At 42.8% G+C, this 72089-nt stretch overlaps 1 protein-coding gene across 1 annotated transcript; it reads right to left on the bottom strand.

The window, feature by feature from the left end:
* Nucleotides 1-12755: 12755 nt before the first annotated feature.
* Nucleotides 12756-55147, bottom strand: LOC124613929. Its single transcript, XM_047142681.1, has 5 exons — nt 55072-55147; nt 47721-47846; nt 36560-36843; nt 34124-34306; nt 12756-13292 (listed from the first exon to the last, which is right to left on the bottom strand). Exons 1-5 carry the CDS (start codon nt 55105-55107, stop codon nt 13268-13270), a joined length of 654 nt encoding a protein of 217 aa, XP_046998637.1. The 5' UTR covers nt 55108-55147; the 3' UTR covers nt 12756-13267.
* Between the last annotated feature and the right edge of the window lie 16942 nt (nt 55148-72089).

The following is a 72089-nucleotide window of genomic DNA, read 5'->3' on the forward strand; positions in this document are numbered from 1 at the left end:
ATACTTCGCCTTGTTGCCGTAGAACTCTCCTCTAACCTGTGGTACTCTAGCACCAGAACAAACGCGTTGTTCAATGGAGTACATGGTTTTAATCTCTTCTTTCGGTACGCTAACCTCCTTTCACGTTTCAATAGTGGAACTGATCGCTCTGGGCTTCGGATCACTAACCACTGCGCCACCTCGCTCGGTGTATAAATAGACACTGGACTCGCATTCGGAAGTACGACGGTTCAATCCCGCGTCCGGCCATCCTGATTTAGGTTTTCCGTGATTTCCCTAAATCACTCCAGGCAAATGCCGGGATGGTTCCTCTGAAAGGGCACGGCCGACTTCCTTCCCCATCCTTCCCTAATCCGATGAGACCGATGACCACGCTGTCTGGTCTTCCCCAAACCAACCAACCAACCACTATTTATACTAGGCGTTACGTATGGCGAGTACAGCACCATCTGTTAGCAGCTTTTGTAACTATTATTTCAAATTGTATAAACTTCTTACGGGTTTCCAATAAACATGCCGTTTACTGCATTCCTATATCGATCTTTGTTTTCGAGATATTTAATTTTGAAATCAGGGAGTCCTTTTCTGGACACCCTGTATACCAAATAAATCAGTAAGAGATCCCACATGATACACAAAGCAAGTTTGTACACTGTTACAGAAGATACGAAAGAAAGCACGCCAAATGTAAAATAACGTAAAATACCAACACTGGCGAAAGAGTATTACAAAAGCTGGAAACTTTGCCAGATTTCGGGACAGTTTCGTTGTAGAAGTTGGCGCTGAGTCCAAAGAGATTCTGGCTATATTTAAGTACAACGTCAAGCAATGAAGACGTTCAATGCGCGATGAAAATGGTGATGATACTGATTATGTTTGGTAACTCGTCTTTAGTGGTACTTCGTTTTCTTTGCTGAAAGAATTTCGTAAAAATTAAGTAAATATTGCCGTTTTTAAATCAAGAAGTACCGCCTACTTGACCAACTTAATAGTAGGCATCCTCCGTGTTGAGAAGCAGCTTATATCACTTAATAAAAGCAAGGTCTCCGGTCCAGATTGAAACGAACCTGACTGGTATACAGAGTATGCTGATACAGTAACTTCATATTTAGCGATCATATACAACCGTTCGCTCTTGGAAAGATCCACACTTAAAGACTGTAAAGTTGCAAAAGTCACACCAATACCCAAGAAAGGAAACATAGGTCTGTAATTGAGCGAATTACTCCTATGACTAACACAGATTTGCAGCAGGATTTTTGAACATAAACTGTGTTCGTACATCATGAATTAAATCGAGGAAAACTATTTGCTGACACACAGCACTGATTCAGAAATTATCTTTCTTGTGAAGCAACGCAACGCAACACAACTGTCGCTTTAGTTGCACGAAGTAATGAGTGTTATCGACAGGGGAATCTCAAACTGATTCCATATTTTTAGATTTCCAGGCTTTCGTCACTATTTTTCGGACGCAACTTCTAATAAAATTGCTTGGCTATGTATTATCGTCTTAGTTGTTCGCTGGATTCACGATTTTGTGTCAGAGAGGTCAGAGATCTTAATAATTTACGGAAAGTCATCGAGTAAAACAGAAGTCATAACTACTGATCTGCAAGGGAGTTTTATAGACTCTCTGCTGTTCCCGATCTACAAAAACGATTTAGGAGACAATCTGAGCAGTCCTCTTATATTGTTAGCAGATAATGCCGTCATTTAGCGTCGTGTGAAATCGTCAGATGATGAAAACGAATTGCAAAGTGATTTATACAAGATATCTGTATGGTGCAAAGAGTGGCGATTGTCTCCCGACAAGGAGAAGTGACATCATCCACATGTGTGTCCCCTAAATTTCGGATTCACAATGCGTCGACCTGAAGACTATCAATTTAACAAAATATATAGAAATTGCAATTTCGGACGAATTAAACTCTGACGATCATGCAGAATGTTGTGAGGAAACCAAACCAACGACTGCGATTTTGTGGCAGAACACTTCGATAGTGCCACAGGTCAACAAAAGAAGAGTGCTTACATGAAGCTTTTCCACCCTGGTGTGGTATCCGCATTAGACAGGACTGAAGGAGGACAACCAAAAGTTCAAAGAAGGGCCTCTCGTTTTGTACTGTCGCGAAGTAGGGGAGACACTGTCACGGATATGATACACGAATTGGGGTGACGATCATTAAAACAAAGGTCTTTTTCGATGCTGTGAGATCTTCTGCTGAAACTTAACTCACAAGTCTTCTCCTAGAGTGTGAAAATACTTTGTTGGCACCCACCGACATAGGGAGAAATGATGATCATAGAATAAATCAGAGCTCGCACGGCACGACTGAAGTGTTCGTGTATCCCGCGTGCTGTACGTGAGTGAAACGAAGAAAAAAGAGCGTGAAGGTGGGTCGATGGGCCCTGTTCCACGCACTTTATATTGAACTGCAGATTACTCATGTGTATGTAGATTGTATCGAGCGTCGCAGTACTGATATTTTATTCCAACGTTATTGGCTTGTGTCTCCTACTCATCTGCAGTAACTTACGCTGAATTTCTGTTAGGTGTGATGAATGGCAGCTTGCTCTACACGTAGAAAAAAAAATGTAAGTGAATGTGTATCCTCATAGAGTCCCTTAACGACGGTACTTTTCTGGGTACTACAGCGTCATCAGCAAACTGTGCAGTACGTAATTGTGATCAAAGTGCAAAGCCGCTGAACACACTAGGCGTAAGTGCAGAAGTACGAAAAGGTATCTTACGAGGGTCACTCCAAAAGAAATGCACAATTTAAAAAAAAAAAAAAATCCATCTTTTATTCTACGTTTTTTGAAAGTTTCACAGTGTGTAGATACATCCTTTAGGAACACTATTTTCATTTCTCCACATAATTTCCATCTCTCTCAACTGCCTTACGCCATCTTGGAACAAGCGCCTGTATACCCGCACGGTAAAATTCTGGACCAACCTGTTGGAGCCAGTGTTTGGCAGCATGCACAAGGGAGTCGTCATCTTCATACCTTGTTCCACGGAGAAAGTCTTTCAGTTTCCGAAAGAGGTGATAGTCACATGTAGCCAGAGCAGGACTGTAAGGCGGGTGTTCCAGTGTCGTTTATCCGAGTTTTGTGATCGCTTCCATGGTTTTTTGACTGACATGTGGCCGTGCATTGTCGTGCAACAGCAAAACATCCTGCTTTTTCCGATGTGGTCGAACACGACTCAGTCGAGCTTGAATTTTCTTCAATGTCGTCACATATGCATCAGAATTTATGGTGGTTCCACTTAGCGTGATGTCCACAAGCAAGAGTCCTTCGGAATCGGAAAACACCGTAGCCATAGCTTTTCCAGCAGAAGGTGCGGTTTAGAATTTTTTTCTTGGGTAAATTTGCATGATGCCACTCCATTGATTGCCTCTTCGTCTCTGGTGAAAAATGATGGAGCCATGTTTCATCACCAGTCACAATTTTTCCAAGAAATTCATCTCCACCATTCTCGTACTGTTCCAAAAGTTCGCTGCATACCGTTTTTCTTATTTCTTTGTGAGCCACTGTCAACATCCTGCAACACACCTGGCACAAACCTTTTTTAACGCCAACACTTTCAGTATTCTGCAAACACTTCCTTCCCCTATTCCTACGTAGCGTGACAATTCGCTCACTGTGATGCGTCTGTCAGAAGTCACCAATTCGTTAACTCTCTGCACATTGCCTGGAGTGTGTGCAGTACGACGCCTGCCACTGAGGCGACAATCCTCAATATTGCCGTGCGCGTTTTCATCACGTAACCTGCTTGCCCACCGACTAACTGAACTGCGATCGACAGCAGCATCTCCATAAATCTTGTTCAACCTCTTGTGGATGTTTCCCACTGTCTCGTTTTCACACCACAGGAATTCTATGACAGCATGTTGCTTCTGACGAACGTCAAGTGTAGCAGCCATCTCGAAGACATGCTGTGACGGCGCTACTCGCGGGAACAGGTTGAACTAAGTTTGAAAACAAGCGGGAAGGATGTATCTACACACTGTAAAACGTTCACAGATGCAAAATGAAAACTGTCTACGGGAGGAAGCCCTAATATCTGTATTTTTACAGAAATAGTGTGCATTTCTTTTGGAGTGACCCTCGTATGCAGACTGATTGCGGTCCGTTTCTAGAATACTAGGGAAATGCAGTCATCTGCTTCATTTACGACTGAGCCTATGTGATCATTCAATCTCACACCATGTTACGACTGATTGCGACATGTTACGGTACACTTGTTTCGTTCGGTAAAATTATGCATTTCGCAAAAGGAGAAAAAACATGATTATGTATCAGTTTAATATACACTCCTGGAAATGGAAAAAAGAACACATTGACACCGGTGTGTCAGACCCACCATACTTGCTCCGGACACTGCGAGAGGGCTGTACAAGCAATGATCACACGCACGGCACAGCGGACACACCAGGAACCGCGGTGTTGGCCGTCGAATGGCGCTAGCTGCGCAGCATTTGTGCACCGCCGCCGTCAGTGTCAGCCAGTTTGCCGTGGCATACGGAGCTCCATCGCAGTCTTTAACACTGGTAGCATGCCGCGACAGCGTGGACGTGAACCGTATGTGCAGTTGACGGACTTTGAGCGAGGGCGTATAGTGGGCATGCGGGAGGCCGGGTGGACGTACCGCCGAATTGCTCAACACGTGGGGCGTGAGGTCTCCACAGTACATCGATGTTGTCGCCAGTGGTCAGCGGAAGGTGCACGTGCCCGTCGACCTGGGACCGGACCGCAGCGACGCACGGATGCACGCCAAGACCGTAGGATCTTACGCAGTGCCGTAGGGGACCGCACCGCCACTTCCCAGCAAATTAGGGACACTGTTGCTCCTGGGGTATCGGCGAGGACCATTCGCAACCGTCTCCATGAAGCTGGGCTACGGTCCCGCACACCGTTAGGCCGTCTTCCGCTCACGCCCCAATATCGTGCAGCCCGCCTCCAGTGGTGTCGCGACAGGCGTGAATGGAGGGACGAATGGAGACGTGTCGTCTTCAGCGATGAGAGTCGCTTCTGCCTTGGTGCCAATGATGGTCGTATGCGTGTTTGGCGCCGTGCAGGTGAGCGCCACAATCAGGACTGCATACGACCGAGGCACACAGGGCCAACACCCGGCATCATGGTGTGGGGAGCGATCTCCTACACTGGCCGTACACCACTGGTGATCGTCGAGGGGACACGGGTTCGATGACGGTTTGAATGTACCGTGCACTATTCAATCGTTCTACCATTCCTAGACCGGCAAGGGAACTTGCTGTTCCAACAGGACAACGCACGTCCGCATGTATCCCGTGCCACCCAACGTGCTCTAGAAGGTGTAAGTCAACTACCCTGGCCAGCAAGATCTCCGGATCTGTCCCCCATTGAGCATGTTTGGGACTGGATGAAGCGTCGTCTCACGCGGTCTGCACGTCCAGCACGAACGCTGGTCCAGCTGAGGCGCCAGGTGGAAATGGCATGGCAAGCCGTTCCACAGGACTACATCCAGCATCTCTATGATCGTCTCTATGGGAGAATAGCAGCCTGCATTGCTGCGAAAGGTGGATATACACTGTACTAGTGCCGACATTGTGCATGCTCTGTTGCCTGTGTCTATGTGCCTGTGGTTCTGTCAGTTTGATCATGTGGTGTATCTGACCCCAGGAATGTGTCAATAAAGTTTCCCCCTTCCTGGAACAATGAATTCACGGTGTTCTTATTTCAATTTCCAGGAGTGTATTTTTGCAGAGTCTTGTACCTGAAGGAAGCAAGAGAGAGGACGATCTTATGGGTGGCCGGTATCCTCTTTCTACAAGACAAATGCACCCGTAGATTAATGCTATTCTTTATTTACTTGTACTGCAAAGATTTACTTCATTGAAATAAAATCTAAGTGTTGCGGTACAAGCTCATCAGTAATAGTCCCCTTGCAGACAATATCGGTAATCTTGCATTATGAACTGTAGCCTCGCTATAGTCACTAGACTGGACATTATGTGCTGTTGCAGCCTGTGATGATTTAAATCCGCTGTGCTGGATGAGTAAATGAGGCCCTCTGGTCAGTGGCGACGGGCTAAATTCATGCTGTCGAGAGGGCGTTGGCAGTGTGTTGCTGGTCGGTGTGTCTCTGGCCTCTCTCGTGACAGGCGCACTTGATCCCGCTACATCCTTGCCTACCAGTGTGATCGCTACGGCTTATGGCAGCACAGTTTCCACAAAGCGTTTCGAAGATTTAAACCTACATCATCAGCTAGATTTATTTGTATTAATATGAAACGTGTATAGTTTGTGCTACGACATTTCGTATAACCTGTGACACTGTCTAGTAGATGAAACAAGACACTATTTCATAAATGTGCAAAGAAAACAGCTAGAATAGAATACCACCAGCGGTGACAGTCTTTCTCTATCCCAATACATCACACATAAATTGCCGTGCTTTGTAAACAAACACAAGCACTATTTCAAACTACAAAGAACACATAGCAGAACAAAATTATTATTTCAGAGAAAGCCATTGTGGAGACCTCTGTTGAGAGAATGAGTAGATTTGCTAAATTAGTAGGCCTACACGAATATTTTTCTGTCAAGTTTATGCAGCGTAATCCTTGCACTCATTTGTGCAATCAGATTACATGTTGAAAACATTAAATGTAATAATTATGTAGCCAATAGTGGCAAAATTATACATGAATAGAAATTCAGGTTTGGATTCGTAGATAGAAGATGACAGGAGTGTCAGGCAGGGAGCACTGTATGGTTACACCAAAGCTGTGGGTTTCTTATGCTTATATATGTTACATGTTCCAACTAAGGAAATGCTGAAGAAATACAGATAGATTTCTCTTAATAACATAAACAGACATCCACAATACCAGGTTGTCATGGGACACAAACGGTTGATTTTTTTTTGTATGGATCTGTTGAGTTTCGCGAGTTAGGCAAGTCAACTGTTCATCGAGAAAATATTAAACAACCATCCAAATACACTGAATTATTCATGGTAAATATGAAGGGGGGGTTAAATCGCTCTTTCCCTTTAGTAAGTTGTTACTACTGATTGTAGTGATTATAATCACACACTCTCTCTTTTCCTTATATAGTGATGAGCGAAAGACGAAAATTGATGCCGATTTATAAGCGTCATTTTATGCAAAATTAATTCAGACGTCGGTATCATGCAGTTGAATAAAGATAGGTTCGTTTTCTGGAACGCACCATGAGCACTTAAGGCTGCGACAATGGCGACCGATCCATTGCATCATCGTATTAAGATGACCAAAAACAAATATTTGCTCAACACCGTTAAAAATTATTAGATGATATCGAGAAGCAAATTCAATAATGCAGATAAATAAAGTAAATTTTCAGAATAGTGCAATTCACCTTAGTTAAACGAACATCACTAGACACCACTTTTTATTCCATCCATTCACTGAGGCAGCTACGACAAAAGAGAGCGCAAGATAGTAGTGAGACACTTATTTTCACTCTGAAACTGTTTTTAGGACAAATACTAGTCATGGGACTACGTACAAGATTAAATGATCTCTGGGATTGGGAAATTATTATTATTATTATTATTATTATTATTATTATAATAAATTGCGGGACCACATAGCCGCCGGCCTGGGTGGCCGGGCGGTTCTAGACGCTACAGTCCGGAATCGCGCGACTGCTACGGTCGCAGGTTCGAATCCTGCCTCGGGCATGGATGTGTGTGATGTTCAAAAAATGGTTCAAATGGCTCTGAGCACTATGGGACTCAACTGCTGAGGTCATTAGTCCCCTAGAACTTAGAACTAGTTAAACCTAACTAACCTAAGGACATCACAAACATCCATGCCCGAGGCAGGATTCGAACCTGTGACCGTAGCGGTCTTGCGGTTCCAGACTGCAGCGCCTTTAACCGCACGGCCACTTCGGCCGTCGTGTGTGATGTTCTTAGGTTAGTTAGGCGTAAGCAGTTCTAAGTTCTAAGGGACTGATGACCTCAGATGTTATGTCCCATAATGCTCAGAGCCGTTTGAACCATTTTCAATCGCACCGTCTTGGCGTAAAGAGGATAACGTGGTCGAATCATCGCGTTTATGTGGAATGCCTTGCAGGACCTTCCAAGGACAACCCGCTTGCACTCGTTAAATCTCAGCCAGTCAGATGCTCTCGTGATCAAGTCCAGGTAAGCAAAGTGTTCATCCTCTTCTTCGCGTCAGCGAAATGTTCCAGTTACACATGGTAACGCTTGCCAAACACAGGATTTCACTTACACTTTATGCCTTTCGCAGGTTTCCCACCTTAGTCACGCACACTTCATACTTAATGATCACTTAAGTTACACTGAAAATATAACATATCAAAAAAAAAGGGAAGAGTTTCCAGTTTATAACTTTGTCACTTACATTAGGCCTACATAGTTTAAACTGAAACTCGTCCCTGCAGATTTAGCTGTTATTCATAAAATAAAACATTTTCATCGTACTGATGTAAAGAAGTCAGTATTTCATATTTAATTGTATCTCTTTCATGTCTTGTAAAAGAATATTCACGCGGGACTTCCAGATTAATGAGCAAATGTTCAGATCAAGTTAAGCCGCTTTTGCTTCAACATTTTCTACTATGCAGGTTCATCACTGTTAATAGTTTGAGCGGAAGGCATTCATTATGCCACGAAGTAGAGGCATCTGCACACAGCGGACCAAAGGTGTGTGTGCGTGTGTGCGCGTGTGTGCGTGTGCGTGTGCATGCGCGTGCATTTTGCACTTCCTGTCGGTCTCATTTTTGAGACGTTTGTATTCCTTTTTGCCTGCTTCATTTACTGCATTTTTATATTTTCTCCTTTCGTCAATTAAATTCAATATTTCTTCTGTTACCCAAGGATTTCTACTAGCCCTCGTCTTTTTACTTATTTGATCCTCTGCTGCCTTCACTACTTCATCCCTCAAAGCTACCCATTGTTCTTCTACTGTATTTCTTTCCCCCATTGCTGTCAATTGTTCCCTTATGCTCTCCTGAAACTCTGTACAACCTCTGGTTTAGTCAGTTTATGCAGGTCACATCTCCTTAAATTCCCACCTTTTTGCAGTTTCTTTAGTTTTAATCTGCGGTTCATTGTGGTCAGAGTCCACATCTGCCCCCTGGAAATGTCTTCAATTTTAAAACCTGGTTCCTAAATCTTTGTCTTACCATTATATAATCTATCTGATACCTTCTAATTTGTTGTATGATATATATATAATCCCAGAGTGTATGTCCAATATCTGCTCCCAAACCTATGGATCCATTCCAACCAAATCTGACACAGAAACAGTGGGCCTTATTAGTATCAGCACTATGGGTTTTATAACCTGTTATAATCTGCTATTTCCAATAGGAGCAGAGGGAAGAACATACTTTTCTAGCTTCTGGTTTTTTCATGAATGGCATGAATGTGGTGTGGAGACAGTATTGGCCTGCCTAATCAATCTGCTTTGCAGGGAAGCCTACATTTCAGGTGCAAGAAATGGTTTTATGGACCCTGATATGTAGGCTGCCCTGCATTATAGGTGCATGGCGTTGGAGTGATATTGGCCTGCTTTATTGAAATGCTATGCATGGAGGCCTGTATGTCAGGGGCAAATGAATGATTTTTTTCAAGCCGCTGATGTTTAGCCTACCCTGTATGACAAGTATGTTGTGGGAACTATAACGCAAATGGAAAATGTACTGATGAACATGGTTGGGGGCGGGTTAAGGTATGTAGAGGAGGTGGTGGACTGAGCAAGGAGAGGAGGAAATGATCAGGGGGAGGGGAGGAGGAGGAGTAGATTTGTGATGCAGATGTAGAGGAGTTGTAAGCAGATGGTGGGGGAAGTGGAGATGAAAAGAGGCAGGGGGAGGAATAAACTGTCTGAGGGAGGCGGAGGAAGATATGGTGAGAGAGAGGGGGGTAAAGGAAATGTACAAAGATAGGGGAGGAGGGAATGGAGAGAGAGAGAGAGAGAGAGAGAGAGAGAGAGAGAGAGAGAGAGAGTGGGGAGGAGGAGACATACAGATAGAGGTGGTAGGATAAGGTGGACAGACAGAGGGTGGAATAGGGCGATACAGGGATCAGGTGTATTCAGTATGTGTGTTGAATGCATACAGGAGCCAAGCTGTGGGGAAAATTCTAGTTTATTTTTTTTTTTGGACCATTTTCTTTGTCTCACCAATGCACATACATTTCAGCTACATCTATTGTACAGATACATTCCAGTCTTCGTTATTCCTCCCCCTTATTTTCTCTTTTTAAACGAAATCGATTGCTAAATGCAGCTACTAAGCAATTTTGTATAGTCTATAGGCGTGGGGAGAGTAACTACCTATAGTGAATAATCTCGATTTGATCCAAGCATCCACAGTAAGCATTTTTTCCACAGTCTTGTTTCTTAATGACGAATAACGACAGGAGCGCAACGCTTTTGAAACATGGTAGATAAAGCGCCAAAATAGCCCATGGAGTACATTGACAGAATGAATCGACATTACATATTGTCTTCACAGAAATGGGAATGAAAAGATGGCTCCTTTGGCCAGAGGAGCCCTCCCTTTCTTCAGGGTTGTTCATCCTCCTGGTGCACGTCTTTCCATTCCATGTCCCTTCAGATACTTGCGCTTCTTTATGATGGAGAAGAGATGAAAGTATTAGAACAACACACCCAGATCACATATGAAGAAAGCAGGAAGAAATCGAACCTGGAACCGGAGAGGGACGCTAACCACTAGACCACTACCTATTGGAAAACTCACTTGGAAAGGTATCCGTGAATGGCAACACAACATCAACATCTATGTTGATGGTTTGTATATTTCTTTGTACCTGTTATTAGGGTTTCTTCTTGTTTCATTCAGGGATGGAGCATGGGAAGTGCTATGGCTCAATATGTAAAAATATATCTCTCTAATATTATTGAGGAGAAAGAAACAGTTGACGATGATAATCGGAATTATAACGATAGACAGAAAGGACATGGCATATTTTAGAGGAGAAATGACGGCACTTTGCGGAATAAGAGTAGTGTCCTTACTGGTATTGCCAGATGATAAAGTATGGAGAGTTGAGCCGAAATATTGAAAGAGTGGAATGAAGATGTTTCCAGACATCGGTGATGGCGTCATAATTGTAACGAGTCACTGAAATTAACGACAAAGGGTAGAAGGTTTGAAGTTTTCAATTGAGTTGAGGGTTTCACTAATAAATAGAGAAGCAGAACAGAAAACTGAACTGCACGAAAGATTGTTCAAGATAATCGATGCAGAAGATCATTCAGTATGCAGACATCATGTCATCGAAAGAACGTTGACGAGAATCTGCACGATTCTTGAAGTTTCGGTGTAAGGGCCAATAGCAGTGCTGGTGCATGCAGAAAATAGCGGCTGTGTGTTTTGGTCAAAATGAGGACTGAGCCAGTGGGCTGTAGCCGCAGTACACAGTACGAAAGAAAGTGAATGTTGAACGTTCCTTGTGCTGCTGAGAACAAGCTTGGAACGGTGCATTAATTACAAGAGTTACTTTATTCTCAGGGCTGTGCACTAATTTTTTGGTTTGAAAGTAAAAGCTTAAATAAACCAACGCCATGCCACATAAATTAAAGATTGCATTGGTGTCCATTGTTGCCCACAGTAACTGAGTAGACCGAAACAGATAATCACCATGAAGATATTTGGTATCTTTTATGGCCATACATTATTAGTTGGGACAGTTATTTTGAAGGAGCATATATTTTTATGCATAATTTCAGCGTTTGAATTTTCAGTTTCTTTTGATTTAGCAGAATATCTCCACACCACAGATCGATAGCCATCTTCAGCTACTGCAGTAATTCACTAGCAAAATAAAACAAAATTCGTTTTATTAGGCGCATTATGCTGAAAATTAAGACATTAGATGCAGTCCGATACTTTGAGTTATTTTACCAAGGAGATTGAAACAAACAGTGAGTGTTACATTAGGAAGTTCGTCTAGGACAACTGTGCTTTCCTGAAAGAAGTATAAACCAGTGTAAAGATCACTTCAGTTCTATCGATAAGTATGCATATTAATGAAAGATCGCGGTTAGCATATAGTCGTGTGACTATGTAAGCAGTGATGGGAACTTTGGTACAGCTATTCCATATTAAATGCATAGATTGTTTAATAGAATTTCATAAAATTCACATCAGCTCCAACTTTTATAACTTTACATAGAAAAATTTCCTCTGACGACCTCTTCATGTGTGAGTGGTTCAGTGAGTTTTTATGTATGTCAGGAATTAGGTTTAGCTTTCAGCTGCAAATGAATACATCATATTTTACCGTATATTAATTCAGAGTAAACATATCTTCAGTTCCAATGTATTCCGATAAAACAAGAACCAGTGCAGTGGCAACATTTGAGTTATGATTAAAAACAGTTGCAATATTCCAGCAGTTATATAGACATAGAAAAGTAGTGAAGGAAGCCCTCGACGTTTGTCACAGAAGATGTAAATGAAGACACATATAAATATGCAAGAACGATTGTAAGAAGCTGAGTATGTTTGACTGTTTTTCAGCTTTGGTTAAACTGTGGATGCCTTGTCAGAGCGAACTATATCCAGCATTTATGTGCAATTAAAGTTGAAAGAGAATATGGTTTTCCGCAGCATCAACAAGAGCATCCACTTGAAGGGTCTTTTTTATGAAATTTTTTGTTTGTTAACGTGAAACTGCATCTGCAGGTATGTGGTGCACACTATATTCAGTGACGTTTGCATACTTTATTCTTGGATAGTTTATTTGATATTATTTACCACAATATGAGTTTGTATAGAACATATTTTAATAGACGTTATAGTTATGGGTCTGTTTTTATTTACCGTAGAAAAAGAAATGTTTAGTATGGTGGTACTTTTGAAATGTTTGTGCTGAGTATTATGGTTAAGCTGTGCTAAAATCCAAATAGTTTTCTTACTTGGCATATGTCAGTGAACAGGTTGGCAATCAAACACTTGACACACAGATTAGTTAATGTAACGTTTTCAGTTGCTTTTGACTAGTTATGCACAAATTATTTACATTTCTTGGTGCTGGTGCTAATAAACAACTGAAAAATGGATGTTGAACTTATGTCTATGATCATTGTAGATGTCCATCTTCTGGTTGTGAGACACTATCAGAGTTCCAGTTTCGGCCGCTGTGGTCCGTAATGGCTGTGGACATGGCAGAAGCTCCACATGGTGATGAGGTACTCTGTTGACTTTAATCTTACCCAGAAGCCGCGGTGCTTCAATTTTCTTGTTTGTCTGTGCACCTATAGACAAATTAAATAAAAACATTAGCTTGAGAATAAATTATGTGCTTTATGATACTGTAAAATTATAAAGTAAGTGCTTAAATTAACGTAAAATATTGTACATTACACAAATGAGTCATTGTTACTGCCCCAGTAACATGTATACAGGGTGGTCCATTGATCGTGACGGGGCCAAATATCTCACGAAATAAGCGTCAAATGAAAAAACTACAAGGGCGGAAACTAGTCTAGTTTGAAGGGGAAAACAGATGGCGCTATAGTTGGCCCGCTAGATGGCGCTGCTATAGGTCAAACGGGTATCACCTGTGTTTTTTAAATAGGAACCTCCATTTTTTATTACATATTCGTGTAGTACGTAAAGAAATCTGAATGTTTTAGTTGGACCACTTTTTTCGCTTTGTAGTAGATGGCGCTATAACAGTCACACACGTATAAGTACGTGGTGTCACGTAACACTCTGCCAGTGCAGACGGTATTTGCTTCGTGATACATTACCCGTGTTAAAATGGACCGTTTACCAATTGGGGAAAAGGTCTATATCGTGTTCATGTATGGCTATTGTGATCAAAATGCCCAACGGGCGTGTGCTATGTATGCTGCTCGGTGTCCTGGACGACATCATTCCAGTGTCCGGACCGTTCGCCGGATAGTTACGTTATTTAAGGTTCAAAAATGGCTCAAATGGCTCTGAGCACTATGGGACTCAACTGCTGAGGTCATAAATCCTCTAGAACGTAGAACTACTTAAACCTAACTAACCTAAGGACAACACACACATCCATGCCCGAGGCAGGATTCGAACCTGCGACCGTAGCGGTCGCGCGGTTCCAGACTGTAGAGCCAGAACCGCTCGGCCACCAGCGGCCGGCTCGTTATTTAAGGAAACAGGAAGTGTTCAGCCATATGTGAAACGTCAACCACGACCTGCAACAAATGATGATGTCCAAATAGGTGTTTTAGATCCTGCCGCGGCTAATCTGCACATCAGTAGCAGATGAATTGCGGGAGAATCGGGAATCTGAAAAACGTCGGTGTTGAGAATGCTACCTCAACATCGATTGCACCCGTACCATATTTCTATGCACCAGTAATTGCATGGCGACGACTTTGAACGTCGTGTACAGTTGTACCACTGGGCACAAGAGAAATTACGGGACGATGACAGATTTTTTGCACGCGTTCTATTTAGCGACGAAGCGTCATTTACCAACAGCGGTAGCGTAAACCGGCATAATATGCACTCTTGGGCAACGGAAAATCCACGATGGCTGCGACAAGTGGAACATCAGCGACCTTGGCCGGTTAATGTATGGTGCGGCATTTTCGGAGGAAGGATAATTGGCCCCCATTTTATCGATGGCAATCTAATTGGTGCAGTGTATGCTGATTTCCTACGTGATGTTCTACCGATGTTACTACAAGATGTTTCACTGGAAGGCAGAATGGCGATGTTCTTCCAACATGATGGATATCCGGCACATAACTCGTATACGGTTGAAGCGGTATTGAATAGCATATTTCATGACATGTGGATTCGTCGTCAAAGCACCATACCACGGCCCGCACGTTCATCGGATCTGACGTCACCGGATTTCTTTCTGTGGGGAAAGTTGAAGGATACTTGCTATCGTGATCCACCGACAACGCCTGACAACGTGTGTCAGCGCATTTTCAATGCATGTGCGAACATTACGGAAGGCGAACTACTCGCTGTTGAGAGGAATGTCTTTATACGTATTGCCAAATGCATTGAGGTTGATAGACATCATTTTGAGCATTTATTGCATTAATGTGGTATTTACAAGTAATCAGGCTGTAACAGCATGTGTTCTCAGAAATGTATCACATTGGAACAACCGAAATAAAATGTACAAAGATATCTACGTTCTGTATATTAATTTAAAAATCTACCTGTTACCAACTGTTCGTCTAAAATTGTGAGCCATATGTTTGTGACTATTACAGCGCCATCTATCACAAAGCGAAAAAAGTGGTCCAACTAAAACTTTCGTATTTCCTATTTAAAAAACGCAGTTGATATCCCTTTGATCTATGGCAGCGCCATCTAGCGCGCCAACCATAGCGCCATCTGGTTTCCCCCTTCAAGCTAGACAAACGTCAAACGAAAAAACTACAAAGAACGAAACTTATTTCGTGATATATTTGGCCTGGTCACGATCAATGGACCACCCTGTATACATGATACTGGGGCAGTAACAATGACTCTTTTGTGTAATGTACAATATTTTATTTCTTTGTTTAACCTGACCTGATTAGGACCATCCGACTAGGGTTTCACACATTCAGTACCTTTTCTTACGTCACAGTTACCTAAGAAGTAACAATTTTAAGAAGACAATTACCATTAAAATCATTGAGGGTCTGTAATGTGAGTAAATAATATTGACTATGAACTAATAAAGTTAATACTTCTAATACTTCTACTACTGCTCCCGCTACCACTGATAATTTCTATTATTATTATTATTATTATTACCATCAGCTTGTCTCTTGACTAGAACACAACAACAATAAGAACCCAAAATAGCAGAATATCAAGCAGGATTCAGACCGAACAGATCATGTAAGGAGAAAATTTTCAACCTCAAAACCATACGCAAAATGCGAGCTCTCAGTTAAAAACTTGTAGATGCACATTTTTAGATTTGATAAAAGCACACGATTCAACAGACAGGCCCCCACCATTCCAAATTTTAGAAGAGAGTGGATTAGATATCAAAACACGAGAAATCATAAAACAAACACTAATTGGCACGAAATCGAAAGTAAAATTTTTGCGGGAGGTCTCAGTGCCCTTCGACATTGAAACAGGTGTGAGACAAGGTGGTGGAATCTCTCCTATTCTGTTCAACGTAATTCTAGACAAAGTTATAGAAGAATCTGAGAAAGAAGTCAAGAAAAGTGGGGTTTGGAAGCCAATCCAACTGGGCGTTGCCAAAAACAACCTCTACATACCATATCTTGCATTTGCGGACGACCTGGCGATATTAACAGAGGATGAGCAGATTGCTGTCAAACAGCTGGAAATACTGAAAGAATGTGCAGGAAAAGTAGGTTTACAAATTTCATTTGAGAAAACTGAATTCTTTTGTTCAAAACCAAACTGCAAGCTTGAAAACAAAATATGGTAAAATTAACAGAGTCCAGAGGAAAGAAGCTTTCGAAATGTGGTGCTACAGAAGAATGCGGAACATTAGATGGGTAGATCACATAACTAATGAGGAGGTATTGAATAGAATTGGGGGAAGAGGAGTTTGTGGCACAATTTCACAAGAAGAAGGGATCGGTTGGTAGGACAAGTTCTGAGGCATCAAGGCATCACCAATTTAGTATTAGAGGGCAGCGTGGAGGGTAAAAATCGTAGAGGGAGACCAAGAGATGAATACACTAAGCAGACTCAGAAGGATGTAGGTTGCAGTAGGTACTGGGAGATGAAGAAGCTTGCACAGGATAGAGTAGCATGGAGAGTTGCATCAAACCAATCTCAGGACTGAAGCCAACAACAACAACAACAACAACAACAGAGTCCCACACTTTAAAAATACCTTTGAGAATTCATCGAGCCGGCAGATATTGAGAAAAATCTCACACCAACATCGCCTCAAATTAAAAAAGGATCAGTGTTTAAACAAAACCTCTACAACAAAAAATTAATATCCAGGGGGGCAAAAATTCGACACTAAAATACTGTCATAAAACCAGCAATTCTCTACGCAAAGGAAACACTAACCCTTAACAGAAATCAACAACTTGAAGACATTAAAAAAGAAGAGAGAAAGATCTCCAGGAAAACTCCAGGCGGAAGACATACCCAAAACGGTTATGGGCTACAATCAATTAAAAAAGAAAAGTTTTCAAACATCAAAATTGATAATAGGAACAGACGAATGAAATTCTTTGGCAATCTCAGCCGACTATCAGAAAATCGACTGACGAAGAGAATGATTATGTAACTTCACTTAAGAATTCCACACCTTGTGTGGATGAAATTCGAAAGGACCTAAATCATGCAAACATAAGACCAGCCGACACTGTGTGTCTGAAGGGTTCTCCTTCTACAAAGTAGCAAATGGGAATTTATATCAGAGTAACCGAAAGAAAAACAGTACAGACCAAAGTGGTCGGATGAGCATAAACAATCCTTTTGGTAAAGAATGAAAGCTTATTGGAAGGACAAGAAGAACTCAATGAAAAATTGATCAAGTTATTTGCTTAACGTCATAATAATAATGAGAATAATAACAATAACGGCAGATGTAAAAAGGGTTTATAGGTGTAATGCAGATTTTTTTTTCAACTTGGCAAATTCTGAGGAAAGGTAGTTTAAAGAGACTGCACGAGCTAAGAATATTTGAAATGAGGAAGATCTGGTTGGAAAGAAAGATTTACGGGGATAACGACTCCATACAAGCACAATGGTATTCACTATTGTTGCCTCAGTAGATAAGTCATCAGCTGTCTTCTGATGCTGGAGATGTTATTCAGTTCTCTAAAATAATGCAGGAGTTATTGGAGAGTCGGATTCCTGCCACTGAGAAGGAATTCGAGAAAGTGGCTGAACGATGCAGTGAGACAAAGAGGATTTTCCTCTGATGAGAACGGATGTTCCTGCAATGTTGTTCAGACAGGAGTTTTAAGGTCTAGGAGACATATGAGGCATATTGTACGTTGACAAGACAGTAGAGAAGGCAGACGGTATGAAAATCTATGCGTTTTTCTGCACACATCCTTGATAGCTCTGCGTTGATGATGAAATATGATCAAAGAGTCGAACATCACGAATATAACTAAAAAACGCATGGATAACCACTTTCAGGCGCCGGGAGCTTCCTGAGAAAGACCTTCCAGGATAACATCGCTGAAATCACTAGCTGGAAGAATGTTTGTACAAGTTTCGTTTTCAGGTCAAGAGGGAAGAGCTTTTTATGTTTTTAGAGGGCATCGGGAGATGCTGACGCCTTTGTGCATATTGCAGTAACGAGCACAGTCTAGGAATAATACTAGATCTAAATCTGAACTAGACTCCATACTGAAGGACAGAAGTTGATATCTGTCCTATTTAGACTTAACTATTCCCGATATTTTGGGTTAATGAGGCAAGAATGACCAACCAGTACCGCTTAGGTTTTGATGAGTTGAGCTTTAACCCTAAATCCTGCGCCGATTTTGTTAGCTATCGAGAATCTCAATACCGTCCATGTACACTGTCTTCATTTACACTTAGATACAGCTGCAGGTCACCACCGTTGTTGATGTGGTCTTCAGACCAAAGACTGGATTGATGCAGCTCTCCATGCTATTCCATCGTGTGCGAGCTTCTTCATCTCCGAGTAACTACTGCAAACTACATCTTTCTGAATCTGCTTAGTGTAATCATCTCTTGATCTCCTGAACAATTTTTACCCCCTACAATTCCCTCAAATACTAAATTGGTGTCCCCTTGATGTCTTAGAATGTGTCCTATCAACAGATCCTTTCTTTTGATCAAGCTGTGCCACAAACTTCTTGTCTCCCCAATTCTATTCAGCGATCTGCCCATCTAATCGTCAGCATTCTTCTGTAGCACTAGATTTCAAAAGCTTCTATTCTCTTCTTGTCTAAACTGTTTATCGTCCACGCTTCATTTCCATACATGACCACAGTCCATTCAAATACTTTCAAAAAAGCCATCATCAGTTATTTTGCTGCCAAAACAGCAAATCTCATCTCATCTAATTCCCTCACCATCACCTGATTTAATTCGACTTCATTCCAATACACTTCTTTTGATGTTTTTGATGTTCATCTTATATCCTCCTTTCAAAACACTGTCCATTCCGTTCAACTTGCTCTTCCAAGTTATTTGCTGTCTCTGAGGTTTGCAAATTGCATTGTAATTCTGTCAAAGATTTTATTTCTTCTTTCTTAATTTTAATTCCCACTCCAAATTTTTCGTTTGTTCCCTTTACTGCTTGTTCACTTGACAGATTGAATAACATAGGGGATATGCTGCAGCCCTGTCTCACTCCCTTCTCAACCAGTGCTTCCCTTTCATGCCCTTCGGCGATTATAGCTGCTATCTGGTTTCTGTAGAAGTTGTAAACAGCCCTTCTCTCCCTGTATTTTATCCCTGATTTCAAAGAGAGTATTCCGGTCAACATTATCAAAAGCTGTCTCTAAGTCTGCAAATGCTTTAAACGTCGCTTTGACTTTCCTCAACCTATCTTCTAAAACAAGTCGTAGCGTCAGTATTGCCTCGCGTGCTCCTACGTTTCTCCCGAACCCGAATTGATCTTCAACGAGGTCCGCTACTACCAGTTTTTCCATTCTTCGATAAAGAATTCGTGTTAGTATTTTGCAATCATGACTTATTAAATTGACAATTCGATAATATTCACCCCTTTCAGCACCTACTTTTTTTGTAACTGGAATCATTAGATTCCTCTTGGACTCTGAGGGTATTTCGCCAGCTTCACCAGATGGAAGAGTTTTTTCATGGCCGCTTGTCCCAAGGCTAAGAGCACTTCTAACGGAATGTCGTCTGCTCCCTGGGCCTTGTTTCGACTTAGGTCTTCCAACGCTCCGTCAAATTCTTCACGCAGTATCATACCTCCCATCTCATCTTCATCTACGTTCTCTTCCATTTCTGTAATATTGCCCTCAACTACATAACCCTTGTATGGACTCTCTATATACTACTTCTACCTTCAGCTTTCTCTTCTTTGATTAGTAGTGGTTTCCAGTGTGAGCTCTTGATATTGATACAGCTCTTCTCTACAAAGGTATCTAATTTCCTGTAAGCGGTATTTATTTTCCCCCTAGTGACATAAGCTTCTAAGTTCTTACATTTGTCCTCTAGCCACCCCTGCTTAGCCATTTTATACTTGCTGTCAGTCTCATTTTTTAGACGTTTGTGTTCCCTCTCGGCGCATTTTTCCTTTCAGCAATTAAATTCAATACCTGTTGTGTTACCCAAGGACTTCGTCATTTTACCTACTTGACCCCTTGCTGCCTTCACTACTTCATCTCTTAAAGCTACCCATTCTTTCTCTATTGTATTTCTTTCCCCTGTTCTTGTCAATCGTTCGCTAATGGTCCTCAACAACCTCTAGCTCTTTCAGTTTATCCAGGTCCCATCTCCTTATTTTCCTACCTTTTTACAATCTGCTTAGTTTTAATCTACAGTTCATAACAAATAAATTGTTGTCAGAGTCCACATCTGCCCCAGGAAGTATCTTGCAATTTAAAACCTTGTTCCGAAATCTCTATCTTACCATTATACACTCCTGGAAATGGAAAAAAGAACACATTGACACTGGTGTGTCAGACCCACCATACTTGCTCCCGACACTGCGAGAGGGCTGTACAAGCAATGATCACACGCACGGCACAGCGGACACACCAGGAACCGCGGTGTTGGCCGTCGAATGGCGCTAGCTGCTCAGCATTTGTGCACCGCCGCCGTCAGTGTCAGCCAGTTTGCCGTGGCATACGGAGCTCCATCGCAGTCTTTAACACTAGTAGCATGCCGCGACAGCGTGGACGTGAACCGTATGTGCAGTTGACGGACTTTGAGCGAGGGCGTATAGTGGGCATGCGGGAGGCCGGGTGGACGTACCGCCGAATTGCTCAACACGTGGGGCGTGAGGTCTCCACAGTACATCGATGTTGTCGCCAGTGGTCGGCGGAAGGTGCACGTGCCCGTCGACCTGGGACCGGACCGCAGCGACGCACGGATGCACGCCAAGACCGTAGGATCTTACGCAGTGCCGTAGGGGACCGCACCGCCACTTCCCAGCAAATTAGGGACACTGTTGCTCCTGGGGTATCGGCGAGGACCATTCCCAACCGTCTCCATGAAGCTGGGCTACGGTCCCGCACACCGTTAGGCCGTCTTCCGCTCACGCCCCAACATCGTGCAGCCCGCCTCCAGTGGTGTCGCGACAGGCGTGAATGGAGGGACGAATGGAGACGTGTCGTCTTCAGCGATGAGAGTCGCTTCTGCCTTGGTGCCAATGATGGTCGTATGCGTGTTTGGCGCCGTGCAGGTGAGCGCCACAATCAGGACTGCATACGACCGAGGCACACAGGGCCAACACCCGGCATCATGGTGTGGGGAGCGATGTCCTACACTGGCCGTACACCACTGGTGATCGTCGAGGGGACGCTGAATAGTGCACGGTACATCCAAACCGTCATCGAACCCATCGTTCTACCATTCCTAGACCGGCAAGGGAACTTGCTGTTCCAACAGGACAATGCACGTCCGCATGTATCCCGTGCCACCCAACGTGCTCTAGAAGATGTAAGTCAACTACCCTGGCCAGCAAGATCTCCGGATCTGTCCCCCATTGAGCATGTTTGGGACTGGATGAAGCGTCGTCTCACGCGGTCTGCACGTCCAGCACGAACGCTGGTCCAACTGAGGCGCCAGGTGGAAATGGCATGGCAAGCCGTTCCACAGGACTACATCCAGCATCTCTACGATCGTCTCCATGGGAGAATAGCAGCCTGCATTGCTGCGAAAGGTGGATATACACTGTACTAGTGCCGACATTGTGCATGCTCTGTTGCCTGTGTCTATGTGCCTGTGGTTCTGTCAGTGTGATCATGTGATGTATCTGACCCCAGGAATGTGTCAATAAAGTTTCCCCTTCCTGGGACAATGAATTCACGGTGTTCTTATTTCAATTTCCAGGAGTGTATAATCAATCTGAAACCTGCCAGTGTCTTCAGGTCTCTTCCACGCATACAAACTTCTTTCATGATTCTTACACCAAGTGTCAGTGATGACTAAATTGTGCTCTAAATTATGCTTCTACCAGGAAGCTTCCTCCTTCACATTTATTTAACCTCTTCATAATCTGGGGAGCCAGTTGGCATATAAAATTGTACTATTGTGGTGAGTGTGAGCTATGTCTGTCTTGGCTACAATAATGCTTTCACTGTGCTGTTCGTAGTACCTTATCTGCGTAACTGTTTTCTTATTCATTATTAGACCTGCTCCTGCATTCCCGCTATTTGTTTTGTATTTATAACCCTGTATTGGCCTGACCACAAGCCCTGTTGCCCATGTCGCCGAATTTCACTAACTCTCACTATGTCCAACTTTAACATATTAATTTCCCTTTTTAAAATTTCTAACCCATCTTCCCGATTAAGGTATCTGGCGCTCTGCGGATCGGAGCGTGAAATGTCAGTTACCCTTCCCCTGATAATGGCATCCTCCTGAGTTTTCTCATGTGGCGTTTGCAAAAAGACAAAACTGATGACAAAACAAAAAGAGATTCGAACCTAATACCCAATCCTGAGGAACGCCTGATACTACCGTCCCCACTGTGACCTAATGGTGCTGGACGTGACGCAATGCTGGCGAGACGTCAGGTTTGAGTCGAACTATTGCACTGCAGCTGGCGACAAATTTAGGGTGTAAGTTTGACAAGTAAAATGTAGAAGTCGGCATTGTCAGAGGCTTTTCTGAAGTCTAAGAACCACATGATAGTCGCATCTTGTACATCCATCACAAGCTTCAGGTCGTAAGTTACCTTTATTAAGGCAGATGTAGATCTACGACGTTTACGGAAACCTGATCGTCATTCGTGTAGTGTGTAGCTTCTAGTTAGGTAGTTCGTTAACTGGTCGTGGACTGTAGTGGGTCATCATTTGGACTGTAATGCCGTCGAGTCTAGTAGAAGCTGGTCTGATAAGCCAGGTTTATGTTAAGACTTCAGGAAAGAACTTATACAGTGTTTGACGGAGTCGTAAAGACGAAAACTATAACGGAAAACAAGAATTCGAATATATCCGATTAATAGTAGAGGACGTTGGATATAAATAACACTGAGATGGGCACGCTGACGCAGGAGTGGAAGTCGTAACGATCGCGTTAGGAACAGTGCAAAGCCACTAATAGGCTACAGCAGTATGAAGAACATGGGGGTTGTTGCCGTCGGGCTGCCATTACACCGAACACACACACACACACACACACACACACACACACACACACACACACACACACACACGTTAGGTTCAAATGGCTATGAGCACTATGGGACTTAACTACTGTGGTCATCAGTCCCCTAGAACTTAAAACTACTTAACCCTAACTAACCTAAGGACATCACACACATTCATGCCCAAGGCAGGATTCGAACCTGCGACCGTAGCAGTCGCGCGGTTTCGGACTGCGCGCCTAGAACCGCTAGGCCACCGCGGCCGGCCACACATTAGGAACGGTGGTCAGTTTTCAGACAAATGACTGTTTTGTCATAATGAGAATGGTAACTCATCTTTTGTCTTAGTAACGCAGTCAAAGAGATTAAATTTGTATTCTTTATGTACCTTTAATATGAACTGATTTTTTAATGAGATTTGGTCAGCGTTGCGTTCAATAGTCGTTGATTAGCTAGTGTTCTGTTATTACTGTTTATTAGTTTACAGCACGCTCATTTACGTAAGATTACTGAGTTGGGTACTTACTCGTAGTTGTGGTGATAAATGGTTGCCGTTTAGCGGAGTGAGTGCCGCACTTACATTATGTTAAAAGTTAAACGTTTATACTCGACAAGAATGAGTAGTACCCATTAACTTCAAGAAGAGTGTGATATTTCCAGTTCCGAAGAAAGCAGATGATAATCGTTGTGAATATTACCCAAGTTCAAAAAGTCCTGGTTGCACAATACTGACACGAATTATTTGCCTAAGAAATGAAAAATATAGAATCAAATGTCGGGGAATATCATTGCGTTCCAGAAATATTTTGGATCACACGGCACTCCGACTTACCTTAGAAGATAGGATTCAAGAAATCAAACCTACGTTTGTACCATTTATGACGTAGAGAAGGCATTTGACATTGCTGACTGGAATACACTTAATGAAATTATGAAGGCAGTAGGGGTGAAATACAGGGAGCGAGAGATTATGTAACTTGTACAGAAACTAGGCGACCGTTGTCAAAGTCGAAAAGCATGAAGGGGAACAGTAGTTCAGAAGGAAGTGAGTGAGGGTTGTGGCCTATCTCCAATGTCACTTCATTTGTACGCTGAGCAAGCAGTAAAAAAATTCTGAAAAAGTCTCGGAGGTGGAGTTAGAGATCAGGAAGAAGGAATAAAAATTTTAAGATTTACAAATGACACTGTAATTCTATCAGAGATCACAAAAGACTTGGAAGAGCAGTTGAACGGAATGGACAGCGTCTTGAAAGGAGGACACAACATGAACATCAACAAAAGGAAACACGGATAATAGAATACGAATTAAACCAGGCGATGCTGAGGGATTTAGATTAGGGAATGGGACACTAAATGTGATAGACGAATTTTACTGTTTGGGCTGCAAAATAACGATGATGGTCGAAAAAGAGAGGATGTAAAATGTAAACTGGCAAGGGCAAGAAAAGCTTTTCTGAAGAAGAGAAATAGATTTATGTAAGATTTTAACAAATTTCTCTAAGTGCTAGCAACCGTTTTCTGGAACGTAGCCTTCAAAGGAAGTGAAAGGTGGAGACAAGAAGAGAATAGAGGCTTTAGAAACGTCGTGCTGCAGAATAATGCTGAAGATTAGATGGGTAGATCACGTAGCTAATGAGGAGATACAGAACTGAACTATGGAGAAAAGACATTTGTGGTGTAACGTGACTTAAAGAAGGTACCGGTTGACAGGACATATAATGACACATCAAGGAATCGTCAGTTTGGTATTGGAGTGATATGTGTGTGGGGAGGGGGGGAACTGTAGAGGGAGGTCACTACACGAAATCAATAAGCAGGTTCAGTTGAAATTTATCCTGTAGAAGCCTCTTCATCCCCTGATAACTACTGCAGCCCACATAGCGTGGAGAGCTGCATCAAACCGACCTTCGGATTCTTGTTGCTGCTGTGGTCTTTAGTCCGATCGAAAATCGAAAACTATTTCGTGTGTCTCAAGTACAGTCAGCTTCACATGTGAGCTGTCCCAGCGCGACCCACTGACCGGATCCCAGGGAGAGACTTTACACGGCTCTGAAGGTACGGGAGCAACCAGTCGCTAGCTGAAAGATTGATTCCATCCGTGAACGTGTTTAGAAATCGCAGTAATACACTTATCCAGATTGGAATCACGGTCTCGTACGTAGCGTTCGCTTCTCACAAACGTTTCTGGCGTAATTGTCGTCAATTCTTGACACTCTTTTTTTTCGTGTTTATCGTTCAATTTTATGTATACCATCACAAGTTCTCAGTTTACTACTTCAGAAATTCAGTGTTAGTTATGGTGACACTGTATAGGCGGTAGTTTCCTCGTATGTGCTCCTTGCCGCGGTTCGCGTGGCTCTCCCCCGTCGGAGGTTCGAGTCCTCCCTCGGGCATGGGTGTGCGTTTTGTCCTTAGCGTAAGTTAGTTTAAATTAGATTAGGTAGTGTGTATTCCTACGGACCGATGCCTCAGCGGTTCGGTCCCATAGTAACTTGCCACAAATTTCCAAATTTTGCTATTAGTTAGCGTCTAGCTTTATATACGCTAAAGTGTGGGGTACAAGAAGTTCGTGAATAAAGTGAACGAAGTAAGATACACTAAATGAAGAACAAATGAGGAAGGATTTATTGATTTCTGTGTGTGCAATGGGCAGCCGAAGTAGTGTGGATTCCACAAATCAGTCAAAATTAGTTAAGAGCTAACAGAAAGTTAATTCAGCAAAAGGGGTCCCTTCCAGTCCGACCAGGCATAGAAGATCAGAACAAGTGGAAGGATAGAGAACGTCGGAATCAGACACCCTACACGAATAAGCAAGACTTAAACTGAAAATAGTTGGCGCGAATTATGCAGTGGAGTTATTTCTTAGATTTTGGGGTGACTACTCAGGATCTTAATCGAAACATTGGGTGCAATGAAACGATAGACTTTAAGTGATAGTGACAGGAAAAACGAAAATTCGCCACATAGAGCCATCAGTGGTTGGTCAGCTTTATAACTAGGAAATAGAGCACTATAAAATGAGATACGGGGTCAGTAACGAGCAAATTAAGCTCTTTACCAAGAGTCATCAAAGGTATAAAAATAAACGAAGATGCTTCGGTTTGCTGGGTGCACAGCTGTAATCACTCCAAATAAAAGAAATCTCTAAAGAAGTTTAAAAATATCGGATTAGATACTAAATAATGAATACAAAATAAGTCACAAAAAGACAGAAATACTTCGGTGCTTCTAGGAATCAGAAAAAGTAACCTAAAGCAAAGATGTTTGTATTCGTTCCCTCTCCATTTTACACACAGATTAAGGACGCCAGTTTGAATCGACTCTGTTCCTGGAGCTTGGCAGACTGTGACGATTCCAACGATACTACACAACCAGATACCAGCTTACTAGTAATGGAATGGTAGAACGTTCTCATAGAACCTTGAAAGCGCCACTAATGTCTCCCAAAAAATGGAGAGACGTGGTACCGCTAATGCTGTTAGGCCCTCGAGCTCCATACTGACCCTACATTAGAGCGTCCGTGAACAGCGTCAGATATCGAATGATTGCTGTGAAGGATACGAAGATGCCGCGTCCTCGTATGAGACGGTGTTATAACAGGTGTAGAAGTATGAAAACGCAATTTGGTTGCCGCAACTACACGTCTGTTGCTTGAAATTAATAAACAATATTTTATACAAAATAATCTCCATTGTTATTTATACATTTCTTCCACCTCTCCGGCAGGCTATGAATGCCATGCCAAAAAAAAAAAAACAAAAACAAAAAAAAAACAGTTCTTCTTTTGAAGCGAACTAATCAGCGAGCAATTTTCGTACGTTTTCATACGAAGTGAAGCGGTGTTCAGCGAAGGCGTGTCCCAGTGATGCAAATAGATGACAATCGGACGGCGCCAAGTCTGGAGAACAAGTCGCATGCCCTAGTATTTCCCAACTGAAGGCCCCGATCGTTTCCATTACCCGTTTTGCTGCGTATGATGGGGCGTTATCATGGAGCAATATGAGTCTGTGTTGCCTTTTTCCATATTCCGGTCGGTTTTCAGGTAATGCACGATTTATATCGATCATTTGCTGCTGGCAGCATTCAGTTTTAAGGGTTTCACCAGGTTTTAGCAGCTCATAATAGATGACACCCTTCTGATCCCACCAAACACACAGCATTGTTTTCTTTCCGAGGCAGTTAGGTGATGAAAAATGGACACATTTTATCCTAAGCATTGTAAATCATGGGTGAATCCAGGCAAACCATCGACATGCACTGCAAGACCAGTCACTATTCGACGGAGACACGACTTTCTTTTGTATCTCGCGAGCAGCATTTCGCAAGTGGTCTTTCGATTTGCTTGCTGTCCTTCGTTCAGTTCGTGCGGAACCCATTTTCGCACTTTCTGCGCCTTTCCCATAACTTTCAACCGAAGCTTTCTGCGTCATATTCAATTGTTCCGCGAGTTCCCGTTGAATCTGAGTATCATTTCCATACAGTTATTGTATGCAATTTGTTGTCTTCGACCGTTTTCGCTGGCTTCCCGCGCTCATCGTTTCTCACGTCAAGATCACAACGTCTGAATTTGTTGAACCACTCTAAACACGACGTTTTCCCAAGAGCATGTTCACCGAAAGTTTCGACAAGCATTCCATGCGATTCTGCAGCAGTTTTCTTCAAATGATTACAGAAATCCAATGCTGTCCGCAAATCATAGTTCGTAGGCTCGAAAGTCGATATGTCTACAGGTTTAAAACAGATACTGACATACGGAACTGGGGTTATTTATTGTGTGTTGACATTCGTCGCCAGCCTTTACAGGAAGCGGATGGGGCTCCAGACGAATTCTCACTGACCCTACATTGATGTTTAGCACCAGCTGTAGAGTAATTCCTGTTTAGTACTTCTACAACTGACAGAGTCTGATAGGCACCTAATTGTGGCTCTCCATTCGGCCGACAGGTCGATTTGTCCACTACCCAGATTTGTGACAGTGACGCGATGTAGACCTACATGGGGACGAGAGGGCAGCCGTACTCGTCAACAAGTTCCAGCCGACCAAGCTTGACCACAACATAAGGCGTTCGATACTGTCCCGCATTGCCGTTTAATGAAAAGAAAGAAAGAAAGGAAAAAAAATGAGCTTACGGAGTATCGGAGCAGTCTTGCGACTGGATTCAAGACTTTCTTGCAGATAGAACTCAACAAGTCGCTTTTAACGGAACAAAATAAACAGATCTAAAGCTAAAATCCGGAGTACCACAGGGAAATGTGATAGGACCGTTTCTGTTTAGAATAAGTACAGATGATCTACTAGAAAGCATCGGATGCTTTAAGGCTATTCGCAAATAATTCAGTTGTCTATACCAAAGTAGCAACGCCAGAAAATAGTAAGAATCGACAGAACGACCTGCACAGAATTAATGAATGGTGCAGGCTCCGGTAGTTGATTTGGAACGTAAATAAATGCAACATATTGCGCATATATTGGAAAAGAAATCCACTACTGTACAGCTGCACTATTGATAACAAACAGCTGGAGACAGCATCTGCTTTAAAATATCTGGGTATAACTAACCAGAACGACCTTAAGTGGAATGACCACATAAAACAGACAGTGGGAAAAGCAGACACCAGACTCAGATTCATCTGAAGAATCTTAAGGAAATGTAACTCATCCACGAAAGAAGTGGCTCGTTCGCCCGATTCTCGAGCATTGTTAATCTATCCCTGATCTCTCTCGGGTAGGGCTGACGGGCCAGATAGAGAAGATCCAACGGAGAGCCGCGCCTTTCGTCACGGGATCGTTTAGCTGGCGAGAGAGCGGTTGACAGACGTTACAAGAGAGGCGCTGTGCATCACGGGGAGATTTACTGCTGATATTTCGGAGCAGCACTTTTCAGGACGATTCGGACAACATATTTTTACTTGCCCCCCACACATATGTCGCCTACTGCCTGCGGAGAAAGTTCGAGAAATTGGAGCCAACACGGGGGCTTACCGACAATTATTCCTTCCACGCCGTATTCTGCGCCAAGCAAGCAATTCACTCCTGCAATATCGTGTGTTATCCCGCACGACTGGTCTGACATTAGCAGAAGCCAGACTAGGGAATTGCCATGCAATGCGTAAGGCGCGGAAACACCATATCCAAACACCTGCGTTTGGCTCGGTGCCATAACTGGGAAGCACGGAACGCCGACAAATGGCACCGCATTGTATGCAGTGGAGGAATGCGGTACTGCACTTCCCAGGATGAGCATAGTCGACGACGACGATTAGGCTGCCTGAACAGAGCTCCCGTTTTTCCGTTGTTTTGGAGAGACAAAGCTGGCGTCACGGTTTAGGAAGCAACCGCCTGTCCAGGTAGAACACGCGTGGGACCACTTCGTGCGTGTACTCTCCAGGGGCCCTATTCTGTTTCGTTCATACCGATCGGTGTAGTAGGTCAGTGTCGGTAGTGACGTCATTTTCGGTTCTTTATCGAAATATCCTATTCAGTAAGCTTCTGAGATCTGTTACCAGACGGTGTTCCCACCGAATTTATGACAATTGTGCCGAGAGGTTTTGGATTTCGGTGTGGTCCTGTTGATCGTTGAGCTGTGGTTTATGTACACCTATAATTTGTTATTTTAAACATATTTAGTGGTTTTAGCTTTGGATTTAGTGATTGTGTTACTAAAGAATCACCAGAGCACGCGTCCAGTTGGAAAGTGAGTCCATAATAGACTATTTTCCTTTGTTAGAAATATGGTTAGATTAGATTGGTGCTGTGAATGACAACATAAAAAAAAGTTTTCGATCAATATTCTCTCAAATACGTTTTATTTTTATGCAAATAAGATCATTAAATATAAAGACATCTGCTCTTCAAATGTGTGTGAAATCTTATGGGACTTAACTGCTACGGTCATCAGTCCCTAAGCTCACACACTACTTAACCTAAATTATCCTTAGGACAAACACACACACACACACACACACACACACACACACACACACACACACACACACGCCCGAGGGAGGACTCGAACTTCCGCCGGGACATCGGCTCTGCTTACGCATAGCCGGCCGGTGTGGCCGTGCGGTTAAAGGCGCTTCAGTCTGGAACCGCGTGACAGCTACGGTCGCAGGTTCGAATCCTGCCTCGGGCATGGATGTGTGTGAGGTCCTTAGGTTAGTTAGGTTTAAGTAGTTCTAAGTTCTAGGGGACTGAAGACCACAGCAGTTAAGTCCCACAGTGCTCAGAGCCATTTGAACCATATGCTTACGCATATTACATGAGTGTGAACTGACGTTACTAGTGACTTCGTGTACTTTTTCCCACAAATAGTTTAGTTAATAATTATCGAAACGTGTTTACAATTTTCAAATAACAAGGGAAAGCAATTATGTGAAGCCTGAGTTTGGAAGGCTTCCAAACTATCACGCATTTATGACTTACGCATCACCGATAGGCAACGAAGCCGGCCTACGTTCCTCTACGCAATAGTAGAAGAATTGAGCACTACATTTATGTCATTTGGCGTGGCCAAGTGTTCAGCGCACGAATGGGAGGAAAAGGTTTTTTGTTTTCCTCTTCATATATGTAATACGTTCTGAAACATTGTTATTCGTGTAAGTTGAGATTTTTCTGCAATATTCGTTATTACTTACATGTAAGAGCGAACTTCCTCAGTAATGATATCGTGATTTGTGTGTAAATTAAAAAAACATATGAAATTGCTGGAGATGAAACTGCTGAGAGTGAAACAACCGACAGTGACCTTTATATATTTTCTTGTCAGAAATAATTCACCATTTTTTCCGAATATGTAGCGATTTCCGAGTATGCGGTTAGACAGGAATCTAAGAGCACAACTTAAATTACTGAGAATGTAACTAGCAGCAGTCATCTTCATAATCCTGCTTGTCACAGGTATTTATCTGCGGTAGAATCCTCAACAACAGTAGACAGAGACGAAAGATCTCTGCCGTAATATTTTTAGACTGTAGCACCATATACGAAACATGTTATAAACTTCGACGGTCTGCAGGAGCTCTCGAAAATGCGTTTTTTCAATTTTGTTTTTACGACCCAAATCGTTGACCTATCATATAGGGAAGTGGTCTACGTAATCATTTGGATATCTGGGAGCGAGTTATAACCACATTCAGTTTGTCTTCTTATTCTTTGAAACTATCAGAAATAATTTTTTGGGTGTTTTATAGATGTATTAGTACAACGTGGTACTACACACTATTCTAACTCATTTTCCGAAACGTAAAATCCAAAACACGGTGTCAGTGTGAATGAGAATAAGATAACATAATGCGGCATTTACAACAATCTGCAGAATACAGTCAAATACGCTATCGTTATTATGCATGCATGGAAACATGCGGTTAGGGAAACTGTAAAAATTTCTACGCATTTCAGCTGACAATCATGGAAATGGATATACTGCGCCTGATAGTGATGAAGGCAGGCACGTCAGCTCGGTGGAGTGCGGTATCATGCCTTATGGCAACGTAAACGCAATTTTCGGTACTTAGAAGAATAGCGCGCCTGTGTCGTCTGCTAGCCGCTTTGTGTTCGTGGCGCTGTGCGCGCTGCAGTGCGCATGCGCGGATCTGCGGCCGCTTGCTTTTGATTGGCTTGCGCGACACGAACCGACAACAGCGCTTCGGTTCTCTAGACGCGAGCGGTAACGCTTCCGAAATGCATACGGAATAACGCAGGGGCTCTGATCCGAGTACTAGACTGTTCGGTGTTCTTGAGTACCGAAACAATCGGCAGAGTGGCGAAAAGATACAGAATAGGCACCCAGTGCCAGTATCCTGGATGTCACGGACTCTGTCTCCACTCCTGGAGTAAGCTGTCACACAGCTGTTGTACAATGGCTTCCTGCAGCATGCTCAACAGAATCAGTGCTATACTCTGTTCATCATAAGTATAAACCTAATGTAAACATTACACCATGTTTTCTTCCACGTTTGCTTGATTTTAAATCGATTGTTACAGGAGGTAAAACTTGGATCCAGTACGACACACCGGAAAAAAATAAGTCACAAGAATGGATGCATCCAAATTCACAAAAAAAAAAAAAAATTCAAACAAACATTCAACAACAGAAAGGTGATGGCTACCATGTTTTGTACCAAAAGGGTGTGTTGCCTGTAGAGTTTATGCAGCCCAGAAACACTCGCAGTGCAGCTGCTTATTGTGAAACCTTACGTTTGCGGACAGCCATTCAAAACAAACGAAGAGGAATGCTGGCTTCTGGAATCGTGTTGATCCATGACAACGCTCGGTCACACACTGCTGTCACAACCCAACGGCTCCTTGAACAATTTCAATGGGACATTTTCGATCATCCGCCGTACAGTCCTGACCTGGCACCCAGTGACTTTCACCTTTTCCCTGAACTGATCTTCGAAACAACATCAGTGTCATTTGACATCATTGGCGGCAACATTTTTTGATGAAGGTATTGCAAAGCTTGTCCGCAGGTACTGTAAATGTCTCTTTTCGGTGGTTATGTTGAAAAGCAACTATAAGTGTACAAAACTTTTGGTAATAAAATAATTGTTTTGTATGAACTTATCTTTTATTTATAGCCTATCGGAGGTTGAAAAATAAAGGCCCTTGTATTTGTATCTCAACTACATCAAATAGCATCGCTTGGGAAATTTCGATGCCGGTTGTTTTCTGTAAAATTATGAAAAATATTAAGAACAACGTATTTCTCGGCACTTTTTAACCGTGTTCAACAGGCGTGTTTGACTACGGAGCGGGAAGCAGCCTCAGCCATTTTCATTCTGCGTATTAACAGTGCTACTCAGAACACAACAGTACAGAGACGGTGACTCCACACGATTTTTGAAATAAAAACTACATTGCTTAAGTGTGATTATGGCTGTTAATACATTAGAATGTGTCAAACTTTCATTTAACGTAACTTAATATTAAGATATCTAATGTATGAGTAGGACTTATTTCCAAGAGGGTAATAACACCAGTGTACGTGTGCTAAGGATGTGACCAATCATTGCGTTTGTGTTTGTTTACATCGTGTTTATTCTTATGATGAACAGAGTACAGCATTGAGGATGTCGTGCTGATATGTGCGCTCATAATGCAAGATGTTTTTTAATTTGACTACGTTTTGTAATCGTTGAAATGACTGAAACTTCACAGGCTGTGAGTGTGCATGATATTTGTATCCTCCTCCCATTTTGGGTGGTTCACATTTTTTGTCAGCCAGTGCACAGGGTGTGCCAAAAAGAATGACCCAATTTTAAATAGAATTATTTATTAGGAAGAAGGGCGTAACACCAACAAATTACATGCTAAATTAGAAAATACAGAAATTTATAAAACTCCACCATAAATGTTCAGTATGTCGTCCATTGGCTGCACGGACGACATCTAGCCGACCGCCAAATTCATCCCAAACTGAGTGTAAGGTGTCTTCTGTCGCTGTAGCTACAGCAGCTGATATTCTGGTTTTTAGTTCTTCAATGTCACGAGTTAAGGGACGAACATAAACACATTGTTTAACATGGCCTCCTAGGTCCCCCGACTTACCAGCATGTGATTTCTTCCTGTGGGGCTAAGGGTGTAAAGCCTGGTCTTGCGGTCCTGAACGCCCTATCTAATGTTGAGGCACGTTGGCATTGAGGAAACTGCACTCGCAGCGACATCAAGTGGATTTTTTTCTGAAACTCTAGACCATGCTGATTACATCTAGCGCTGTTTCAGTTACTAGTGACGCTTGTCTCAGTATTATTACAACTTAAAATCGGGTCATTCTTCTTGGGTCACCCTGTGCAATGTCCGTACCATCAAGTTTTCCACCGTGGTTCTTTCCTGGCGTTCCTCGCTGCGTTGCCCCATTCAGTACTTACCCGACAGTGGTGACGTTGAAGATCTGCCCGTGGTGGCACCTGCGCATGTCTGGGAAGAGGTTCCCATTCTCGCGGATGCAGACGTAGTAGATGGCCGGGTTCTCCTGCACCACGCCCACCTGCGCTGGTGACGTGCAGCCATCGATTGGGCCCTCCACGCATGGGCGGTCCGTCGTCTTAAGGCTGGACGTTTGATACCGAGCATTAGCGAATGTCACTACAGACAGAATTACAATAAAGGGCTTTACTAAACTAAACCCGTAAGTACAGGGACGGGCTGAAAAGCAGTGCCTCCGAATTTTTTATGTGAAAACTCTTACAGTTTTTAAATAAAACAAACTTATCTAACAAACAGCATCTTAGTCACCCTGGCGACGAACTCATAAGTGTCTAGACATCAAGAACTATCTTAAGAAATTTCTCCCGACGAGAGATCGGTTTGCTTGTAACACCTGTTTTTGACCTATTTTATATCTGTATCTGTATTTCTGTGTTAATTTGTAGAGTTGTTTATATGAAATGTTGCAACGATGCTGTTTAAAAAGCGCTTATCAAATTAAATAACTACTGAAAAGAGTGTTACACTATGACTAAGTTTATAGGTGACAATGTACTGGGCGGTGGTGGTGGTGGTGGTGGTGGATGGTGGTGGTGGTGGTGGTGGTGGTGGTGGTGGTGGTGGTGGTGGTGGGATCACTCATGGAAAAATTCCTGTAGTAGTTGGTGTTAGAGCTGCACCTTTTTTAGATTGAAGTCAGCTGATAGGTATACCTTCTGAAAGGAAGTCTCTCTAACTATGGGCTCACCTTCTCAGGATGTAATGTTTCCAAGTAGGGAAGGAATTAGCATATTTCATCAAAATATAAGAGGTATTAGAGATAAAGTTAGCGAACTGCGTATAGATTTTGACTCTAAAATTATTGGTATATCAGAGCACCACTTAAACAATTTGACAATTAAGAAGCTTCCTTTACCACGATACAGATCAGCTGGCTGTTTCTCAAGGAGTTGCTTGCGGGGTGGGGGAGTGGCTATGTACGTAGAAAAACAGTATTCAATTTCAGTTCATAGATCTATGACGACACTGCACTGAACACATATTTGAATGTTCTGCAGGGCAGTTGAATTTAGTGAAACCAAACTTCTAATTGTTGTTGTTTATAGCTCCCCTAACTCCGACTTCAGAGCATTTCTGCCCAAGCTAGAGAAGGTTCTTGATTCACTTTGTCCTTCTAAGTATTTAAGAATTTTGTGCGCAAGTCTTGTTTTGGGAAGCCTAGAGACGTGCCCATAGAATTTCATTCGCCTTTGTCTAATGTCTACTACAAGGTTGGACAATTTCTCAGTTGTTTGACGAGATTGTAGTCTCTAGCCCTCTCCTGCTTTCTTTGGCCCTGATATCTTTGATGACTTTACGTTCTTCCTTTAATAAGTTTTCTACTCGTATGCCACCATTTATGTGGAATGTCAGGCACTGGCATACAGGACTTCGGGTTTTAATACTGTATTACAATGCCTAATTTTAGTGTTTTTGGACAATTTTTTTATTCTACACTTTGTAGGTTCTTCCATTGGCTCTCTTTAGTTTTTTGAGGCGTATTATTATTATTATTATTATTATTATTATTATTAGAAGTAGTAGTTTTAGTGAGCCCACGGCCTTGCGGCAGTAGTAACACCGGTTCCCTCAGATCAGTGCTGTCGGGCTGGGCTAGCACTTGGATGGATGACCATCCGGTCTGCCTAGCGCTGTTCGCAAGCAAGGTGCACTCAGCGTTTGTGACGCAAACTGAGGAGGTGCTCGATTGAGAAGCAGCGGCTCCGGTCTCGGAAACTGATATACGGCCGGGGAGCGGTGTGCTGACCACATGCCCCTCCATATCCTCATCCACTGACCCTGAGGATGACACGGAGGCCGGTCGTTAGACAAAAAGCATTAACAGCCTGATGTCGTCCACTTTCTGCCAGTTCAGAAGTAAGGCGTGCAGCAATGAAGTGATTTGGCAACAGTAAGTACAGTACACACGTCCGAACTTGTTTGATTTTTAATGGGGTTTCAGTCTGCAGGTCAAGCAAGTGCCGCAATGGAGAGGAGTAATGCAAGGGAAGCATGTTACGTAACAAGTGGCTGTCACTGTGGAAAGTTCGTTTACTTACCTGAGAAGGCATTGTGGATAGCACTTGCGTTTCACCACGAATGCGTGCGCGCGCGCACACACACACACACACAAACTAAATATCATTTCATCATTTTAGAAATAAGTGTTCAAAGAAAAGTTCTACAGCTTAGTTAGGTGCTAAAGTTGGTAATAATGTAGGGGACGGGGTGCAACAGATAGCGGGGGAGGGGGGTGGACGGGGATGCTAGCCAATACCTGATTGCGGTCACGGGTAAGGGTCTTAAGAAACGACGGGAACCACTGGACTAAGGGTTACCTGCAGTCGTTGGTGAGCGCGTTGTAGGCCCAGCCGTCCTCGCAGTGGCCCAGTTCCGCTGTGGTGTCGCCCTGCAAGCAGACGTGGTACGTGGTGCAGTCGTAGGGGTCGGGGTAGGCGCCCAGGTCGTTGCACGTGAAGTTGGTGACGAAGCTGTGGCAGTCGGAGGAGCCCTCGGCCACGCACGTCTTCTGCGAGAAGCTGCACCTCTGGCCGGCATTGACGTCACAGGTCTCCACCACGGTGGGCGATAGGCCGCCATCCACACTCATGCACAAGTTGACCTGCAAGCGAGGAAAACGTGTACAGTACGTCCCGTGTTCCACCACGTCTCAGACAAACTTCCCATTCGAAACACTGGTCACGTTCGGTGAACATTTTCCTGTTTAATTTGTTACGCTCTCTAGTTATGATATGCCATATTTAAAAGAACGCAAAATTCACAAGGTTGGTAGAGTTTTGCAGAAGTTCGAAATATGGCTGGTGATTCAATCCTAGATGCTTTTAATAATTTGCAAAACGAAACTCTGTCTCGGAATAGGCAGAAAACTCAGAGATTCTGGTCATACATAAAGTACACCAGACGCAAGACGCGCGGTAACAACGATGAAGTCACTGATGGCAATGCCACTAAATCAGAGTTATTAAACACGGTTTCCCGAAACTCCTTCACCAAAGAAGACGAAGTAAATATTCCACAATAAAAGACAAGAACAACTGCCAAGATGAGAAACATAGAAGTAGATATCCTCAGTGTAAATCATTTAATAAAGGCAAGGACTCCGGTCAAGATTGTGTACCTGTAGGGGGCCCTTTGCTAAATATGGAGGTAACGTATCAGCATGGTCCCAATTACACACACCAAAAAAAGTTTTGCGTCACCACGGTTCCCAGAACTCCTGAAGATACACGTTGACTGTGGATATTGTATCACAGACACAGTCCCTTTCACTGTTCAGAGATGTCACTAAACCCGCCCAAAGATGTAAACAACCGTGCATGAGGAGCGCCTATTAGTCTGAGGGGGTCCGACAGCCGATCAATTCTATTCATTCCACCAGGAAGGAGGTACACGGTTCGTGTTGTCTGTAATTCAACCATGCCTAGACCGTCAATACCGCGGTTCGATCGCGTTCGCATTGTTAGCTTGTGCCAGGAAGGGCTCTCAACAAGGGAAGTGTCCAGGCGTCTGGGACTGAACCAAAGCGATGTTGTTCGGACATGGAGGACGTACAGAGAGACAGGAACCGTCGATGAAATGCCTCGCTCAGGCCGCCCAAGGGCTGTGGATGACCGCTACCTACGGATTATGGATCGGAGGAACACTGACAGCAACGCCACCATGTTGAATAATGCTTTTCGCGCAGCCACAGAACGTCGTGTTAAGACTCAAAGTGTACGCAATAGGCTGCATGATGCGTAACTTCACTCCCGACGTCCATGGCGAGGTCCATCTTTGCAATCACGACACCATGCAGGACGGTACAGATGGGCCCAACAACATGCCGAATGGACCTCTCACGATTGGCATCAAGTTCTCTTCACCAATGAGAGTCGCAGACAATCGTCGGAGACGTGTTCGGAGGCAACCCGGTCAGACTGAACGCCCTAGACACACTGTCCAGCCAGTGCAGCAAGGTGGAGGTTCCCTGCTGTTTTGGGGTGGCATTATGTGGGGCCGACGTACGCCGCTGGTGGTCATGGAAGGCGCCGCAATGGCTGTACAGTATGCGAATGCCATCCTCCGACCGATAGTTTAACCACTTCGGCAGCATATTGGCGAGGCATTCGTCTTCATGGACGACAATTCGTTCTCCCATCGTGCACATCTTGTGAATGACTTCCTTCAGGATAACGACTTCGCTCGACTAGAGTGGCCAGCATGTTCTCCAGACATGAACCCTATCGAATATGTCTTGGATAGACTGATAAGGACTGGACGACGTAGCCCACCAACCATTCTGAGGAATCTACGTGGAATCACCGTTGAGGAGTGGGACAATCTGGACCAACAGTGCCTTTATTGGCAGAACACATAGAAGGTGCAACAGCTTTACTAAAGAGACTGCTTACACTACACTTGTCCGCCCTATTCTAGAGTATTGCTATCGGTGTGGGATCTGTATCAGGGGGGACTGACGGATGATATTGAGAAAGTTCAAAGGGGGGCGACTCGTTTTTGTATTATCGCGAAATAGGGTAGATAGTGTCACAGACATGATACGTGAATTGGAATGGCAATCATTAAAACAAAAGCGTTTTTCATTGTAACGGAACCTTATCATGAAATTTCAATCACCATTTTTTTCCTCCGATAGCGAAAATATTCTGTTGGCACCCACCTGCATAGGGAGAAATGATCATCACGATAAAATAAGAGAAATCAGGGCCCGCACAGAAAAATTCAAGTGCTTGTTTTTCCCGCGTTCCGTTCGGGAGTGGAACGGTAGAGAGAGAGCTTGAAGGTGGTTCATTGAACTTTCTGCCAGGAGCTTTATTTTGACTAGGATAGTAATAACGTAGATGTAGATAAAACACACACTTTTAAATATGGCGTAAATAAGTGCTACTATTTCACGCCAGTTAATGGAAAAATGACGGGAATACATCCTGAAAACACACGACCACTGTGGTAGAGCGTCAGATCGACATACTGAAGGTCTCGACTATAGCCGGCGCGGTTGCTCAGCGTAGCGTGTTCGGTGAGAGCGTTATCTGCCCTCTGCAATACAAACACTGGGTGAATGGATCAGGGTTATGGGACGTCCCCCCCTCCCCCAGCACAAAAACAGATTTTTTTTTTTTTAAAGATAAAGGTTCGAAACAAACTCTTGGCGAGTTTTGTAACATATTACACGTGAAATTGTTATGTGGGAGAACATTTTTCTCAGTTTGTAGCTGTGTTCTTTAGGGAATCTGCGTTCGCTTAGTTAGATGAAAGTGGCGAACCTATAGAGTACATTTTTATAGATACACTATGTGATATGTTTTTGAGGGTGTCCGGGTACTTTATAAGTTTTTCATATTAGGTGCATTGTGCTGCCACCCACTGCCAGGTACTCCATATCAGCGACATCAGTAGTCACTAGACGTCGTGAGAGAGTAGAAGGGGCGCTCTGCGGAACTCACGGACTTCGAACGTGGTCAGGTGATTAGAAACGTGGAAATCTCGCGTACAGACGTATGATACTAGTGACACCCAAACGTATCTAGGTCAACTGTTTACAATGTGATCGTGCCCCTTGACGTTTCCATTTCACTAACAGCACAAAAGCGCACAGGCTGTCCTCGTCTGTTGATTGACAGAGACCGCCGATAGTTGAAGGGAGTCATAATGTGTAACAGACAGACATCTGTCCAAACCATTATACAGGAATTCCAAACTGCATCAGGATCCACTGCAAGTACTGTGACAGTTAGGCAAGAGGTGAGAAAACTTGGATTTCATGGTCGAGCGGCTGCTCATAAGCCACACATCACGCTGGTAAGTGCCAAACGACGCCTCGCTTGGTGTGAGGAGCGTAAACATTGGACGATTGAACAGTGGAAAAACGTTGTGTGGAGCGACGAATCACGGTACACGATTTGGCGATCCGATGGCAGGGTGTGGGTATGGCGAATGCCCGGTGAACGTCATCTGCCAGCGTGTGTAGTGCCAACAGTAAAAATCGGAGGCGGTGGTGTTAGAGTGAGGTCGTGTATTTCACGTTGGGGGCTTGCACCCCTTGCTGTTTTGCGTGGCACTATCATAGCAAAGGCCTACAGTTATGTTTTAAACACCTTCTTACTTCCCGCTGTTGAGCAGCAATTCGGGGATGCGACTGCATCTTTCAACACGATCGAGCACCTGTTCGTAATGTACGTCCTATGGCGAAGTGGTTACACAACAATAACGTCCCTGTAACGAACTGGCCTGTACAGAGTCCTGACCTGAATCCAATACAACACCTTTGGGATGTTTTGGAACGCCGACTTCGTGCCAGGCCTCACCGACCGACATCTATACCTCTCCTCAGCGCAGCACACTGTGAAGAATGAGCTGCCATTCCCCAAGAAACCTTCCAGCACCTGACTGAACGTATGCCTGCGAGAGTGGAAGCTGTTATAGAGGCTAAGGGTGGGCCAACACCATATTGAATTCCAACATTAGCGTTTGGGGCGCCACGAACTTGTAAATCACTTTCAGCCAGGTGTCCGTATGCTTTTGATCACATAGTGTAGGTGTGGTGTTATCTGTACAAATATACGCTATAGGTTTGCTACTTTCAACTAACAAAGAAGTAGGCTGGCAAAAGAACATTGCTACAAACTCCGTAACGTCATTTTACATGTTAGAAAAATGTTCTCCCGTATAACAATTGCACGTGTAAACTGTTTAAAAAAACCGCTATCTTTGGCTTTCGAACTCTGGACCTTTAGCACGACGGTCTGACGCTCTACAGACTCACTGACCATATTTCGTAGCAAACAGTGATCATACATTTGCTTTTAGTGTACTCTGTAGTTCTGGTGTTCCTTTTAATTACCATTGACACATGTTCTATTAGATGACAGCACACAGCACGAACTAAATCGGTTTTTGGGTTGATGCTCTATCGACACAATGTTTGGTACCGATCCCAGTGTCTGACACCTGAAGGTTTGGGTGTGAGGAACATAATGGAAAAAAGAGTATATGCGAGACATTTAACAGAAGTAATAATAGTTTGTACCCGTACACAGAAATTGTGATAAATACAAAACAGAAAAAAATAGGACAGATAAAGATCAACAGATGAGGGACACGAGGGCGTAGCAGTTCATCTGCTGTATCAATATTTAGTAGAAATTAGAGTCACGGATTTTGATACGGTTTGCACATATAGACTGATTTACGAGGAAGGATACTGCATATAATTTATTGTTTGCAGTAATGGTGAGAGGGCAGTATATGTATTGTATCTGTTCCATATTTAATTGGCGTTTGGAGAGACATCTGATGGCAATGATGGGAGCTATTAGCCGATAAGATAGATCTGGTGGGAAAAGCAATAAAGTAACAGCCGCATCAAGTCCAGAGAGGACGCAAAGTATGGTCAGATAAACAGGACTAGGGAGTTTAATTTCTATTACGTATAGTGCTTGTAAATTCTGTCTCCGTGTGACGACTAATCTCAGGAACTAAAATAGGGACTTTCATATGCTTTTCATTGATCAATGCACTGATCTTCAAGGAAGGTTTGTGTGCAAAACCACATGTTATAAAAGAGTCCCCTGGTCATAGATAATTGGTGCTAGGCGTGTGAATTTGGGGCTAATTGTTAATTCATCATAGACGATACTGATAGACAGTGGAAACGGGAAGTTAAAGTGTGAGGTTTAATATCAGGACACACACACATAGGTACTCTGTCGTTTGTCGATGACCGAATAATTATCCAGAGATAGAAAATGACTTCCAGCTGGCAATACATGAGAATTACTATCTAAATATTTAAGTAAAAAAATTGAAGTAATGGCCTTTAATGGGAAACATCCAGTGCCTTCCAAAACAGTACTAGATGAACGGTACTTTTTCGGCTCTTAGGCTGTGATATAAACTATGAACACAAAAATGTCACTAATAAATTATATAAGGTCTAAATAATATGTGGCACATATGCACAACAGTGCGTGGCAAGACAAGAGACGATACAAAATAAAATTTATACAGACTAATGCTTACCACTAACGTAATATATGGAGGCATATCTTGGACAACAACTAAGAAAGAGGAAAGGAAGATACTGTTAAATGAGGTGAAGTTCAGCGACTTTGGAACCAAAACACAAATAGGTTTGAAACGAAAGAAATTAGTTTATTGGTTTTCATTTTAGAGCATTGGGAATGAATCTTTACTACCTTTTGCTCTAACAGATAGTAAAATTATTTAAAAAAGCTGCGTCGGTGAACTTCACCCCACCGGTTATGTGATAGCTGTGGATTGTTTATGACTCTACAGCGACTTTAATTGTCCTGAACATTTATCAATAATTGAAAAATAAATCTGAAATGAGAGTTATACACATACTGTTCTTCTTTAGTGCTAAAACCTGAATGATCGTCTGTTTCACCATGACGACAATGTTTCCTGTTTTCCATGGTTGCTTTGGGAATTTTATACATTCGGGTAGCCTTATTAATGCATATTTTTCCATTTAAAATTTCTGTGAGAAACACTTCGAAAACATCCAGGCTATATTTCTTTAATTCACACAACTTACAAGCTTATGTTTGTACACTTGCTGGATTTTCACAATGACAACTCTTACGATCTGAACTATGCGATGCAACAAAAAGAACTGCGACCTACGTGACAAATTCGTAAGTTCTAATACAGACACTGGCAACATTTGAGTTCGTTACCCTGTTACTGCGTGCACATTATTCCTGCGTTCATTAGTCCAGGTTTTTGACGCATTCACGAATGTATGTTCATGCAAGAACCGCTCGGCAAAAGACGGTCAACTTCACCCCGATTCTATCAAGAATTTGCAAAGGTCTATTTATGTGTTTCTAAATAGGTAAGTGTTACAGATTAACGGTTGTTATTGCTCTAATTGTCATGAATAGCATGAATTGACCCTTCATAATAAGACCTAGAGAGGTGAGTTGTCTTATGACTGTCACACAAATAAGAGCTTTAAATCACTAATAAACAGAAAAATGATTCCTTCTGAAAACGATTCCGCAAATTAGTCCACGAAAAGTTTGAAAAAGAGCAACATAAAAGAAGAAGAAATAAAGCGTTGTCATTTTTACAAGGAGAAGAAAAGAAAGCATTGTCATTTTTACAATGCAAGTGTTACCTACGAAAGGATTCCAAGACAGGAAGTAGCATGTTTAAACTGGACTTAGGAGACGAAAAATCAGCACAGTGAAATTATGAAGAGATACTGGAGGGAAATGAAGAGCCAACACTACCTTCTCAAAAAATATAATCAGCAAGTAGGCCTCTGAAGCCCATACGAGAGAGAAAGAGAAAGATTTGTATTACATGGATGATTCATACGAGAGAGAAAGAGAAAGATTTGTATTACATGGATGATTCATTTATTGAAAGCTGACGTATGCGATTGTGGAAACGAATTCTTCGGGAATGTGTCGATCGCTTTAAGAAGACTCCAGCTGATGCTGTGTGCTGATTTCAAACAGATTGTGACGTCAGTCCGACGTCGAAATGAAATAGAAACAGGACAAATTGGGACAAATTTACAGTAATCGTCAACAAGTTCCAAGACCTTCCGAAATTCGCTAAAGGAACTGTCTGTTATAAGTCAGGAAAGATAATATGAGGAGTGAGTAGGAGATGAACAGACAGAGGAGAAGGGAAAATGGATAGAATGAGGGGAAAGTAGAATACAGATAGACAGGAAAAAGGAGGAGATGGTTATAGACAGGGGGAGGAAGAGATAGGCAGAGAGAGGGTGAGGAGGAGATGAACATAAAGAGAGGATAAAGAAGATGGACAGAGAAAGGGAAGAGGAGGAGACAGAGAGATGGGAGATTGGAAGATGGACAGAGAAAGAAAGAAGGAGATGAAAGGTATAGGGGGAAGGAGGTGGTGGACAGAGAGGGAGAAGGAGATGAAAGGGAGAGGGGGTCATGGACAGAGAAGACTAAGAGGAGGAGATGGACAGAGAGTGGGGTGATCTGGTGACAGACAGAAAAAGGAAGACAGAATAGATGGTCAGAGAAAAGTGGAGAAGGAGATAAACATAGAGGGATTAAGAGATGGAGGAAGAGAGGGGAGAGGAGGAAATGGACAGAGAAAGGAAAGAGGAAGAGGCAGACAGAGGTAGGGAGAGCAAGGGATAGGCAAAGAGATGGGGGAGAAAGTGATGGATAGACACAGGGGGAGGATGAAATGGCAGAGGAAGGAAAGGGGAGGAGATGGACAGAGAAGGGGAGGAAGAGATGGACAGAGAGAGAGAGTGGGTTGGAGAAAATGGGGTGAAGGAGGAGATTCACAATGGAAGGTGGAAAGAGGAGAGGGAATCAGAGGGGGAGGAGATATACTGAGAAAGGTGTAGGAGGAGTTGGAAAGAGAGTTGGTGGAGGAAGTGGACAGAGAAAGGAGTGTGGAGGATATGTACAGAGGGGATGAAGGACGAAATCGACAAAGAGAAGGGGACGGAGGAGATGGACTAATAGAAGGTAGGGATATACATACTTGGGCGACGCCAGCTACTCAGCTGGTCAGTTAAAGCAATCTCGACTGCATTTTTCTATTGATCACTAACAGAACTACTGATACACTCGCGATTGTCACACTTAGCTTTCCACCTCCAATTTATCTTAATGCGCCTTTCCAGTACGGAAATCACACGGACGTCTAAAGCAGAGGATTTCTTGGGGATGTAGTATACAGAAATCGCTGTTGTCGAGGGTGCTGTGACGTCGAGACAGTTAAGCAGTGCGTTACATCCATCGGATGGGGAAGGAGCCTGACTAGTGCCCAGAGATTCCACACTTCCTGCATCCCCCGCCCCCTTTATCTCTGTGTTCATATCTACCTCCTCCTCCTCCTCCTCCTCCTCCTCCTCCTCCTCCTCCTCCTCTGTCGATCTCCTCCTCTTCCCTTTCTCTGTCCATTTCCTCCTCCCCCTGTGTCCGTTCACCTCCTCTTCACTCATCTCTGTGCCTAAACTCTTCCTGTCTCTGTCCACCTCTACTTTCTCTTCCTATCTCCTCCTTGCTCTCTCTCTATCCATCTGAATAAAATTGCATTCAAAGCATATATAGTTAAAAGAAGTGCTTTAAGCGCTAATATTTTAATAACCATACCACTTGGATATTTGTACATTTTCAATGCACAAGCTAGATTATGACCCATTTGAATGCATGCGTTGCTGCTTATCCAAGGAATTATAGCAGTTTGGAGCACACGATGCCAGTAGTATTCCAAACAATTATGATCGATAATTGGTTTTCGTTACAAGACAATTATACTGCTTGCTGTCGATGCCTGCGGGTTTGAGCTTATGTAAGAACGCGTCGTCAATATCAGAACATTTAGAAAGAAAAACGCCGTCTGCTGCTTATAAAACTATCTGGCTGTCAGCGACACAGTTCCGGTGGTCCGGGAACGAGCAAACATTTGCGGCCAAAACAGGCATCGTATAGAGCTGGACGAAGTCATGTACACTGAAGCGCCAAAGAAACTGGTATAGGCACGCGTATTTAAATACGGAGATATTGAAACAGGCAGTATACGGCGCTGCGGTCGGGAACGCCTATATAAGAAAACAAGTGTCTGGCGCAGTTGTTAAATCGATTACTGTTGCTACAATGGCAGGTTATTACGATTTATGTGAGTTTTAGCTTGGTGTTGTAGTCGGTGCCGGGGCGATGGGACACAGATCTCTGAGGTAGCGATGAAATGGGGATTTTCCCGTACGACCGTTCCACGAGTGTACTGTGAACATCAGGAATCATGTAAAACAAGAAATCTCCGACATCGCTGAGGCCGGAAAAACATCCTGCAAGAACGGGAGCAATGACGGCTAAAGAGAATCGTTCAGCATGACGCAAGTGCATCCCCTCCGCAATTTGCTGCACAGTTCAATGCTGGACCATCAATAAGTGTCAACGTGCGAACAATTCAACCAAACGTTATCGACATGGGCTACGACACAAAGACTTACACCTCGCCTGGGCCCCTCAACACCGACACTGATGACTCGAAACATACTGCTTAGTCGGACGGGTCTCGTTTCAAATTGTATCGAGGGGATGGACGTGTACGTGTATGGAGACAACCTCATGAATCAATGGACCCTGCATGTCAGCAGGGGACTGTTCAAGCTGGTGGACGCTCTGTAATGGTGTGGGGCATGACAAGTTGGAGTGTGTGGTCTCCTGATACTTCTAGATACGACTCTGACAGGTTACAAGTACGTAAGCATCCTGTCTGATCACCTGCTTCCATTCATGTCCATTGCGCATTCCGACGGACTTAGTAGCAATTCTGGACTTGTAGGGTGTCGTAATGTCCTCCTGGCCCGAGTGGCTCCAGGGACATTCTTGTGAGTATAAACACTTTCGCTGGCCACCAAACTCCCCAACATCAACATTGTTGAGCATATCTGAGGTGACTTTCAACGTGCTGTTCGGAAGAGATCTCCATCCCCTCGTACTCTTACGGGTTTATGGGCAGCCCTGCAGGATTCACGGTGACAATTCCCTCCACCACTACTTCAGACATCAGTCGAGTCGGTGGCCCGTAGTGTTGCTGCACTTCTGCGTGCTCGCGGGGGCCCTACACGATATTAGCCAGGAGTATCAGTTTCTTTGGCTCGTCAGTGTAGAAACGCTAGCTTCAATAAGCGTTTGAACCGAAATCGATTACAGAATCTGTACTGTCCATACATTTCGCAATTTATATCTCCACACCCATTTATATCTCCGCACATCTTATAACTATAGAGGACGTGTAAGTGGAAAGAATGACTGAATAACACCGAAATTAATCCTATTTGAAGTCCATCCATTAGGGAAAGAGCAGCGAGGACCGACCATTACAACATCTGATTCATGTTATTGTACATCCTACTCTAACGTAAGTAGTTTTCAACACCAAGAAGTTTTCTCCTTCCTCTAATAACCAACTCCATACTGAGGTGAGGTTTTGTAGCTGTTACCTCATTCTGATTGCAGTCGAGGAGGTGTGATCTAATGTACAGTGTATTGTATTTACTGTCAAGTGCTGACAAAGTAACTCGACAGACTAGAACCATCATTTCAGATGTGACAAAATACAAAATCAGTACAACATGGCACCATGAAAGATCACTAGACTTTTACACTATGTCAGTTTGCAAACCAGTAACCTCAAATAATGACTGTTATAATCTAGGGGAAGACATTTCGGTAGTCATCTCATATATGTTTTCATATAGCGCCAGATAATAACCATCAGTTAGTCTGAAAGAAAACATTCACTCTGGGAAGATACGGTCATATACCAGATATAAATCGCGCTCCACTTGCGTCAGATCATACGCTTATCAGTAGTTACAGAACTAAAGTTTGATAACGGGCCAATCTCAGTTTATGAAAAGGTTGTTTGCATTGAGGAGTATTCATAATCATTGTTAAATAAAAATACTGATTGTGTTGTAACTACAAAAGCATGACTTACCTGTGAGCAGTCATTACTGCATACAACTTGACTGGGATACGAACAAGTCGCTTTTAGTTCGTATTCCATATATTCGTCAGCCTCCATATATTCCTCACCGGCAGCGCTGGCGGCAATGGCCAGGAACTGGAAAAGATAAACTTTTTCTATGTCACTATCACTGTATTAGCGTAGTTTTCGCAAAATGAACATACAGTTAACATTTCAATATATCTCAATAATACGTGTTACTAGCTATTTTTAACATAATTTTTTAACGAATCATCATTCTGAAAAGGGGTCAACTGCCGTTTTCAAAATGAACCTCTCACTGATGTTGGACTCTTTCCGCTCCACTGTTCCCCCACTGTTCCGCCTCCTACGTCCTAATTTTGTTGCTGCTGCCGCAACACTCCCTGCCAGCGTGTCACTTGTAGTCTACAACTTGATGCTTGTGTTTTAAATCCTGATAAATATAAACAGATAGCGATTAGGAACTCAAAAGTGACGGGAAAAGAGCATATTAATCACTTTGGGAAACTTGTTCAAGCTCGACACACTGGAAACCCCTGCAAGTAAATTTTCAGACTATTAATGAAACATCTGAATTGTCCGCACTTACGTGTACTCGTGTATTCTTAACTTTTACGCTTTGAACAAACTTCAAAAATTCATCACCATCGTTATATTTTATTGTTTTGTCAAGCAGAAAGATTACATACTCAAATTTTCGATTGTAATAAGCTTTTATTGCTACCTAGTACTATTATTTTGGTTCTCCTCGCTTGAAAAATCCATGGAACTGATTGGTATTAAAGTTATTTACTGTCTCAAAGACGAGCAAATATATTTTTCTTCAAGGACTAATCGATGTTCAACCAACAAAGAACTTGAAGAAACGCTTGTCTGATGAAGATATTCAAACAAAACGTAAGTCAAAGACTCGCAGAATCAAATCAGACACCTTAAAGTACGTTGTTCTGTTGTTCAGTTATTGTCGGCGGACTGTACGTCGTAACACTTTCCACTCGTTGTTTCTGATAACTAGGAAATTCATTGATCGACTGTGGTATTTGAAAAGTCGTAACCAAAGTCCTCGTGATAATAGAAGCAAGTCGGTTGGCTCTCGTTCAAACACGGTGATTCCTGATGAACGTTTCCGGAAGATTGATGAATTTATAAATGATACATTTTTGTGCCATAATGATGCGCTTTCTTGGCAGGTGTATTATCTTTCCGCAGAGCTAAAATTAAAATGTTAATAGTAAATCTTCAGAAAAAAATTGGATTTTACCTTTATTTGGCAGTCTGGATGTTTTTTGGTGAAGTATTTTCGAGAAAATTTCAATTTATTTTTGGATCGCTTTCAAATCGACGTGTGCTCGAAGTATGAAAAGCTAGGTACCAAAATAGGAGACCCTCACTTAAATGACAATGCCAGATGTGCTACAACCGCTGATCTCATTCTCCGCAAGAGCAGAGGCTAAAAGTTCTCAAAAAAATGAATATCCTTCGACTGACACGCAAAGAAAGTGAAAAAGTAGCTGATTGTGCTTTGACTACATGCAAAATTTTTTCTTACCTTCTTTGCCTGTACAAAAGGTATTTTATTACTGCTAGCTACGACTAAATGCATTTTTCATTCACAATTCAAAACTGGAAACGACACGTTTTATTCACATATAGAGGGGGAAGGTCACAAAGATCCTGATGAAATCTGTTCTTTTTTAAGTGACTGCATTAGAGAATATAATGATGAGCCAGAACATTATGACCGTTGCTTATCGCCACACTGAATGCTTCCGGGTTGTGTTGTGGGCACGTGACGCAGTAAGGAAAGAACGTAAGCGGAAGAGAAACAAATAGGTAGCCATTATAGCGAAGATACGGAGTGCAAATGCGGAAATCCACTGATGTGAGCGGTTCTGACAGAGGGCGCATTGTTGTGGCGCTGCGAGTGCGAACGAGAATCTCTGAAAGCTGGTCGCCTGTTGGCGTACTACTGGAAAGTGGTTGAAGGATGGTGAAATCAGGAGTAGGCCGTGTGGTACTGGCCGACCATGTCTTACGACAAATCGTTCACGTCAGAGGATTCCCCTCCGTGTAATCCACGATTGTTAGCGGTCTGTGGCAGATCTGACGAAGGGCACGAGGCTGGGGCAGGCACAAGTGTTTCGGGGCACTCAGTTCCAAAAGCAGCTGTTGAACATGCAGGTCCACATCACACGACACCTGCGTGTTCCTGTGTTGCCCCAACGACATTTATTTATTTATTTACACGTCAAGTTCCGCAGGACCAAATTGAGGAGCAAATCTCCAAGGTCATGGAATGTGGCAGTACACGAAATTACAACATAAAAGCGATAACAGATAAAAATAAAATGCTTATGAACGCGAAAAAAGTCTATACGCAATCAACAATACAACAAGAATCAGCTTAACTTTTCAAAGAACTCTTCGACAGCATAGGAGTGAGCCATGAGGAAACTCTTCAGTTTCGATCTGAAAGTGCGTGGATTACTACTAAAATTTTTGAATTCGAGTGGTAGCTTACTGAAAATGGATGCAGCAGTATACTTCACACCTTTCTGCGCAAGGGTTAAGGAAGTTCGATCCAAGTGCAGGTTTGATTTCTGCCGAATATTAACCGAGTGAAAACTGCTCATTCTTGGGAGTAAACTAGTGTTGTTAACAAGAAATGACAGTAAGGAATATATATATATTGAGAGGCCAATGTCAAAATACGCGGACTCGTGAACAGGGTTCGACAAGGGGTTCGTGAACCTACACCACTTATTGCCCGAACCGCGCGTTTCTGAGCCAAATATATCCTTTCAGAGTGGGAAGAGTTACCCCAAAATATAATACCATACGACATAAGCGAATCAAAATAAGCAAAGTAGACTAATTTTCGTGTCGAACGATCACTCACTTCAGATAGCGTTCGAATAGTAAAAATGGCAGTATTAAGTCTTTGAAAAAGATCCTAAACGTGGGCTTTCCACAACAGTTTACTATCTATCTGAACACCAAGAAATTTGAACGCCTCCAGTTTCACTAATCATATGCCCATTCGACGAAATTAAAACGTCAGGTTTTGTTGAATTGCTTGTTAGAAACTGTAAAAACTGAACCTTACTGTGATTTAGCGTTAGCTTATTTTCTACAAGCCATGAACTTTGCCTCGGTTTCAAATAGTGCAGTTCATGACCTATGTTGCACACAACGTCCTTTGCTAACAAGCTAGTGTGATCAGCAAACAGAAATATTTTAGAGTTGCCAGTAATAATAGAGGGCATATCATTTATATAAATAAGGAACAGGAGTGGCCCCAACTTTGATCCCTGGGGTACCCCCCACTTGACCGTATCTCACTGAGACCCCACGTCACATCCATTCTCAACATTGTGAATAATGACCTTTTGCTGTCTGCTGCTAAAGTAAGAGGTGAATCAATTGTGAGCTTCTCCCCATATTCCATAATGGCCCAACTTCTGGAGCAATATTTTGTCATCAATACAATCAAATGCCTTACTAAAATAAAAACAATAGGCCTGGCTTATTCTAAGGACAAACACACACACATGCCCGAGGGAGGTATCGAACCTCCGCGGGCACCACTGAGATTGCAGACCTCAACCATATGATACTAGGGTCTTCACACTATGACAGACAACGCCGCAAGTTTCTCGAGGTCTTGATAAGAGAAGGGATTTTCCAGCCTACATCGGTGACGAACCTGTTTCGACATATGTCTACAACGGGCTACGTCAATATGCCCACTTTCTGCAAGGAGCAGATAACCAGTTTTAAGTCAGACACAAAGGATCCAGCATGTGAAGATATGATACGTGGACTGTGTATATTCACACACTTAGCAAAATGTACCATGACGTTTACCTGGAATTAATGTAATTCGAATGTCTGCGCTGTATATATCATATTGTATACCAAACCTGCGGTGACTCACTTTTCTGACTAAATGGTTAAAGCCAAAGGAGGGAGAATAGCTAATAGCCTCCCTCCCCGCTGTTATCCCGTCTCTGTACCGAAATCGGTAATGGACTATCGTAAAAAGGGATTTATTATTAATGGCCCAGCGAGCGTTGTCGGTCATCACCAACCCTACGTCACATATTTAGGCGAGGAACAGGCACGTCTTCCTCTCGCATGAACAGCTGAATCATGCGCCACTATTGGGGTCATTTCCTTTCCCCAACAGCACATATGAAGCACCGACATTGTTCTGTAATATCTTCTGTATGGATAAAACTGCGCTAAGCAAAACATAAAACCTGTGCAGTGGTCGTTGGTAGAAATGTGCGCAACACGATGCCTTGTAACTGTCGAAATACGTTCAGCATTAACAGAACATTCATCAACCTGAGATGGACAGCCTATAGTGCCACACTAAAAGCGCTGACATAAGTAATCTACTTGGGCATGATCCCAGATTGCACTTGCTACTTTCAGCATGGTTCGTGATAGACCTATTACCATCCAGTGTGCAATACCTCTACGGCGCTAAACCTGTAAGAGTAGGACCCCCAAAGCTGCCACAGACTCTATCCAAGTAATTTATTTATTTGTTTGTTTATTTACTAGTCTAGTTCAGTAGGAGCAAACATAGGAGCAAATCTCCAGGATCATGGAAAGTGTCAGTACATGAAATTACAACGTAAAAGTAATAACCGATAAACAAAATAATTATGAACGCAAAAAAAATTTTAGCCACAACCTTAAGTAAACGCAGTCAACAATATAACGTAAGAATTATTTTGATTTTTCAAGGAACTCCTCGACAGAATAGGAGGAGTGACCCATGAAGAAACTCTTCAATTTCGATTTGAAAACGCGTGGATAACTGCTAAGATTTTTGAATTCTTGTAGTAGCTTATTGAAAATGGATGCAGCAGTATAATGCACACCTTTCTGCACACAGAGCACTGAAAGACCTAAGTCGAAACAAGACCCAAGGAGTAGACAGCTTTCCATTAGAACTACTGATAGTCTTGGGAGAGTCAGCCCTGACAAAACTCTACCGTCTAGTGAGGAAGATGTATGAGACAGGCGAAATACTCTCATACCAAGAAGAATATAATAATTTCAGTCCCAAACAAAGCAGATGTTGACAGATGTGAAAATTACCGAACTATCAGTTTAATAAGTCACCACTGCAAAATACTAACACGAATTCTTTACAGACGAATGGAATAACTGGTAGAAGACGACCTTAGGGATGATCAGTTTGGATTCCGTAGAAATATTGGAACACGTGAGGCGATACTGACCCTACGATTTATTTTAGAAGATAGATTAAGGGAAGGCAAACCTACTTTTCTAGCATTTGTATAGAGAAACCTTTTGACAATGTTGACTCCTTCAAATTCTGAAGGTGGCAGGAGTCAAATACAGGGAGCGAAAGGCTATTTGCCGCGCGGCATTAGCCGAGCGGTCTCATGCGCTGCAGTCATGGACTGTGCGGCTGGTCCCGGCGGAGGTTCGAGTCCTCCCTCGGGCGTGTGTGTGTGTGTGTTTGTCCTTGGTATAATTTTGGTTAAGTAGTGTGTAAGCTTAGGGACTGATGACCTTAGCAGTTAAGACCCATAGGATTTCACACACATTTTTCAACATTTTGAAATGCTATTAACGATTTCTACAGAAACCAGATGGCAGTTACAAGAGTCGAGGGACGTGAAAGGAAAGTAGTGGTTGCGAAGAGAGTGAGACATGGTTGTAGCCTATCCCTGATGTTATTCAATCTGTATATTGAACAAGCAGTAAAGGAAACGAAACAAAAACTCGGAGTAGGTATTAAAATCCTTGGAGAAGAAATAAAAACTTTGACAGAATTACAATGTCATCGGCAAACCTCAGAGACAGCAAAGGACTTCGAAGAGCAATTGAACGGAATGGACAGTGTCTTGAAAGGAGGATATAAGATGAACATCAACAAAAGCAAAACGAGGATAATGGAATGTAGTCGAATTAAATCAGGTGATGCTGAGGGAATTAGATTAGGAAATCAGACACTTATAGTAGTAGATTAGTTTTTCTTTTAGGGAAGCAAAATAACTGGTGATGGTCGAAATAGAGAGGATACAAAATATAAACTGGCAATGGCAAGGAAAGCGTTTCTGAAGAAGAGAGGTTTGTTAACATCGAGTATAGGTTTGAGAGTCAAGAAGTCTTTTCTGAAAGTATTTGTATTAAGTGTAGCCATCTGTGGAAGTGAAACATGAACGATAAATAGTTCAGACAAGAAGAGAATAGAAGATTTTGAAATGTGGTGCTAAAGAAGAATGCTGAAGATTAGATGGGTAGATCACGTAAGAGGATAAGGTACTGAAAAGAACTGAGGAGAAAAGGAATTTGTGGCATAACTTGTCGTACCAACCGATCCCCTCTTCTTGCCATGTCCTGAGGCATCAAGGGATCAACGTGGAGGGTAAAAACAATAGATGGAGATCAAGAAATGAATACACTAAGCAGATTCAGAAGGATGTAGGTTGCAGTAGGTACCGCGAGATGAAGAATGTTGCACAGGATAGAGTAGCATGGAGAGGTGCATCAAACCACTCTCTGGACTGAAGACCACAACAACAACAATTTCACTAATCTCAGTTTTCTTACAAATGTCAAGAAAAGCTAATCGTTAATCGACCTTTTTGCAAGAAACAAGTAAAGTTCTTGGCCAGGGGATTATTCAGTATCTTTGGCACAACTATTTGTCGAATGTGAATAGAAACTTACCAATGGTTTTGTGTCGCACACGACGACTCGTTATGATCCGATTGTTAGGGCAGGCGCGACTGGGTAATGGTAAGCTACCTGACTCGCATTTTGGAGAACGGAACATCGGATATCCGTCCAGCGATAAAGAGTACGATTTTCCGTAGTTACCTTAATTCTGTAATGCAAGCGCTATGACAGGTAGTTGGCCGAGTTGCTTTGTTACGAGCAATCACCAATCGTATCTTGCACTGGGTCACTGATGAGCTTGTGCATGACGTGGTAGGAACATTTCATTGAGAAATTAAGATTGTCGCTAATAATGCTTCATTTACTTCCTTTATCTCGACCAGGTTTTTTTCTGGCTAAAATTAACAACTACATCGTACTTCCACCTAGGTGGTGAAATGAAGCTGATATGACTACCAAAAAACGTCATTGTGGTCCTCGGTTGTTTATCATAATTAAAACACAAAGCGTAAGCCAGTGATGGGTAACACTTCGTCGCTCGCCTCCGTCGCTACATCGAGGAATGATGGACGAGAAACAGACCAAATTCCTACCTCACTCTTCTAGGCAAGTGTCAAATGAATGACAGCTGCAACTTCCGTGGTATATAAAAAAAATATTTCTTACTTACCGCGATGGTAAGCCTTACAGCTACTCGTGAAGGCATGGCTGTCAGAAACGTCTGAGAGCGAGTGATGAGATGAAGGGGCACGACACTTTCCGCTTTATATTATCAGATAAGGAGGAGAGAGAATCATTTTCAGATAGCAGAACATGTTCTTATCGTAACAAAACAGGTACTGAGTACGACCTTGGCAGTTAAAGGGCAGTGAAGCAGCGCAGCCAAGCGAGGGTCTTGCGCTGGAGAAAGTTCTCACCATATTCAAATCCTTTTCGGTTTAACAGAGAAATACAGGATTAAATTTTAACCTGTAACCCTCTATTAAAATTATGCAAGTGTGTTTGGAATTTACAAAGTTTTCGTATGTCAAATTTTACGCCTCGTAAAGAGAGAACAGGTGTCGGTTCGTTGCCTTTCACAGCCGGAGTCAGTTCCTATGGATTGTTCTTTTTATTTATTCTATTTAGTTACGTATTTACCAAGTCCACTGAGACTATGTGAACCAAAGCGATTCGGTCATAGCCCATATCGATGTGTGGTTTACAGACTGTTGACCAGAGAAATTATAAAGGTTGAAAATGGTTAAGATGGCTCTGAGCGCTATGGGACTTAACTTCTGAGGTCATCAGTCCCCTAGAACTTAGAACTACTTAAACCTAACTAACCTAAGGACATCACACACATCCATGCCGAGGCAGGATTCGAACCTGCGACCGCAGTGGTCGCGCGGTTCCAGACTGTAGCGCCTAGAACCACTCGGCCATCCCGGCCGGCGAAATTATAAAGGACAGAATTAAAAAATTAATAAAACAAGAAAAATATTATGGTTATAAGAATGAATAACACGTTATAGAAAAAGTCAACCACTGCCAACGAACTTCCGTGCACAGTAGAAGGAGTGTGGCACAAAGAAACCTTGCAACTTGGATTTGATTACTCCGGAAGTCTAATGAAAACGGAAACTGCTGAAAAGTGTACAACTTTCCGTACAGTGCTTAAGTATTCTCCAAGTGTACATCACTTCGCCGTCTAATGTTTACTCAATGAATATTGCATTTTCTTATTCCAAACGATACAGGAGAGTGAAACTAAGCAAAGCAGAGAAGTCTTCACGCTTCGTTGTAACAGACAGTAGATATTATTGTTATAGTGGAAAAAACAGCATTCGGTTTCTGCATAAGGTCTTGAACATCATACTTCCAAGAAAGCTTTCTATCTGTCGTCAGTACTGATAATTGAAAGGTCACTTCACTGACTGGTTGACCACATTAGGGCAATAAAACTTTATTTTTACAAGAGTTTTCTGTGCTGATGTTATTGTCTACACTATAGGTATATCCTTTATATTACGTATCATATCCTTTACATAAGGCTTTGATCATCGCCTAAGAGAGAAAATTTTGAAGCAACAGTCGTACAGTGAGGTGACAAAAGTGATGGCGTACCTCCTAATACCGTGTCGGACCCACTTCCTCTTGGCATCGTGCAACAACTCGACGTGACTTGGACGCAACAAGTCTTTGGAAGTCCTCAGAAGAAATATTGAGCCATGCTCCCTCGAAAGCCATTCATAATTGCGAAAGTGGTGTTGGTGGAGGATTTTGTGCGTGAGCTGACTTCTCGAATAAGTCCCATAAATGTTCGATGGGGTTCCTGTCGGGCGATTTATGTGGCCAAATTGTTTGCTCGAATTGTTCAGAATGTTCTTTAAACCAATTGCGCACAATTGTGGCTCGGCGACGTGGCACATTTTCATCCATAAAAATTCCGTCATTGTTTGGGAACAAAGTCCGTGTATGGCTCCAGATGGCCTCCAAGTAGCTGAACATAATCATTTCCGCTCAATGATCGGTTCAATGTGACCAGAGGACCCACTCTATTCCACGCAAACAAAGTCCACACCATTCTGGAGCCACAACCAGCCTGCACAGTGTTCCGTTGACAACCTGGGTCCAGGGCTTCGTGGGATCGGCGCAATACTCGAACTCTACCCAGCTGAAATCGGGAAACATCTGACCAGGCGACGGTTTCCCAGAATCCAACTCGTGTGGGTACGAAGCCGGAAGAGGTGTTGCAGGCATGTCGTGCTGTTAGCGAAGGCACTCGCGTCGGTCGTCTGCTGCAGTAGCCCATTAACATGGCGCTGTCTTAACCACAAAAATCAATGGGGGACGTAGAGATCCGTTATTTTACGCAGTGTTGGTTGTAAGTTAGCTCAGACAACTGTACGCAAAATCCGCTGCTCTCGGTCATTAAATGCCGGCCGCTGTGGCCAAGTGGTTCTAGGTGCTTCAGTCCGGGACCTCGCTGTTGCTAAGGTCGCAGGTTCGAATCCTGCCTCGGGCATGGATGTGTGTGATGTCCTTAGACTTGGAACTAGTTAAACCTAACTAACCTAAGGGACTGATGACCTCAGATGTTAAGTCCCATAGTGTTTAGAGCCATTTGAGCTATTTTAGGCTGCTCGTGCGTCAACATCTGTCGGGGACAACAGAGAAAGTGAGAGAGAGGCGTGTTTGCCTCGCTGAACCACGACACGCCATGTATTGGGGATAAATAAAGTCGGTGTTTACTGTCAACAAAGTTTCCACTGGGCCCTTCAGCCCATCTTTCATCAGAATGAGATTTTCGCTCTGCAGCGAAGTGTGCGCTGATATGAAACTTCCTGCTAGAGTGAATATCTCATTGTGGAAACATCCCCCAGGCTGTGGCAAAGCCACGTCTCCGCAATATCCTTTCTTTCAGGAGTGCTAGTTCTGCAAGGTTCGCAGGAGAGCTTCTGTGAAGTTTGGAAAGTACGACTCGAGGTACTGGCAGAAGTAGAGCTGTGAGGACCGGACGTCTGTCGTGCTTCGGTAACTCAGATGGTAGAGCACTTGCCCCCGAAAGGCAAAGGTCCCGAGTTTGAATCTCGGTCCGGCACACAGTTTTAATCTGCCAGCAAGTTTCACCTCTCACGACTCGAACACTAGCTTCGTGGCTTTTCTTAACATGAGTCAAATTGTTTCACGAGAATTTTCGAGCCCCCATATGTGACAGTGAACCTTACCACTAATGTGAAAAGTTGCCTCAGTTCTGAATATCAACCGTGACATACAAGTGTCATCTTCCATGTCCTCTAGAATAGCATTCTGAAAGTCCACTCGCTTCACTTTGTCAGTATCTCGAAGAGCTTGTACCAGTTGTAATCGGTATGGTTTGAGGACTAAACGCCGCCGTAACACACGCCACACTGTCATGCGCCGTAACGCAAGTTCTCGGCTAGCACTACATGTAGATTTGTGGGGGCTCCTCTCAAATGCTCGTCGGATTTGTTCTACTGTTTGAAGAAACAGGGTGCAAAAGTCCTGGCCGCGTTCCTGAACAAACTGTTTATACCACCGTCGAATGTTCTCTGGTGATGGTGGTTTAGCACGAAATCGAATATGAAGCGCCCGCTGAACTGCGGTCACTGATTGACTACGACTAAGTTCAATAACACAATACGCCTTCCGTCGCGCGGACGCCATATTGCGCGAGACTGGCTGCACGCTGCAGGTCAGCGCTCGTAGCGACATCTAGCGGATTTTTTTCTGAAACTCTAGACCATGCCTATTACATCTAGCGCTGTTTCAGTTGCCTAATGACATTTGCCTCAATATCATAACAAGTCAAAATCGGGTCATTCTTTTTGGGACACACTGTGGTATGATAACACAGACTGGAGGAAAAGAATGAAAGAGGAGACTGCCTGGTAGTATTTTTCACTGAGCATGCGTGCAAGAAGAATTTTGCAGGGAAGAGAAAGACCTAAGTTGAAAATAGGTCTCCCGAGTAGACGACATCCCTCGGAACTACGGATATCCTTGGTGCAGCCAGCGATGACCCAACTATTCCACCTGGTGTGCAAGATATATAAGATAGTCGAAATAGTCTCAGACTTCAGGGAGAATGTAATATTTCCATTTCCAAAGAAAAAATGAGAGGTCATAAGTAGAATCTTACCGAACTATCTGTTTAATAAGTCATGGTTCCAAAATACTGAGGCGAGTTATGTACAGAAAAATGGAAAAAATCTGGTAGATGCTGAAATGAACTCGGGGACGATGAGTTTGGTTTCCTGAGAAATATAGGAACACGCCGAAATACTGACCCTGCAAGTTATCTTAGAAGATAGTTTAAAGAAAGGGAACCTACATTTACAGCATTTTTAGACTAGAGAAAGTATTTGACTATGTTAACTTGGAATATACTTTCTGAAATTATGAAAGCAGCACGGACAGAAGACAGGGAGTGAAAGGTCGTGTACGACTTATACAGAAATCACACTGTAGTTATAACAGTCAAAGGCCATGGAACAGGAAGCACTAGCCCAGAAGAGAGTGAGACAGAGTTGCAGCCTATCCACGATGTTGTTCAATTAGTACACTGAGCAAGCGGTAAAGGGAACCAAAGAAAAATTTGAAGAAGTAGTTACAGTTTAGGGGGAAGAAGCAAAAACGTTGAGATGAACCTATGACATGTAATTCCGTCAAACAAAGAACTTCGAAGAGTACTGGAACGGAATGCACAGTTCTTGAAAGGAAGATTTAAGATAGACATCAAAAAAAGCTAAACAAGGATTATTTAACGTAGTCGAATTAAATCATTCAGAGCTAAGGGAATTAGTTAAAAAAATGAGAAACATAAAGTGGAAGATGAGTCTTGCTATTTGGACATCAAAGAAAGTGATGATGGCTGAAGTGGAGGGCGTATAACATGTGTCTGGCAGTGCAAAGAAGAGTTTTTCTGAAGATGAGACATTTGTTGACATCGAATATAAATTTAATTATGAGGAAGTATTTGTCTGGGGGGTAGCCTTGTACAGAACCAAAATGTGGACAGTAAGCGGTTCAGAAAAAAGAGGACAGAAGCTTTTGAAATGTGATGCTACAGAACAGTACTGAAGAATAAATGGATAGGTCGCATACCTAATGAGGATGTACAGAGTAGAATTGGGGGGGGGGGGGGGCGGGCGGCAACTCGACTAAAAGAAGAGATCGGTTGATTGGACACATCCCGAGGCATCAAAAATTCATCAATTTGGCATAGGAGGGAAGTCTAGCGAGTAAAATTTGAAGATGGCGACCAAGTGATGAGTGGCCGTGCGGTTCCAGGCGCTTCAGTCTGGAACCGCGCGACCGCTACGGTCACAGGTTCGAATCCTGCCTCGGGCATGGATGTGTGTGATGTCCTTAGGATAGGTTAGGTTTAAGTAGTTCTAAGTTCTAGGGGACTGATGACCACAGATATTAAGTCACATAGTGCTCAGAGCCATTTGAACCATTTGAACCATTTTTGAACCAAGTGACGAATACAGTAAGCAGTTTCAAATGGATATATGTTGCAGCAGTTATTCGGAGATCAAGAGGCTTGAACAGGAAAGGGCAGCATGGAGAGCTGCATTAAACCAGTCTTCGGACTGAAGAACACAGTGGTGGACGTCATGGATAAAATGGCGATTAAATTACATTTAACTGTGGTAGAAGAGTTCCTTCTGTTAGTTCCTGCTACTAAGTGGATGTACTTTATACACCATTATTACAATACCCTTCAGAACCACTGTTCACGAGTACGATTGCACAATGTGTTTAAAGTGCTATTAGAGGTATACTGATATGTAATACATTGTTTTGACTTAGAATCACCCATAGTGTGATTGAACTTCGGCTTCACTGCAGTTCAAATCGTTAGTCTCCTGCAGGACATCGCTCCTTCTCCGTCAGTTAACACCTGTGTGCTCGTGAGTCGGAGGAAACGGTATAAAGGGTGGCGAAAACTATGGTGGTCAAGGGTATACAACTGATGGACCATTCTAACTTTCTCATCGTGAGAATAAGAGTATTTTAGACGGTACCAGGTCTATAGTAAGAAACGCATGTCAGTCACTTACTTTTGATGAAACTTAACAGCATTTTCGATTCCAAAAACGCTGCTGACTCAAACCCTTTTATTTGTTACAACAGGCCTGTTTCGGCAAATAGCCTTCGTCAGGTTATCTGTAAGTAAATGGTATATAATTCTGACACAATATTTCTAACATTATAGGTAAAGATTAATTAGCAAACATTATTAAAAAATTTGTTGTTTATATCAGATGGGTTTGACATCCATACGGTACCGTAGTTCTGACGCTGTCTCTCCATTAGCGTTCTTGGAGTAACAACAGTTGGTTACACTGGACTTGACTAGGTCGTCTTCTTTTCCTTCAGCGTTTGTCCCGCGTGCCTGCGGGGATCACTACATAGGTCCGTTGTCTCCAATTAGCTCTATCACGGGCTGCATCTGGGTGGATGTTGACGCATTTAAGGTCTTTATGAACTGTATCAGCCCAAAGTTGCTTAGGTCATCCTTTGGGTCTACTGCCGACTATTCAAGTGCGTAATCCGCCTTGGCAATAAAGTCATCACCGGCCCGTAAAACATGCCCAAACCATCGAAGACGACTCTTGTCTTGGATCGGTGCAACACCAAACTGTTTCCTAATGCTGTCAATAGAAACGTGATCTAACTTAGTGAGGCCCGCTGTCCACCTTAGCATCTTAGGTTCCATTACACTTCAGCGGTCTCAACTGTAGTCGGCCAGCACTCACAACCATACAAGGCGACTGGTCGGATGATAGTGCGATAGATTTTAGATTTTAAATTATCTTTCATCCTGCGGCCGCAAGTGACTCCGGTTGTCGTTCGCAACTTCATCCAGGCTGCCTGAGTTCTGGTGTTGACCTCTTCGGAGAGTCGGCCGTCAACGGTGATTGTGAGACCAAGGTACTTACGCTTACTCACACGAGTCAGATCTTAACCACTAATCGTGATGGTTCCCATTTCATGTCTGTCTGATGTCATGTACTCGGTTTTCTTCAAATTAAGACTCAAACCCTGTTGCGCCAACCGGTCACTCCATCCTTGAGTTAGGCTCTGCAGATCAAGCTTGTTTCTGCTGCCAGCTTCACGTCGTCAGCATAAAGTAGGGCCCATGGTAATGGCCGGTGCAGGTCAGCCGCACGGTATTCGTTACGAGAATGAACAGAAGTGGTGATATTGCAGAACCTTGATGGACGCCGAACTGTGATGGGGAAGTCCTTGGATAGTCCTGAGGTTGTACGGACATAATCTCTCGGCTGTGCATAAAGTAACTACACCCAGTTAGTAAGCTGCTCCGGCACATCATGCTGTCGAAGTCCTAGCCAGACGAGACTGTGTGGCACCCGATCAAAGGCCTTTTTTAGATCCAGATGCAGCGGCTTCGCTTTCTCATGATGTTTCTTGATTAAGAGTCTTGCAGCATGAATCGCATCAGTTGCGCGGCAGTTCTTCACAAATCCAGCTTGGTTTCTGGAAATCTGTGTGATCTCACTGATCCTTTGGTCCAGAACACGCTGAAAGACTTTCATGGCGTGGCAGAGAAGTCGAATTGAACGGTAGTTGGTGCACGCAGCGGGTTTTCCCTTCTTCTTAAAGATTGGCAGCAGAGCATCACCGTGCCTATCAGTTGGTGTTTGTCCCTTGTCAGTGATCTTGTTGAAGAGTTCCGTTAACCACTCAACTGCCTTCCAATGATGGGAACACCATAACTCTGTTGGAAGGTCATTTGGGCCGGTCGCTTTCCCAGGCTTCATTTTCCTCAAAGGAGTCTTGACCTTTTCGACTGCAGTTTCTCTTACGGGCCCTTCAACAGCATGGCCGGTGGGTATTAGTGGGTGGGGAACTCTTCTGTTGAGAGCTTCTTGAAGTAACTGTGCCATCGTTGTCTGGCCTTCTTCCAGTCAACTAGCAGATTACCGGTCTCACCATTGACTCCGTAGAACCGATGAACATCTTCTGAACTGCGATGTATTGCTTTTGTGAGTCGATATAAGTCCCGCTTTCCTTCAAGTGTTTCAAACTTTGCGTACAAATAAGCGTAACGGGAGGATTTGGTTGCTGCTATAGCCTGTTTTGGATCTCTTCGAGCTATTTTGTACGCATTCCACCGCTCCGGTGTTTTATCAGCAAGAAACTCATGATACAATCATTCCTTTATGTGTACAACTTCTTTGATGGTGTCATTACAAAGCCACCCATCTCTATCGATCCTCCGTCGTCCTGGTTGTGTTGTCCCAAGAATTGCATGTGGAGCTTAGTGAGCAGACTCTTTCACTGTCTCCCAGCTTTCTTCAACTGTGATAATTGATGGCAAAGTAATTCAGGCTATTATGTCGGCTTCCTTATCCTTGAATTTCCACCATTTGATTCTCGCAGGTCATTTGCGATCTACGTACTTGTTTGTTGGCATCTTGATACGTAGCTTATAGGTCAATGGGTGGTGTTGTGTCGCAACTGTTTCATAGGGGATCACCTTTGCATCAAGCACATTTTCGAGATCAAAGCGTCTCACGAGGGTGTAGTCGATCTGCGTGGCGTTAGTGCTGCTGTAATACGTGATTAGATGTGAGTCACGCTTTTTGAACCAAGTGTTGGCAACTGCCAGGATATGAGCTTCTGAGAAATCGAGGACACGCTGACAGTCGTCATTCTTCTCTCCAAATCCATGCCCACCGTGAGCAGTGTGTTCTTCCTTTCTGCACCCTACGTGCCCATTCAGATCACCAGTGATGATGATGTAATCTACTGGGAGCATTTCAGCATCCTTCAAAAGGCGTCCTTGATGGAAGCTGCTTGGCCCGTCTGTGTGGCGTAGGCACTGAAAAAGTGTGTATATCACAGATGGCAGAAAAATCCAATCTTCATCAGGCGATGATCATATCTTTGCACTTCAGAGATATTACCGTCAAACTTGGATGACACTATAATGCTAACGCCACTAGTTGTTCCGCGTGTGCCCTTATACATCAGCTTGTAACCGCATCCAGTGTCGTACAATTTGTTTCCACTCCACCGTATTTCTTGCACTGCACAGATGTCTATGAGTCGGGTTTCAAGGGCTGTAGATAGTTCGTTGTACCGTCCAATCGTGGTGCAGACGTTGAGTGTTGCAAGACGGGATGTGAGGGCTGGCTTGTTTACCCGTCGCGGCCCGTGCGACGGTATCGCTTGCATATTTCTCACGCTGACCGGACCATGCCAACGCGCGTCGTCTACGGGGGATGCCCTAGGCCTTTGTACCGGATACAGAAGACAACATTCCCATAAACATGTGACAGAATTTTTACGGTTGGCTCGTCACATAGCCTGTCACCAAGAATTTTGGATCTACTGCCAGCAGGAGAAAAGGCCGATCCTGACATGGAGAACAGACGCCTGATGCAGCCGCTCGTAAGACAATGGAAAGAGAAAGAGCTCCGACAGTCGAAGAATGAACTACCGGAAGCACTAGGGCGACGGCCATGAAAGGCAGAAATGAAAGACTCCCTAGGCCTCGGATGCCCTAATACGGCGGGGTCGGAAGTGAGCAAGAGCTGACCGAGGGTGGTCGACAGGAAAGGAAACAGGAGGGACCTGGCACAAGTAAGTGGAAGCAATGCCAGGCCCAGCTTAAGGCTGTGTGCTCGCCATGCGCGTCACGCAAGATGGGTGCCCCTGAGTCAGCTGGACTTGGCTGGGTAGCTTATTCCAAATTACCAGCTGTGTGTTGTTCGGTATTTTTAATAACATAATTATTGCCGATACTGGACTTGACTAGGTATCGGAAATAATTATATTATTAAAAACCGAACAACACACAGTTGGTAATTTGGATGGTACGTGTAGAATTTGGGTAGCTTATTCTAAAGGATTACTAATGAACATTTTAGAAGAGACAGAAATCTATTTACATAGACACAACTACCCACTAAAGTAATTAGTGAGCAAATAGATCTGAAACACAAGAAAGACATTGAAAACTTCATCCGTTTTCTTCATTAATAATTTCAATAGAGACACAAAATATTACGAAACAATCAGAGATTAACAAAAAGAGGTTACAGAAGACCATCAATAATAACACAAGCAACGATTAACGGAATTAAAGTGTGATAAAACTGATTGTAAGTATACGCTATCGCTGGTACATCTGTCAAATGAGCTGACATATTTATTGCTCTAAAGAAAAGGAAGATAATTTGACAGTTATGTCATACATCAAGGCACATCTACTACAACCAGCCGTTTGTACTCCAAAAACACTAGTGGAGTGTAATTAAAACAGGAGACAGCGCCAGAACGACGATAACTTGTGAATGTCAAATACATCTGACGTATGTAACGGATTTTGTAATAATGTTTCCTGATTAATATTTATCTATAGTGTTAGAAATATTATACCAAAATTATGTACCATTTACTTACAAGTAACCTGACGATGGCTATTTGCCGCAATAACTCAGTTTCCTCCTGGCAGCACGTGCTAAGCTGGGAGCTAGGTGAGATGTAAGCAGATTTTCAACGATTTCATAGAACCTTCGGCTATTTCAGATATTTTAGTTATTTTACAGTAATTACATTGTGGAACACTGTTAATGTGGCATTCTGTCAGGGAATGTCCTGCAAAGTCGACACCACCAAAGTCGTCATGGCCCCTAGACATAGGCTGTGTATTGTTTTTGAAATTAGCACTACCAATGTGCTATAAACACGCGTTGTGCCACATACGAACTTCATGACTGGTTGTAGGAGATGGAACATTACTCGTCATAGAATCTTTCAGGTGCACATTTGTCCATGGAGTTCTCCACCTATCCACACTACCTGTGACCAGAGTATTTAGGAACTGAGCACCACTCAAAAACAAAAAACAAAAAAGTTGAAATCACCATTCCAGCGGTGGGAATTCGTGCTTTCATTATAACAGCTATAGAATATTGAAATCAGTTTTTGTATGATAATTAATCTACAGTCAGGGCAGAAAGACACGTTACATGTGATGCAAGTAAAACTGTTATTTTTCATACTTAACCATTATCTTTTTGTCATCCTTCCTTGGACAAATACAAAAGCGTGCTGCTCTCACAGTGTTATCTTCTGAATGGTTTGTAGGGATGTAGCTTCAGATTCTATTCCCAGAATATTACATCATCATCGGCTATCACACCCTGCTCAACGCCATTGTCAACAGTGCACTTACATTCTTCTGTTTCATTACCTGCATCTCCGTATCTGCCTTCAGCAACGCTTTTAGTCTTCACAATAAAATGTGCTGAGAATCTCCTTGTTTGATTACATATTTTCCCTGGCCCTGTCAGCAAATATGATTGATAAATGCGACAATTTGTTTGTGATTACACGGTGTAATAGGGTAGCTGATGTAATGTGCCAGGGAAAGGAGGCAATGACTATTGAAGATGCATTTACTTTCATTTTCACTTTGACATTTATATTTTAGTTCACTCTTTCAGTCAATGACCTCCACAAAATTGTGAGCCATGTAATGAACGGGCGTTTTTCTGTAGTTGAGTCGTTTACTAGACAGTGCCTAACGTTACTCAAAAGAACACATACATGTCATAGCAATCCACGCAAATCCTCCTGGTACTGGAGGTTTAAGCCTTCAAAACGCCTTGTGAAAATAAGTGAACTGTGGTTGGTAACAGTAAACTTCTTTTTTTATTCGATGATTGATAAAATAAAACAAATATATTACTTGTTGGACCTGCATAATTTATAAAAATTACGGAGATAATAATAACAATTATTATTATTATTATTATTATTATTTCTTCCCTTTCTCAGACGTTATGTCTGGTTAGAAATGGAAAGTGATGCGGACCTTGATCAAGCGTGACTTCCTTTTAACTGTACAGTATATGTTACATTGCATTTAGGAACTTTCGGGTAATTGAACATATATATACAACTACAGAAATCTGTAATTATTGATACAAGTTTGGATGTAGCTGTATTGCGTTGATGTACTGGTGGATATTATATGGTATGACTCCTGTAGTTGATAGTATAATTGGTATGCCGGCCGAAGTGGCCGTGCGGTTAAAGGCGCTGCAGTCTGGAACCGCAAGACCGCTACGGTCGCAGGTTCGAATCCTGCCTCGGGCATGGATGTTTGTGATGTCCTTAGGTTAGTTAGGTTTAACTAGTTCTAAGTTCTAGGGGACTAAATGACCTCAGCAGTTGAGTCCCATAGTGCTCAGAGCCATTTGAACCATATAATTGGTATAATGTCAACTTTATCCTGATGCCACATGTCCTTGACTTCCTCAGCCAGTTGGATGTATTTTTCAATTTTTCTCCTGTTTTCTTCTGTATATTTGTTGTATTGGGTATGGATATTTCGATTAGTTGTCTTGATTTCTTCTTTTTATTGGTTAGTATGATGTCAGGTTTGTTATGTGGTGTTGTTTTATCTGTTATAGTGGTTCTGTACCAGTATAATTTGTATTCATCATTCTCCAGTACATTTTGCGATGCATACTTGTATGTGGGAACATGTTGTTTTATTAGTTTATGTTGTATGGCGAGTTGTTGATGTATTATTTTTGCTACATTGTCATGTCTTCTGGGGTATTCTGTATTTGTTAGTATTGTACATCTGCTTCTTATGTGATCTACTGTTTCTATTTGTTGTTTGCAAAGTCTGTATTTATCTGTTGTGGTATTGGGATCTTTATTAATAAGCTTGCTGTAATATCTGGTGTTTGTTTGATCCTGTATTGCAATCATGAATCCTTCCGTCTCACTGTATATATTGCCTTTTCTTAGCCATGTGTTGGATGCGTCTTGATCTATGTGTGGCTGTGTTAGATGATACGGGTGCTTGCCATGTAGTGTCATCTTTTTCCAATTTACTTTCTTTGTATCTCAAATAACAAACTGCTACCAGCTCTTAGATTTATACTTGGAAAAAAAACAATGGACAATACAGCACCCAATAATAGTATTCAACAGGACTCAGTGTGCAGGAGACTGAAGGACTACACAGAAAACGTCTCTAATTAGTTTAACCATATAGACACAAACTTACGAGGAATAGGGGCGTCAAAGCCGCAGAGAGATGGCTCGCGGAGGTTCTCAGTATGGAAAAGTGGAGCCTGAGGAGGTGGACTGGAACTTTGTAGGAGAAGAGAGATCAGTAAGCAATAGTCAGATTATCAGTGGAAAGCTTTCTTCGAAGAACGCAGTGCCGAATGTGTGAAGACTGCTGGTGAAGCTACTACCAGTTACACCGTGTCCAAGCAGTGGAGTTGAGTGATTCTGAATGGAGAGTTCGCTTGTACCAACAGACTATGCCGCGACTGCAGTGCTGAACCAACAGCAGTTCGGACTTTTTTGCGTATCAAATCCCTTTCAATTGTGACTATGTTCTCACCAACGCATTTGAGTACAATGGTGAAAATAGACAACACGGCTGTCCGCTTAGGTAGGCATTAACGATTGTGCATCTCTTGCGGAATGGAATTTAAAGGTTCAACTAAATGGATGTCATTTGCTACCAAGCCCATTTAAATAGTTCATATTACCTGTTATTCATTCGGGATATGTTGTCCGCGACGAGATGTTGTTCCGACGCGCTGGGATACCATCCCACTTAATCAGCAATGACCGTAAATAGCTGATATTCTGATCCGTGGACTGGAGGGGGAAGTCGTGTCCCACAGGCAGTCTGATCGGCGTATCTCATTCCTATGGATCTTTCATATGTGGGATTTTGTTGTTGTGTCAGTTGCGGGGGAAAGTGTGTTAGATCACAACTGCCCATCTTACTGAAGAAAGAGAACAGGAGTATTTTCGAGAACGAGATAAAATCTTAAACTTCAGTTTAGTGAATGCATTCAGGCTGGGGTTACTCATTTTGAACAGTTTCTGTGAGCTCAAGTTGTTAGTATAGCGTGTAATTTATGTAATGTAACAACTGAAAACCAACTTCATACCTTCAGTTCGGTATCTCAAAGCACTAAGTTTAGAATGTTACCTGTTTATATAATAATGACCCTAAAAGTTTGAGACACCCTGTACAAGAGAAGATCAGTAACGAGAAACAGGTACTTTGTAACGGGTAGATGGCTCCGAAACTCCGGGCACATTCGATTTGCAGTTTATTATTACTTTTACGACTATAATTTGAATATTGCAGTGGATGCACTCGTGTTTACTCTTAATCTTGGTCTCTTTCATTTTCGGAGTCACTACCAGAAAAGATTCATTCCAGATTTTTCCATAAGAAGCTGCCTTGTACCTTTCCTATGTAGAAATTCTTTCTAATAGTGATATTCGCAACTGAATCATGTGATGAAGCCCGTTGCACAACTTCCCTTTATAGCTTTTTCCTCCTGATAAAGTCATATCTCACAACCAGCAATGAGTTTGTTTTATTTGATTGAATTCGAACGAAACACTTGATGTACTCATTATACGATAAGTTCAAGTATCGTAAATTGCTTGAGATAAGAAATAGTTTCTTTATCAGCCTCCCTCATATCATTTTTCTGCGATCCAAGTGGAGGTTAAAGGAATTTATGATGAAATCAGTGCTATCAGAATTATCAGTCGGCCTAAATATTAAGGTTTAATCTCAAGCTGTAATCAATTCCTCCTTATCTTCTGCACTCCCCCGAAAAGGTTCGAAATTCCCACAGTAACGTAATGTTGATTCCAGCATTTATTTCTGATAACTATGAAAATGTTTGTAGTAACTCTTGTTGATGGTTTCGACATCTTAGTTAATAAAACTGGCGCATTGAAACCGTACGTGAGTCCATGATTAGAACCTAGACTCCATCTTCCGTGGAAAGATAATTTGCTTAAAAGTTCCGTCTTATGTGGACAAAGCACTAGCTCACGAAGGATTCTTTTCCTGCCAATAGATGCATTTAAATATGAATTATCTTGAGTCCTCTAAAACAAAGGAACATCCTTCACGAAAAAGGTCAATGAAATATTGTGAATTTGAACCAAATAAATCGAAAAACTTTCTTAGCTAAGAGCTTTTGTTCGATTATTTTCATGGCTATCTATGATGGAATTCACATGTTGGAGAACTACTTGTTTCACAGATCGGTAATCGTGAAAGAAAATACTAACGGCGTATCCGGCACACGGGAGGGCGAACTAAGAGGAGAACCACGTCGAGAAACCCAAGAAGAGAGTGACAAAATACTTGAGGACAAATCGAATAAGGAAAGAACATCGGCGATCTCGTGCACCAGCAAGTCAGAATTCCTGGTGGATACTTTCGCCATCTGCTGGGAAACGATTGATGATATGCAGTTGTGTATGTCGTCTCTTCTGTTGGACATGCGTGATAGAGAAGACACCGCACATTGTTATGGTTCAGCGGCAGTGAACATCAATATTCACGGAAATTTTTCCCACAGCCACCGCATTTGGGCACTGAAATTAACCAATGATGCGAGTTAAAATTTGTGCCTGATCGGGTCTCGAACCCAGATGCTCCGTTTCTCTAATGCGATTGCCTTGACTGCTTTTATTTCATCGTAATTTCGTTCGTTATTGTTCGTTGAATTTTGTTGAGATGGGCGCCACTTGACACCTGTTCAACTTCATTGTAGACCCTTTCACTTGGTTTCTTTATTACTCATGGCAGCCAGGCCTCTGAACGAATCGGCCAACTGGACATGGATACCGGCTGGATCAATTCCTAACTGGTCATACGGCTATGCTGCGTCCCTGTCCATGTACATGGGAAGAGTCTCCAGATGTACGAGGCAGTTAAGGTAATCGCTCTAGAGAAGTGGAGCATCTGAGTTAGAGTCCCAGTACGGCACAAATTTTCAAGACCATCACTGATTATTTTCAGTGCCCTAATAAGAACGCCGTCGATAAAATTCCCTGAATGTTGTTAATGAATTTATAAACCACCTAGATTCCCAGTTTCGGTTTCGTTTGAATCCTCTTCGGATGTTTTTCTGTCAGTTACAAGAGTAGTAGGTCGCTGCTATCATAAAACTTTACGTGGTACATCAAAGGATAAAGTTTTCCTATACTGCTGCAATCCTTTACAAATTAATCGAAGGATGGTTCATATGGAACCGAAACAGATCATTAAATAATTAAACCAATAAAAAAAGACAGTCAATTTCATTTTAAAAACTTGCTTACGTATTTTCTCCGAAGATTATGTCAACTTTCCATGAAGAAAACAGGAGCAGAAGCGGATCACTAACCTACAGAACTCAAGTACCGAACAGGTGTAAAAAACCACAGACCATCAGAGCAAGTTGAAACACTAGGACAATGAGAGACAAATTATGATGCAATCGCTACATGTGCGAGCAAGGATATGAAACAATGAGTGGAGAATTAGCATGAGGATGCTCATAGAAGCCATGAGCTTTTGTTTTTCAGGCGTGCTCTCCTGACTACACTGCCAACAATCATCCAGCGTTTCCAGGGGAAGTTGTGCCAGAACAGAATACATTCTTATGTTGTTGTTGTTGTTGTGGTCTTCAGTCCTGAGACTGGTTTGATGCAGCTCTCCATGCTACTGCGCAAGCTTCTTCATCTCCCAGTACCTACTGCACCCTACAGCATTCTGAATCTGCTTAGTGTATTCATCTCTCGGTCTCCCTCTACGATTTTTACCCTCCACGCTGCCCTCCAATACTAAACGGGTGATCCCTTGATGCCTCAGAACATGTCCTACCAACCGATCCCTTCTTCTAGTCAAGTTGTGCCACAAACTCCTCTTCTCCCCAATTCTATTCAGTACCTCCTCATTAGTTATGTGATCTACCCATCAAATCTTCAGCATTCTTTGTAGCACCACATTTCGAAAGCTTCTATTCTCTTCTTGTCCAAACTATTTATCGTCCATGTTTCACTTCCATACATGGATACACTCCATACAAATACTTTCAGAAATGACTTCCTGACACTTAATCAATACTCGATGTTAACAAATTTCTCTTCTTCAGAAACGCTTACCTTGCCATTGCCAGTCTACATTTAACTGATGATGGTCGAAGTAGAGAGGATATAATTTTGCTCCCCAAATAGCAAAACTCCTTTACTACTTTATGTGTCCCATTTCCTAATCTAATTCCCTCAGCATCACCCGACTTAATTCGACTACATTCTATTATCCTCGTTTTGCTTTTGTTGATGTTCATCTTATACCCT

Source organism: Schistocerca americana, chromosome 4 (assembly GCF_021461395.2).
Source record: "Schistocerca americana isolate TAMUIC-IGC-003095 chromosome 4, iqSchAmer2.1, whole genome shotgun sequence".
Lineage (NCBI taxonomy): Eukaryota > Metazoa > Arthropoda > Insecta > Orthoptera > Acrididae > Schistocerca > Schistocerca americana.

Coding starts and splice junctions, on each gene's coding strand:
- LOC124613929 (XM_047142681.1), bottom strand. CDS start 55,107: ATGCCTTCACGAGTAGCTGTAAGGCTTACCATCGCG. Junction 47,847..55,071: donor CTGTAAGGCTTACCATCGCG/GTAAGTAAGAAA, acceptor TATCTTTTCCAG/TTCCTGGCCATTGCCGCCAG. Junction 34,307..36,559: donor GCGCTCACCAACGACTGCAG/GTAACCCTTAGT, acceptor TCAAACGTCCAG/CCTTAAGACGACGGACCGCC.